Source organism: Andrographis paniculata, unplaced genomic scaffold (assembly GCF_009805555.1).
Source record: "Andrographis paniculata isolate CXL003 unplaced genomic scaffold, ASM980555v1 Contig9END, whole genome shotgun sequence".
NCBI classification, from domain to species: Eukaryota; Viridiplantae; Streptophyta; class Magnoliopsida; order Lamiales; family Acanthaceae; genus Andrographis; species Andrographis paniculata.
This window is the reverse complement of record NW_026137639.1, coordinates 3,741,849-3,813,937: the sequence shown is the minus strand read 5'-3', so window position 1 is coordinate 3,813,937 and position 72,089 is coordinate 3,741,849. Positions and strand designations below refer to the sequence as shown.

At 33.8% G+C, this 72,089-nt stretch overlaps 2 protein-coding genes across 2 annotated transcripts in view; both read right to left on the bottom strand.

Moving 5' to 3' along the window:
• LOC127244106 (calmodulin-binding protein 60 D-like) overlaps positions 1–4,613 on the bottom strand; it is a 6,809-nt gene extending 2,196 nt beyond the window's left edge. Inside the window, exons 1-7 of the mRNA XM_051264443.1 lie at positions 4,253–4,613; positions 3,972–4,092; positions 2,270–2,345; positions 1,808–1,866; positions 1,093–1,586; positions 484–644; positions 206–409 (exon numbers count right to left, since the gene is read on the bottom strand). Coding sequence (XP_051120400.1) covers positions 206–409; positions 484–644; positions 1,093–1,586; positions 1,808–1,866; positions 2,270–2,345; positions 3,972–4,087 — 1,110 coding nt within the window. The 5' untranslated portion in view covers positions 4,088–4,092; positions 4,253–4,613. The remainder of the gene's footprint in view (positions 1–205; positions 410–483; positions 645–1,092; positions 1,587–1,807; positions 1,867–2,269; positions 2,346–3,971; positions 4,093–4,252) is intronic.
• Positions 4,614–33,424: 28,811 nt separating this feature from the next.
• Positions 33,425–61,213, bottom strand: LOC127244246 (bifunctional dethiobiotin synthetase/7,8-diamino-pelargonic acid aminotransferase, mitochondrial). Its single transcript, XM_051264692.1, has 14 exons — positions 60,371–61,213; positions 59,765–59,935; positions 59,275–59,536; positions 58,966–59,040; positions 58,050–58,170; positions 57,356–57,504; positions 56,927–57,021; positions 50,738–50,853; positions 50,505–50,651; positions 36,972–37,105; positions 36,759–36,890; positions 35,844–35,978; positions 35,056–35,168; positions 33,425–33,949 (listed from the first exon to the last, which is right to left on the bottom strand). Exons 1-14 carry the CDS (start codon positions 61,144–61,146, stop codon positions 33,748–33,750), a joined length of 2,628 nt encoding a protein of 875 aa, XP_051120649.1. The 5' UTR covers positions 61,147–61,213; the 3' UTR covers positions 33,425–33,747.
• Between the last annotated feature and the right edge of the window lie 10,876 nt (positions 61,214–72,089).

Genomic DNA, 72,089 nt, shown 5'->3' with positions numbered 1-72,089 from the left:
CCAATTACAGCGAACTCAAGGTATTATATTTGATCCTTTAACCTAATATTAGAAAAGAATTGCTGCAGGTGCAAAAATTCAATACTTCAGAACTATTCTCTGCTTGAATAAAAAATGCAATGAACAGATGGACATTTTTATCAAAGGAAACCTCAAAATACTATAGAAGCAAGCATCCGTGTATTGTAGGAGAAAATAAGCAAACCTTCTGGCTGTCTGAAAGTGAATCTTCTGAAAAATATTGGTCGTTTGATATTAGCCCACTTAGTTCATATATGTTGTTGAAGACAACACCTAGATTTCTTGTTTCATCAGGGTAGTATACATAAAGCTTCCCACTCAAGACACAAGTCTTAGCATGTTCTAAGAGGGCTTCCCACATCTTATTAGACATCCCACTCCCGAGTGTCTGTCATATCAAAACCAAAAAATTAATTATCAAAAAGGTAGTGAAGATAGATTCCAGCCACTAGTACTACTTACACTTCTCAAGTTTTGAGGGTCCCTGACCACAAGACGAAGGAAGTCCTCAACAGTGAATATCCCGGCTTTATTTAATCTCCTATGGAAAGATCCATCCTTCCCAATCTTTTCCAATCTCCAAACTTCATCATTCAAAGCAGGTGGATAATGTTTTTTGTACACTGTCCAGAGAAAGGCGCTGGAATAAGCATTCCAAGACAAAAAATGTCTCATAATGCATAACATTCATGCAATGTCAGGAACATTCAAAACGTATCCTAATTCATAGAGAAAAATGAGGGTGCATGTGACAAGTGAGTAGTTAGACTATAACAGTATAAGAAGCACGCCTTCAAAAATACAGTGGAGAAAAAACCATATCATTACCAACAAGAGTATTACGTAATATTTTATGTTTCTCAGCAATTCATTTCATCAGTCTTTAATTCTTTTACTCTCAGGAAATCATAAGATTTGAACCGTTAAATGCACCATGCACGCCAACTTGATCATATTTACTGACCCCAGGACAAAAGCATACATGCATAATTATGTATATTAGCATTCTATTGAATTGGAAATTCGGAAACACTATTATGTCCATGTATAGGAAGTGAGAAATATGCATACATTCCCCTCGATGATCTTTAACAGTAAAAGCTTCTGTTTTGGCTTCTCGAATACTTATCCCTTCACAATATCCTGATGCAACCTTAAGACCAAGCCTGAACTTCCGACTCCTTATCCAACTGGAGTTATCTGTAAATGTAAGATCTCCTAGAGTCCCAACACCCTCCTTAAGTATCACTTGCAACTCTCCAGTCAAAAGAGGCCTTTTTCCTTCTCGCTCTTTCACAACATGGCTTTCAAACTCTTCATGAGTCCAACCTTCCTCATCTTCATTATTGAAGTCACCTTCTAGCACAACAATGTCGAGCTTCATGGAAGATTCAGGTCCCGATGTCACAACATGGCCTGTGTTGGCATCAATTAGTACGACATGAATTGCAGCACCTTGCTCACCCTCTACTTTACCCCCAGTGAACAATGGAAGAGAAAGCCGTGACTTGAAATGAAGCTGCAAGTTTCTCCCATCTGGACCTTCAATCCGTTTTGGAGATGCCCTGTATAACCAAAGTCTTAAAAGAACATAAAGGAATAAAGGCAGACTGAAACATATTGGGGAGTCTTAATAGAATAGACTTCGCATATGTATCTGATACTAGCTTGGTTAAATAGCAAAAGAGCTCGCAAGCAGAGGGGTTTTGGCATGCGAAACAGTAAAAAGTCCATCATTTTATATTAAATGCTATCTTTTCACAGTAAGGAAAACAAATAAACCCACCTCCCATTTAGTTTAGCCGGGCCTAGCTTAGCTAATGCTCGTTCAACTTCTTCGCTAACCTGTTGAATTGAAAGCTACATATAAGCCAATGCCATTCAGAAGCTCATGAACATTTTTATTCCACTTAACCTGAGTGTGAAAGCACACTTTCCACTACATATTCTTAATAAAATAAATGCCTTCATTTATATAGATACAAGGAGCCCCAAATAGCAAATCCATTTTTCTCCAATGACAGGATACAGGTTTGTCACTCGCCAAGCAGAACAGAAGAATTATGCATTCAATGTAATCTTTGATATAAACTTTCTCTTACAAGAGTCCTTGAGAATTATCAACAAAAAAGACGAGAGTAGCACAAAAGGTGTTTTCCAGTGATCGCATTCAACGATGAATAGATATATAAAAAGTAACAGAAGCCAGGCATATCACATTTTAGAATCAGTTAACATTCAACTTTACCACTCTTCGAAGAATTGGTTCTAAGGAGGAACAAAGCTTCTGGAGACTATCCACCTTCAGAGCTTCCACGATAACACTGCATAAAACCCATATTTTATCGAACAATCACTTATATTTCATCCAAAATTCATTTAATAACAAAAAATAAAAAATAAAAATTGGAGAACATATAGGACGAGATGTGTGGATTAGAGAACAATAATCTACAAAAACAAGTGGGAATCAAGACTATCGACTTAAGAGCTAGAAGATCAAGACCAAGAGAAGAAAACTGAGCTTGAACAATAATTAAATCAAAATATTCCTAATTGGAAAGGCCCGGTTTCATTCTTCTGTAGCGGATTACCATGTTGAACTTCAATCATTTCAAACCAAGGACAATGAAATAGTTACCATAACAATAATAATAATAATATAATTAAAATTTTCTTAGTAACATCTATTCCCAAAAATAAGTAATTTAACCATTAACGATAAAATATTATTACAAGCATAGTTCTCAATCTCAGATATCAATAAATAACGGTCAGATGCTAAGAAAATGGTTATATAAATAACGGTCAATAAATAACGGTCGGATGCTAAGAAAATAGTTATATAAATAACGGTCAGATGCTAAGAAAATAGTTATATGAATAACGGTCAATAAATAACGCTCATATATTAGTTATATAAACAAAAACAACCAATCACCATTACTTTGATCTATGGCTAGTTAAAGTTAGTAAAATTCAAAATCTAAGGGAATTTATATTCCTACTTTTCGCTCTTCTCATTTTCACTCTTGATAAATAATAGATATATTTCTACAACCACCTGCACCGTCCTGCAGCAACAAGCAGCTACGATGTGAGTGCATAAACACAGCATGATGGAGTGGCGGTAACAGCAGATAACCAGTCCACTCTGTGGCAGCCCAATAGTGGCACTATTATTACAAGGTGAAGAAACTACAACAACAGACTACACCTAATGCAACCACTATGTCCACTAACGGAAACAGGTTTGGAAGCACAACTTCAAAAACATTTTCAAAATCAGTCCTCTCTTCCAAAAACCAAAATCCAGAAGTATGACACTTGAATTCACAGTAAGAGGAAGCAAAAGGTATAAGAAAACCAAATCCCTCAAAACTTAAACACTAGCATTCCAACAGAGTCTTAGAAGCTTTTTTTATTCCCGACACCTGGTATCCAGGTCCAACAACATTAACTAGTCCATATTTAGCATTGGTAACTACACCCACGTGATCGGTCCTGTAGTCAGCCGATAAACAAGGCAACACCAAAGACGAAAGTCAAACAAACAACACAATCAATCTTTGGCATTCAATTCACTACCAACTGCTCAAGTTACTACTAAATCACATTTTGCCACAGCCAGCCAGTATTGTATTCACTTGGTACCAAAATACACAGCAACTTGAAAATCGAATCATAATGGAAATTCAGAAACGGTAGCCAAAGCCATCCATAAAAGCATACAATAAAATGAAATAAGAGATAGCTCATCCAAATATATTGAACTAAACTCCGCCTACCAAGATACTATAGTAAATTGAGCTGCTCAGCCCACGATTGGTGAGTGAAGTCAGCTACAACAGCTAAGATAAGAAAAGGCAATCACTAGGAATCTAATACATAAGAAAATATCCAGGTGTAAATCAAACAACAAAAAGAAAGCAGGAATAAGAATTAGTTACCTAGCTAAAGCAGGCCTTTTCTTCTCAGGCTCCTGGTTTTCATCAGCACCACCTTCCAAGCTTCTTTTCCCTCTCCCCTTCATCGAGTTAGTTCTCTCCATATACCTCGTCTGCATTTACACTACATAAGAGAAATCCAGGAATAGGTCAAACAGATCTCAATTAGCCCTAAATACAGGAAAACGCATCTCAATTTCTTCTCCCAAAACCCAGATCCCCAATTACACGAACAAATCCAACTCCCGCAAACAAGACAGACGGAATATGCAATAGGAAATTACCCGATAGGCAGGCGAACACCGAGAGTGAATTATAGCGATCTTGTTGGTATTATCAACCGCGTTGGTGTATGCGCGTCGAAAGTGTACCTGTGTTGTCGGGCACACAGGATTGTGAAAACAGCGACTAAACACGCATACGGTTCCCGCAAGACTACGATGCGCAAATACAAGAAGAAGATTTCAATGACTTTTTGAGACTTGTTCCAGTCTTCAGATTTCGCAACAGATTCGGCTATGAAATGCCGTGATTGTTCTTTCTTGCTGCGCTGCTAACATACTTGCAGCTGTATTTATACTTCAGCGAGTTGCTGCTTCTCTTCTCTGAATACTGGACAAGGACAACAACGATGGGGTGGGTGGGGGGTCGATGGATTGATAGATAGGTCGATTGGGGGTAAAATCTGAACCCTTGGATCTGGAAAATCCAAACTCAGCCTCGTGGATAGAGTCTTGAACTCCCGGGATCTCAAAACCTGATAAATCAGGACCCCCTGCGCAGCGGAGCCCACTTGCCTACTACATGAACCGCGTAGCATAAACGGTCTGGATCTGCTGAGATTGGGTCCAGTAAACTGTGAATATATTTATTAGAGAAAAATATATATATAATTTTGGTGTCAGTGTGTGTTTGTTTGGGATATTGAATTTTAAATTCACTTTTATTTCATTTTTTTTTTAAATATTAAATTAAATATTTATTTTTTATTTTTTATATTATACTAAAAATTAATTTTACATTCAAAACATTACATCAACACCTATTTATATCACACCGTACAACTATTCAAATTTAAAAGTTTTACTATTCAAATCTCAACTCAAAATCCAAATCCCCAAACAAACACACCCGTATACTATTCAATTCAGTCCCAAACACAGTGCAATATAAGAGTTGGGCACGGAAATTTAGACGAATAGTATTAAATAATTTGAAGTAATTTAAAATTAGGTGATATAATTGGAGATAAATATATATATATATTTTATTTGAGTGATGTGACGTGATAAAGTAAAATGTATATTTGAGTGATGCGATGGGATAAATATAATTAATTTTATAAATTTAGAAATGTTACGGTGAGTTTGGGACAACAAACAAATAAAATTTTCCATATTGTTTGGAACGGAGAAAGTATAATTATTAATTTTAGTTTTATTAAAAAAAATTATTAATTTGATCTTATTGAATTTTAATTTCATTGTAATTGACATGGACATGGTTGTGTTAGCTTGAATGTGAGTGTATTTGATGACTCAAAAAGGTGACTGAACAACCGATAGCTAATATGGTTGCTTTATATTCAACACTGTCGTGTTCATTACCTTATACTAAATATGACCGTGTTTATATATATGTCCATGTTTATAACTTTATTCTCAATACAACAATGTTTGTACCTATTTTCATGATCTTGTTCTTAACAGTCATATTTTAGGTCATATTTATTATAATTTTTTTTCAAGTTATTTGATATATATATTTATATTTCAACAAAAATATTTTTTATAATTATTTAAAAATAGAAAAATAATTATATTTTAATATTTTAAAAAATATTTGCAAAAAAAAAAAAAAAAAAACTTATAATATAAAGTAATATATAATTTTTAATAATCATAATTATATATTCCATACGTTCCCAAAAGAAGAGTAACATATACTTTTTCATATAAATTTTTAAATATTAGTGCTATATTGAATTTTAGTAAAAAAAAAACAAAAATGTCCTTATTAGTATTGTGTAATATATTGTAAGTTAAAAATATATTTATTATGTTAGATAGTAGTATAATTATTAGAAATGATACTATTGTTTTGAGACGGACGAAAATAAAAAATGAACCATTCTTATGGGACGGAGGAGTATAATTTTAGAATTTATAGTACAATTTTTATAATAATTTAAATTTATATTTCTAAAAATATTAAATATAAATATTATTTTAAATATAGTTTATTTTAATTAAAAATTTTATTGTTTTGCATTAATTATAAAAATTACCGATGTTATTTCAAATATTTTTGTTAAAATACTATAAATTTTTAAATAATATCTGTATTTTAAGTTATAAATTAAGGCATTGTTTTTTCTATAAAAAATATTTCATCCGTTTTCCCAAACAAAAAATTAATATATTACATTTATTCATTATTTTTATATTTTCTACACAATTTTTTATATCTCACATAAAAAATAAAAAAAAATCCAACAATCTCACAAAACAAACACACTGTAATATTATATTAAAAATCTTCTATAAAATTTGAAAAAATATAACATGATAATTAAAAATATATATTAATTTATTATTTTTATAGTTTTTTTCAATTGTTTTGTAAAATATTAAATTTGATTGTTTTTCTTTTAAAATAATCGTAAAAAAATATTTTTGTTAAATTATAAATATATATCACATAGTTTGAACAAAAAAGTAAAAATGATAATAAATATGACCTATAACATAATTATGTCAAGAACAGAGTCGTGAATGCGAGTAGGAACATAGTCATGAACAGAAATATGGTTGTATTGAGAACACGTGTGATAGCCCCCAGAATTGAGCCGTGGTGTAGCCAACTCTCGTGTATGGATGAGTAAGTATTAAGCCATCTGTAGTTGATTAGATGTTAAATAGATTGAATAGATTACTTATGTCAACAATGTGCACATTTCTTTTCGAAAACCTTACTGAAAAAAACTCTAGAGTAAAGTAATTTGAAGATGGGTGACCCCCTGCGAAATCTCCCAATATGCGCATGAGTGTGGACAATGCATGCTGGAATTACTCGTGTTGACCTGTGGGACCAATCTACAATCCCGACACGCCCGATTTCGCGTAGTTTGCGAGCCAAGGTGTCACAACACGGAGATAAACACGAGCATAAATATGGTATAAATATGAACAGAAACACAACCGTGTTCAGAATAAGACCGTGAACATGCACATAACCATGACTATGTTGAGAACACATACATAACCACGGTTGTGTTCATAACAGGATCGTGAACATGTATTGTAACATAGTCATGTTGATAATACGAGTATGAACACTGGCATTAACACAGGCATATTCAAAACACCAACACGGTGGTGTCTAGTCCACGTCAATTTCTATGGTACTAAAATTGATAAATTTTAGTTTGAATTTGACCAATAAATATATATATATAATTCAATAGGACCAAAAACAATTTTTAGGAGTCTTTTTTCTTTTCTTTGTAATTTTTTATTATTTGACTTTTTACATTTTGTAAAAATATACATTCTCCATTCCGGAACAATTGACTTTTTATATTAGCGACATAATATTTTATATAATAATATTTAATTAATTCATTCATAATGAATTATAATATTATTTTATTATTTTTATATAATTAGTAATATTTGTAGTTTTAAAATAAAATTAATATATGATTAGAAATTTTAAAAGTCTATTACAATAAAAAAATATATAAAACATGAATATTATTTTGCAGATAACAAGATTTTCTACAAGTAAATAAAAAAATACGTTTATTTATTTATAATTAATATGAACTAATTTATAAAAGATTGTAGAGTTTAAAATGTAAATATAGATATTTGTTTTTTGAGGAGAGTGGAAATAAAAAGGGATTTAAATGAGTTGTTGTGACACCCTGACCCGCAAGCCACGCGAAGCAGAGCATATTAGGCTCGTAGACTGGCCCCACAAATCAATACGAGTCCTTTCAACGCACTTTTGTCATCGTTCATGCGCACCGTGGAGACTTTTCACGGGTCACCTATCCTCAAATTACTCTAGAGTAAGCATGATTAATTCTAGAATTATTTCATTAAGGCTTTCTAAAAGAATGTGCACATTGTTGACATGAGTAGCATATTCAATCAATTTAATCTATATGCAACCTCGGATGGCCTAATACCGGCTCATTAACGGGAGTTGGCTTAGCACTGACTCAACTCCGGGGGTATTATAGCCGTACATGATGTATAATGTTACATTTTATATAGTTAATTAATTTATATTTGTCTAAATATGTTTTGATTTAATAAATTTTACTCAAAATAAAAAAAAATATATCATTTGTTACGTGACAGACAAATAAAAAATATATCAATTAAAATGGAACAAAGAAATCATTTTTATTTTTATCAAAATATGATGTAAAATATTATTTAAATACAAATTTTAAAATAAAATTCTCAACTCCAAATTCAAAATATACACACGGGCTTGTTTGTTTTAGTTTTAAATCAAAATATGATTTTCAATTAAAAATATAATAATATTATCATAAAATATTGCATTAAACATTTAAATACTAAAAGATAACATTTAAAAAACATATATTGTATTTGAATGGGATTTTTGAAATAAATAAATAAATGAATGAATAAAAATAAGTTAAATGTGAGGTAAATTAATGTTTAGTGCAAGTGAGTGTGTTATTTAGTGTTTTAATTTGATGTATTTTTTTTTATGTAAAATATGAAAAATTATATTTGTATATAAAAAATACTCATTTCATCTTGTATCATTATGTCATAATTTTTTTTACATTGTTCTCTAAATTTATTCATAATTTATTTATAATAAATAATTTTATGCACTCAAAATTTTCATTATCCTTACTTTAACCAATAGAGTAATAATCAATTTGTAACTAGGTTTGTTATTTACTCCACTTCTTTATTATTAATTTTTTAATAAATTTTATATAATATTCCAACTTTACTTTTTATCAATTTCACTTCTACATTAAAATATTATTTCCTCCGTCCGTTTTAAAAGTACACAATTATTTTTTACATTGAGTTTAAAATATAATATTAGTATTTTAATTGTAATGAATTATTAAAAATAGTGCAAAGACAATTTCATATTCATTTTTTGGTATATAATACTAGTATTTTGATTGTAATGAATTATTAAAAATAGTGTAAAGACAATTTCATATTCATTTTTTGGTGTAAGAATAATAATATGATGGTAAAAAATAGAGATATTGGTAGAAAAAGCAGTGTTCATAGTTATATAAAAACTAAATGGTTACTTTGTAATTGTAAAAAAAATAATGTGTATACTTTGTAAGTAGACGGATGAAGTATTATTAAGGGTGTGTTTCTTTAGGGGAGTTTGGGGAAAGTTGGGTTTGAGTTTGATTTTTATTTTGAATTTTGGGATGAGTTTGGATTTTGTTGTTTGTTTTGTGTTTGGGTTTGGTTGGGGTTTGGAGAGTTTTGATGTGTATTGATTTGATGGATAATGAATAAAATAATAAAATATGTATTAAATTTAATTGATAAAATTTATATTGTATGATTTGATTATAAATTTATATTATACCCAACATATATATTTAAATTTTTATTTATTTTATTATAAAAAATTTTATTTTTTACAAAATGAAATATATTATATATATATTTTTTATTTAATTATAATAAATATTAAATAAAATTTTAATTTAAAAAAAAAGAAAAAAAAATGGTTTGGAGCCCATTAAAACGGGGCCAAACCTCCTTGGAGAAACATACCCTAATTTGTTTATGTGTTGGGCTTGTGACATAAATAGTCCGGATGAAATAAATAATATTTTGTATTGACTGCTGATTTTTATTAGAGAATAAAATATATAATTCCTCCATCTCAGTTCAATAATTTTGTTTTATCATTTATGTTCGTCCCAAAATAATAATCTATTTTTTCTTTAAATAATCATATCATCATAAAACTATTCATATTTTTTATAATTATTATATAAATATCATTACTTTTTACAATTAAATTAAATATATTTATAAGGGCAAAAAAAACTTTTTACTCATTTTTTTTACCAACTATGAATATAATATCAATAAATCTCATGTCAAACACAAATTAGTATATTCTTTCATCGGGATGGAAGGAGTAGAAAGTGTCCATATTACTGTAAGTGCGATAATTTAAGAAGATCATAATTATTAGTAAGTAATTAAAAAATATATTAGTAAAAATAATTATATCATAGTATAAATAATTAAATATTAAAATTAAAATAACTAAATAATTTAATTAATATTTTAAAAAATATATATAGATTATGAGATTTAAAATGTAGTTAAAGTGTATGATTATTTTCTAAACAAACAAATTATATAAGGCAGACCGAAATGAAAATATCGAACACTTTATGTGGGACAAAGGGAATTAAGATAAAAGTTTAATTATTAAGTATTTTAAAATATTGGGAGACAATACATAATTTCTCTTTCTAATTGTTTTTCTTCATTTTTCTAATCAATACTAAAATCATTGGCACCCACCAACAGCTAATCAAATCCTTCGGGCGTTCGCTTTAGCATCTCTACTATCCATAAACCAAAATATCTATAACATGTGCCGTAAGAGATAGTCTGGTGGTGTGGATTTTGGATGAGCGATCATGAGGTCATTAGGTTCGTAGACATTGTGTAGGCTGAGATGTGAATGTTTTTTATTGGACATGAATATCTATATATGTGTAATTGGAAGATGAAAATTACACAACTATCATTTCAAAGCCTATCACTTTCATTCTTCTTTGTCTTCTCATTTAATGGTTTGATTATTATATTACATACATACTCAATCAAACATGTTATCAGCACGAAGGAAGACTTTTGTCTATTTTATTTTTGGTAAGTTTTATTTTTATACTATTTATATTATCTATTTTTTAAACTATGGAAAACCTTGCAAGATTTTCTTTTAAACCCCTGTCTCTCGCCGGCAATAATTTTCTAACTTGGTCCCTGGATATAGAAATGCATTTGGTTTCTATGAGTCTTGTTCATACAATTGCCAGTGAGAATGCGGCTACAAGCTAAGACCGGACTAAGGCTATTATTTTCATTCCTCACCATCTGGACATTCCTTTACAATCCGAATATTTGACGGTGAAAGATCCACTTGATTTGTGGAATGAATTGAGGGAGAGATTTGGACATTTAAAATATATCACTCTCTCGAAAGCTCGGCATGATTGGCTTAACCTGCGATTGCAGGATTTTAAAATTGTTACATAGTACAACTTTGTTATCCATAAGATTACATCTCAGTTGAAACTCTGCAGAGAAATTGTTACTGAGAATGATAAATTGAAGAAGACTCTCTATACCTTTCATGCTTCTAATGTTGTGTGATAACTCTTGATTTTGCCATATTTTATAACTTATATTTATTTAATTATTTATTTATTTATGTCAAATTTTGATAATATTTATGTTAATTTATTCTAATAATTGTATTCATTTCATCTTGTTTGTATAATATTAAATTATTAGTTTTTAAGTGTAATTTATAATTATTTTGGTGTATAAATTAAAATAATTGATGTGTTTCTTGAATTATATTTTTGGTATTATTTATGTGCTATTTAAGTATTTAATGTTAACTAAATTAATTTTATTTAATAAGTATTATTTATTTAAATAAATATTTATAAAATGTTCGTTATTTATATAGGTGAAATAATGCTTGAAAACTGATATGGGAATCCAAAACTGGCCTTAAAAAGTGAAAAATGGCTTCAAAAGCGGAAAAATAGTCACCGGCATGAAAATCAACGAAAGTCAATGGTCAACGCCAAAAAGTCAACGTACGAAAGTCAAAGTCAATCGAGCGCGGAAGACAAGCGACGGCCGCACGGAAGGCAAGCGATAGCTGACACGGAAGGCGAGCGGCGGCTGTATTTATGAGCGCGGAAGGCACGCGACGGCCGCACAGAAGGCAAGCGACGGCCGGCACGGAAGGCAAGCGAGTGCGGAAAGCGAAGCGATGACGGCTGGCACGGAAGGCAAGCGGCGGCTGACACGAAAATGGGAGCGGAGCGGAAAGCCATACGTGGAAGTGAGCGACGCAGCGGCTGCATTAATTCTCGCTGCATTTATTGCCGCTGGTCAGCGGTGCATTTACTGCGCCACCACAATAATTCCTGCATAGAATTCCGCTGCATTTATGTCTCCTGCACCCTCAGCTCCTGCATTTACTACACTCTCCCAGCTCCCTTAATTAAAATCCTGTACTACTTTTTAGCCAATTTTTGGCTATTTTTGTGTAATTTTTATTCTAGAACTTTCTAGAAAATAGGTAGTTATTAGTAGTTATATTAGTAGCTATTTTTAGAGTCAGTTATTTATGGTTATTTTTAGAGGTAGTTAGTAGTTATTTTTAGAACTAGTTATTTATTGGCGGTTGTAACCGCCAAGCTTATAGAAGCTTTTCCCCCTATAAATATCCCCTCTAATTGTACCATATATATATATATATAGACCATAGATAGATATAGATACGCCATAGATATATATACATACACACCATATATATACAATAATATACATTCCATTTTCTCTATTTCTTTTCTTCCGTATCTTTATCTAGTTTAATAATACGAGATTTTCGGTTTTGTGTCGCGAGCAAACTGATTTTCTCCCCCTTTTTCTTTTAATTTCAGCATAGTATTTTAGCTAGTAAAATTCCTATCATATTTCTCCACCTCACCTTTACCCAAAAATTCCATGTTCGATTTGAATTGTTCAAGTTGGATTTCAACAAGGTTGCGGAAGGGCGATAAAAGAATTGACTATTTCAGCCCTGTTATGCGCCAAAAGCGGTTTCCGGGTAGTTCAACGTAGCTAAGTACGCGGGAGCCTTGTCGACCTGCTTAGTTGTTGTTCTAAATTCGATTCCGATTAAAGAGAGGTAATAAAAGGGGTAGAGCCACTAGTGGAACGGTTGGAAGAATAATTCATGGGGCATAGGCAGGGGTCTATTGGGTCACAGAGATTCCTAGTGACAGTAGGGTTTTTTGCTTATAATGTTCTTCGCCGGGTGTCGCTAAAGCCTCGTTGTAAATCCCCCAAGATCAAGTACCAACCGAGTCGAGAATCGGCTTAAGCGAGCAAATGCGATCACGTTTATTTCTCCGTGCCGCCTCGCAATTATACATATATTTTTCGCTATCACGCCATCGTCATCCCGCTCATTTCATCCATGGAAATCTAGCCATTAAGGAACGCAAAAGTCAGACACAAACGCCTCGCTTCATCCTTTTCGAGATACGTATATTTTATCGTTTTTTTAGTTAGATTTAATTTCCGCAATATATCTTTTCAGTTTCTTCGATTGCATTAACTCATTGCACTTTTTCTAATTAAATATAGGATATTCGCATATTCCCTGAGTTCGACCCAGACACTCACTGGTTAAAGAGATTTTTTACTTTTGATGAAGTTTTTGGAGTGACTACACGAACACGCACGACATTATTTTCATTTTATACATATATCATTTTTTTGTATCTTAAAAGATATTTTAAAAACTCTCAAAAAATCTTCGATCAAATTTTGGCGCCGTTGCCGGGGAATAAGCCTAGTATCTTTGTTTTAATTGGAAAATATTGAGTTTAATGCTAATTTAATTTTAATATTGAATTTTATTTTATTTTGAACCTCTAATCCATCGGAGGTATGCTTTGTAGGTTTCGAGAGTGCGATATCCTTCGAGGATCAAACCTGCACGACATTTATCTTCCGTAAGAAAATTCAGAAAATTTAAAATAAAAAAAAAAAAATCTGCAGCAGCGCCTAGGCCTTTGCCGTTGCCCTGTGTTATTTCTTTTCTATATATAATAATAAATAAATAAATAATATTAGTAATAATAATAATAACTGCATGATAATAATATTAATAATAATTTTGAGGAAATTAAAGATGATCTGCTCGTCGGTTCATAGTGAATTTTGAAGTAGAAGAAGAAGACATCTATCCTTGTGAACCAATGGATGAGTCGTTTACAAGAGATGAACCCACTGCCGCTGATCCTTGATCAAAATGAAGCGCCACTGCACCCGAACCGGCGGTCTGCCCAAGCCAAGCGGCTAGTACTGCAAGTGAACTTATGGAGTCCGAAGCAGATGCAGCAACCAGCAACGAGCGATGGCTACATACAAAGCGGCGACTTTAGCTGGATACAAGCGAGCGAAAACTTCGGCGAGCGATGGCACCGATCAAGCCCTGTCTCAGCGCCCTTTTGAAGCAGCGGCCATGAACGGCGATTGTCCAAGCGGGAATTAGCTGTTTGTAACCAGTCAGTCGGCAAGCGAAGCGATGGACAATCTCAAGCGATGGAAAATATCAAGTGATAGAATGGAAGTCGTTCTTGAGCGCTCCTCAGCGGCTTCTTCTTCACCCAATTTAGGGCAAAATTATATTTATTATTATTTTATTCTATATATATATATTTAATTATTATTAAAAAAAGGCACGCGCCTCACATATATGTTTTTAGAAATTATTATATATATTTTTTAATTAATTAATTTTGTTTTCTTCTTCACCCAATGTCATTCAGCGGATCAGTTCATCTGAAGTTTGAAATAGAATCAAAGCGAAGCGGCATTAATGTCTCCGTGCGCAAGCGAAGCGGCGAAAACAAGCGGGGGAGATGTGAGCGGGTCTGCAAGCGAAGCCAATTTCAGGCAAGTGCAGCGAAGCGAGGCAGACCAGCCCCTCCTGCAAGCGAAGCGATGAATTTATTCTTCTTTATTTTGGGCAAAAGTTTATTTTGTTCGATCGCGCCTACTAAGAAAATTCCTAAATCATAGTCTTGGGCTAGAGAATCAATAGTCGGTAATTCCAGCTAAGAAGATTTTTATTTGTATATTCTTTCTTCCCTAAATTATTTCTCCCTTTTCCATCGTTCACCCAGTACTTTCTTCCCTAAAATTTTCGCCGTTTCAGTAAGCACTAGCTACTTACGCCTTCAATCTCTTCCTTCCTTCCGTCGTCTTCATCACCTAATTCTAAGAAAAATCTGAATTTCACACCCGATTTTCTTTCAATTTCGTCAAGCCCTAATTCTTTTACCGCAAATTCCCCCAATTTCTTTACCGTAACCTCTTTTCTCCCACCGACGACGATGAAGCCAACCACACCACTTGCTCCAATTCTAGCTGCCTACGAATCCAACGGTAAACATCGGAAGAAAGGTTGTATTATTCAATTTCACCTTCTCTTGCCTATTTTCATCGAATTTCTTAATTTCGAACATAATACTAATAATCTGAAATTTTGCAGGGGCTGTTATGGGATGGATTGTACCTCTTGTAATTATGTTAATTATGCTCATTCTGATATTTAATTTAGGATTTAGTTGTGATTGGAATTAAATTACGTTGGAATTTGGATTTGGGTTAGATTGGAATTAGTTGTCGAGTTTGTGTACATAATTGGTATTTGATTGGTGAATTGCAGACTGTGTCTAGGAGATTTGAGTAAGATGAGTTGTGAGTTTATTTCTTATGATGATTTTAGGATTAATCGATAATTTAGACAAGACACGAACAACCTCCAAGGGCTGATTGCAGGCTGTGTTTGATTGATTTGATTTGATTTGATGATTGATAATTGAGGGCATTCGATAAAAATCTGCATACAACAGCTGCTGTTGGTGGTTGCAAAATTTGAAACTTTCAGATTTATTCCATGGTGATTCGACACTCATTGTGAAATAAGTGGGAGGAGGGGAATGTTTTGAAAGTCTCCGAGCCACAAAGAAGTCGAAAAGGGGGTTCTATAGCATCATAGTTTAATTGATTACATCTATATGAACCGTGCTATTTTTGAATTGTTATTTGCTGATTGCAGTCCCTACCGAGCTTACTCAAGGTTGTTCGAGGGCGAACAACAATTCAAGTGTGAGGAGGGAAGTCATCGGCGCCACCAAAAATTTTGAACAAAAATCAGGCTGCACAAGACATGAATCAGGGAAGTTCTTGATTCCCTTATCGATTATTTATGCCGGCTTATTTATTGATTGCTAACTTGTTAGATAGTAGAATATGTGTTACTTAGATAAATTAGTAGTTGTAATATAGCTTTATTAGGTTACTTTTCAGATTAGTTTGGGAGTAGTGGTAACATATTTTAACTTTCTTCTAATTAGCTGTCCTAGTCGGGTTTATTCATTAATTGCAGATGAGATAAATGTTTAGTTGCTGATTACTTGATATGAGTAGTTTTAGTTTAGACCAGCTTTTGATGTAGATATAGAAGATGGTGTATGCTTGGATTAGGCTAGTGTAGTGTATCTCTAGTTGATCGAAATCTTGGTAGCATAATGTGGAGTTAAATGTCATAGGATTTACTGCTACTACTAGTTTTCAGGTTAGTGGTCCTAGTCGAATAAGTTTTGGGCTGCTATCATTTTTTTTTGAAATTGCTAGTTTAAATTGATTTATTGGTTAATTTAGTTAGTCTTTGTTATTAGTTTAGTCTAGATAAACAACGGCTTATTTAATTAGATTAGATGAGTATAGTCTTAATTTGTAGCAAGTTTTAGTAAATCATCTTCATATTAAATTTCTGCAGTATATCTACTTTGCGCTTTTGCTTGCCAGCATTTTTTTTAGTTTAGAAGATCGCTTAGTATTAGCATAGGACTAGTGTTAAGTCAATAGTTAGTTTAGTTTAGTTAAATTATGTGCTGTGAATTGTTGTAATATAATCTGATCCCTTAATTTGCTGCTTTCTTCTTTCTTAATCTAATTTTTGTTAGAACCATTTATTTATTTATTTATTGTAACCAGACATTTGTTTGATTGATTAGTTTAGGATAAGTGTTGTATTGTGTGCTAATTAATTTATGTCGGATTAATTTATTTTGGCTTAAATTATTCAAATTGATTTTTAATTTATGTTGTTTAACTTATGTCGATTAATTTATTTTTTTAAATTTATTTTTGTGTAATTTATTGTTGTCTAATTTATTTTGAAATAAATTATTTTATATTATTATATTTATAGTATTTATATTTCTTTAAAATAAAATTAGCCGTGAAATATGTTATTTTCTCGAGTAAATTGATTTCCGTTGTGCTTAATTTGAGTTTGAATTTGAATATATTCAATAATTGAAATTCTTTTGAGTATGAGTATAAATCGGGATTTTGATAAAGTTGGTTGATATCTCATTCGTTTCAGTTATTCCATACTTAGTCTAATTTTTAGAACTTTCGTCTATTTAGCTGCGCTTGTTAGCGGAGAGGATGAATTAAGTTTACTTAAAAATGGGATTGACGAACGAATAGTGTGAGGAGGATGCCGATTATCTTTATATGCGACTTGACTTGGCAAAAAAAAAAAAAAAATCGACGCAAAAGATGTCGAAATTAATTTATTATCGATAGCAATGTCTACCGGGCCGCCTTGTTTCTAAATTTATGATTTATTATGGCGGTTTATTTAAAGCTTTGAGTCGTCGCATCATTTTTAGAAGCTACTCTGAACACTTAAGTTTGAAAATATTTCGGGAGACATAATTTCGAATCTTTGCAGATGAACAATATCGCGTAAATGGCTTAAGGATCTGAACTTTAGCTAAGATTCGTTTACACACTACCGTTGATATTGCCGACAATATTGAGTCCTTATTTAGAAAATACTTGGTTTAATTTCATTAATTGAATTTATTCGAGGACGAATAAAGGTTAAGTGTGAGGAGTTTGATAACTCTTGATTTTGCCATATTTTATAGCGTATATTTAATTAATTATTTATTTATTTATGTCAAATTTTGATATTATTTATGTTAATTTATTCTAATAATTGTATTCATTTCATCTTGTTTGTATAATATTAAATTATTAATTTTTAAGTGTAATTTATAATTATTTTGGTGTATAAATTAAAATAATTGATGTGTTTCTTGAATTATATTTTTGGTATTATTTATGTGCTATTTAAGTATTTAATTTTAACTAAATTAATTTTATTTAATAAGTATTATTTATTTAAATAAATATTTATAAAATGCTCGTTATTTATATAGGTGAAATAATGCTTGAAAACTGATTTGGGAGTCCAAAACTGGCCTTAAAAAGTGAAAAATGGCTTCAGAAGCGGAAAAACAATCACCAGCGTGAAAATCAACGAAAGTCAACGGTCAATGCCAGAAAGTCAACGCGCAAAAGTCAAAGTTAACCGAGCGCGGAAGACAAGCGACGGCTGCACGGAAGACAAGCGACGGCAGCACGGAAGGCAAGCGACGGCTGGCACGAAAGGCAAGCGAGCGCGGAAAGCGAAGTGATGACGGCTGGCACGGAAGGCAAGCGGCGGCTGACATGGAAATGTGAGCGGAGCGGAAAGCCATATGTGGAAGTGAGCGAAGGGGCGGCTGCATTAATTCTCGCTGCATTTATTGCCGCTGGTCAGCGGTGCATTTACTGCGCCGCCACAATAATTCCTGCACAGAATTCCGCTGCATTTATGTCTCTTGCACCCTCAGCTCTTGCATTTACTACACTCTCCCAACTCCCTTAATTAAAATCATGCACTACTTTTTAGCCAATTTTTGGCTTTTTTGTGTAATTTTTATTTTAGAACTTTCTAGAAAATAGGTAGTTATTAGTAGTTATATTAGTAGCTATTTTTAGAGTTAGTTATTTATGGTTATTTTTAGAAGCAGTTAGTAGTTATTTTTAGAAATAGTTATTTATTGGCAGTTGTAACCGCCAAGCTTCTAGAAGCTTTTCCCCCTATAAATATCTCCTCTAATTGTACCATATATATATAGACCATAGATAGATATAGATACACCATAGATATATATATACATACGCACCATATATACACAATAATATACATTCCAGTTTCTCCATTTCTTTTCTTCCGTATTTTTATCTAGTTTAATAATACGAGATTTTCGGTTTTGTGTCGCGAGCAAACTGATTTTCTCCCCCTTTTTCTTTTAATTTCAGCATAGTATTTTAGCTAGTAAAATTCCTATCATATTTCTCCACCTCACCTTTACCCAAAAATTCCATGTTCGATTTGAATTGTTCAAGTTGGATTTCGACAAGGTTGCGGAAGGGCGATAGAAGAATTGACTATTTCAGCCCTGTTATGCGCCAAAAGCGGTTTCCGGGTAGTTCAACGTAGCTAAGTACGCGGGAGCCTTGTCGACCTGCTTAGTTGCTGTTCTAAATTCGATTCCGATTAAAGAGAGGTAATAAAAGGGGTAGAGCCACTAGCGGAACGGTTGGAAGAATAATTCATGGGGCATAGGCGGGGGTCTATTGGGTCACAGAGATTCCTAGTAACAGTAGGGTTTCTTGCTTATAATGTTCTTCGCCGGGTGTCGCTGAAGCCTCGTTGTAAATCCCCCAAGATCAAGTACCAACCGAGTCGAGAATCGGCTTAAGCGAGCAAATGCGATCACGTTTATTTCTTCGTGCCGCTTCGCAATTATACATATATTTTTCGCTATCACGCCATCGTCATCCCGCTCATTTCATCCATGGAAATCTAGCCATTAAGGAACGCAAAAGTCAGACACAAACGCCTCGCTTCATCCTTTTCGAGATACGTATATTTTATCGTTTTTTTAGTTAGATTTAATTTTCGCAATTTATCTTTTCAGTTTCTTCGATTGCATTAACTCATTGCACTTTTTCTAATTAAATATAGGATATTCGCATATTCCCTGAGTTCGACCCGGACACTCACCGGTTAAAGAGATTTTTTTTTTTTTTTTACGAAGTTTTTGGAGTGACTACTCGAATACGCACGACACTATTTTCATTTTATACATATATCATTTTTTTTTGTATTTTAAAAAATATTTTAAAAACTCTCAAAAAATCTTCGATCATTGTGCTGCAATAGCAGTATCGTGAAACAAAATTTCAAAAGTAACACAGCTCATAGCATGTCTTTTATTAGCTGAGCAAAATAATGAGTTATTGATGAAAATTTATCAATTCCGGCCCACTGGTTCCATTATGTTCCTTGAAGCGAACGTGACATTTTATGAACGAGGCCGTGGATGTTGTCGCGGTCGTGAGAGTCAACGTTGGTCGATATACCCCTTAAAATCACTACGGTTTTGACAATAACAGAAAGTAGAGTAAAGCCCAATATGAGGATATAGCCGAAAAGGCTAAATAGGGAAAGAGGCAATTTGACATTTGTAATAGGTGTGGCATTGAAGGCCATTGGGCTAATATCTGTAAAACAACTAAACACCTAACCAATCTTTATCAAGCCCCACTGCAGAAAATAGGGAAGGAGGTCGAGATTAATCACGTTGATAATGATGACGACCCCTGATGACTCCAAATATAAGCATATTTAAACCCAAGAGAATCATATTCCATCAAATTGAAAAAGTTCTTGTATGGACTTAAACAATCAGGGCGAATATGTATAACCGTCTCAGCGAATGTTTAATAAAATAAGGTGGCAAAAATGTTTATATCCCCCCTATGGTTTGGAAACTAGGCGCCGTTTCCCCATGTACTTTAAAAACGGCGTAGTACCCCTTTGTGTTTTCAAAAACCTTGCGCCTAACCCCCCAAACAGCAAAAGTTAACGGAAGGTGGAATACACGCGTGGAGTAAGCGAGTAGACTTGCTGTTGCTTATCTTAAACTACCCAAATTCCCTAATTTACCCTTCCACTCCCATTAAGTACAACCATTCTCTATCAATCGATCTAACACAACCGAAGCAAACCCAAAACACCCCGAATCCCCTCATCGACGCTAGTCAACCACTGATTTCCGATTTCCAGGTAGGTGTTTGCAAAATAGATGTGATGTTTTTGTTTCCGCCTTCTTCCTTGGCTTCGTTTCCCTTAATTTTTTTTTCATGTGTTTTTCGACATTATAATATGTCCACCCCACCCTCAAACACTATCCAACAGCAACCAGACAAAAAACAAATATTCAATTAACATAATCAATTAATTTCGTAATTGGACACAACCAGTGACAGGGTTTTCGGGTCACCATACAATATGTATAAAAAGCATAACAGATGTATAAGGTGTACCCCAAATTCCACTTCTATGACAATTCGATGAACTTCTCAACCCGAAATTGTCCAAAACCGTAGAAAAATACTCAAAAGCCCTAACTGTAGAAAAAGAAAAACGCTGAAAAGCCCTAGCCCTAACACAAAAGCCATTCAAAATCGATCAAACTCGGTGACTTACAAGAATTTGGGTTCGTTGCTACCCTTTTCTATGACAAATCGATGAAATTTTTTATGAGAACGCCGCCGTTGGATCAGTGTTCAAACCTGTAATCGATTTTCTCGTGGGTGGAATAAAGTGATGGAAGAGAGGTGTGGGTGGAGAAGGATATGAGAGAAGCGAGGGAGAGAGAAGTGATGAAGGAGTATTAAGTGAGTTATTTAAATGAAGGGTATAACGGTCCATTACAAAATATATTTAACGTCGTTAGGTCAAACTGATCAAAGGGGAGAGTGTGCAAGGTTTTTGAAAACACAAGGGAGTACTACGTAGTTTTTAAAGTACAGAGGGAAACGGCGCCGAGTTTCCAAATCATAGGGGGAATATAAGCAGTTTTGCCAAATAAGGTTATACTAATGATCCAATATGCTCATGCATCTTAATAAAGAAAAATGGATCAAATTTTGTCACTATTGCAATATATGTTGACGATCTTAATTTAATTGGAACTCTTGAAGAGATCCAAATTGCAGTTGAATATCTAAAGAAAAAATTTGAGATCAAAGATTTTGAGAAGACAAAATATTTTATGGGATTACAAGTGGATCATGTTAATAATGGAGTTTTTATTCACCGGTCCGCATATACCCAAAATGTATTAAAACAATTTTATATGGATAAATCTCACTTTCTGAGTACACTAATGGTGGTCAGATCCCTTGATCCCAGTAAAGATCCATTTAAGCTAAGAGAAGAAAATGAAGAAATACTTTGCCCCGAGGTACTATATCTCAGCGCTATTGACGGATTAATGTACCTTGCAAATTGTACCAAGCCAGATATATTTTTTTTAGTAAAACTATTGGCCAGGTTTAGTGCATCCCCACAAAGCGCCATTGGAATGATATGAAGCACATTTTTCGTTATCTTCAGGGGTCTCATGACCTCGGTTTATTTTATTCGAGTGAATCTCGAAATGAATTAATTGGTTATGCTAATGCTGGTTATTTGTCTGATCCAAAAAAAGTGAAATTTCAAACTGGCTATTAATTTACTTGTGCCGGAACCGTAATCTCTTGGAGATCTGCAAAACAGACGATAACAACTACTTCTTCAAATCTTGCTAAGGTTTTAGCAATTCACGAAGCCAATCATGAATGCATTTGATTGAGGTCTATGACTCACCATATTCAGAAAAATTGTGGCTTGATTTATGATGATACATTACCTCCTACAATATTATTTTAAGATAATGCAGCTTTTATAGCTCAAATAAAAGGAAGATATATTAAAGGCGATCGGACAAAGCACATATCTCCGAAGTTGTTTTCACTCACGATATTCAGAAAAGTGGTGAAATTAATGTGCAACAAATTTGATCGTCTGAAAATTTTGCAAATTTATTTACGAAGGCGCTACCGACTGCAACATTCAACAAATTGGTACAAGGAATTGGAATGCGTCGATTGAAAGACATCAAATAAAGTCCAAAACAGGGGGATCGCATTAATACAAGAATGATGCACTCTTTTTCCTTCACTATGATTGTTTTCCACATGATTTTTTCATAGTAAGGTTTTAACTATAACGCGGGCCGGGCTAGGGCGCGGGAGGAAGAAACCTAAGAGACTAAGAGAAGACGCTTAAGGCAGATTCTTTGTATAAAAACATCGAATGAGGGGTGTTATACACATATGTAACACGTAGCTACTTGTAGTAATACACACATTGAATTCGTAGACATTTTGTAGGCTGAGATGTGGATGTTTTTTTATTGGACATGAATATCTATATATATGTATAATTGGAACACACGAAAATTACACAACTATCATTTTCAAAGCCTCAACTTTCATTCTTCTTTGTCTGCTCATTTAATGCTTTGATTATTATATTACATACATACACAATCAAACATATATATATATACAATTTAACACTTACCTATATACTTATAAATCATATTATATTTATTATATAACATGACTATATTAAATCATATCAATGCATAGGTGGCGACTGAAGTGCTGAATAAGATTCAGCATTGTGCTTAACAACACATCGTATGCTATTACACAACACATAATATTACTACAAACAACACACTAAATATATTAATATAATACAAATAAAACACATGACAAAAAACACATGCTATAGTCTTAACAACACAAAATATTACTACAGATAACACACAATATTACATACAACACATTGTATATGTTAATATAATACAAAAACAACATATGAACTAACAACATATGCTATAGTCTCATACAGTACACACAACAGTTGATTTTAGCACATGACATACTTGTATACAACACACTTTTATTATTAAAAATAGCACATATCTTCATTATACACAACATGTGTTGTGTGTAATACTAATGTGTGTTATTTGTGTATATGACACGTGTTGATGTGAAAAATCAGTACGGTCCGTAACCATCCCACAATGCATAATATTGTACTACCTCTGTCCCATATAACTGGTAACGTTTTCTTTTTGTACGTATATGTTTTAGTATTAATATTATATTTGTTTATAGTTAAAATGACAAAAATGCTCTTATTAGATTGTGATATAAAAGTAATGACATTTGTTTAATATATTGGAAGTTGTAAGAGTATTAATTATATTACGTAGGTAGTACAATTATTAAATTAGAAAATGATACTTTTATTTTGGGATGAACAAAACTAGAAAATGATATCTTTCTTATGAGACGGGGGAATAAGGGAGTATAATATGTGTGTAGTATATGAAATAGATGAATGAACTGAAAATGACCAGTAAAATAACTCACTTATATCTTTTTCCAAACATCTATCATCTATTTCCAAACATCTGTCGTCAAATATATATATATATAGATATATCAACTAGTATAAAATTTAAAAATTCACAAATGCATACATACATATATGCATATGTATATATAAAAATGCACCGATAAAACTATTGATATAGTATTACAATTATTGTAAAATCGATTAATTATTTAATCGATAAAATTTAATTTTAACTTAAATTCATAATTTTCGAAATCGATTATTCGGTGAGTTAAAATGCATGTGAGTTGTATGATAATTATTGATAGTGTGGTTAGGCATATAAATGCCGGTAAGCCACATGTGCTCATGCCACCTGTTTGGACCAAATAATGACACAAGTATACAAGTCAAAGGTCTTGGTCGTGGTCGTAGGTTGGGCTTGAGTTTGGTAAATGCTATACTTGACGAAGTTTATTATGCTCCGAAGTCAAATCAAAACAACTAAATATTTTGTTAAAGCCAAAAAAAAATTATTTTTGTGTAACAAAAATATAGCCCCAAAATTATAATACATGTGTCTATGATAAAATAATTATTTGAAATTAAAAATTCAAATACTATATCTACGATTGGAATTAGGTTTGGTGCTTATGACCGGATATTACTGAAATTTAATTACAGCGGTTTCAGTTCGAGCATTAGCTGCTGAGCAGTTTCGACTCGAGAAAATTTACTCCCTCAAGTGATGGAGGTGCCTATAAAAGGGGTTGGAATCATCGGTCTAAAAGTTATCGTATCTACTCAGTTTATCCAATCACGGAGCAACACGTGTATTAGTAAGTTGTTTAATTTTTTTTATATATTAAATTCTAACTTAAATCAAAATTGCATTTTAGTTCTTTTTTCATTCTCAGACCAAATTTATTTTTCTTTTCTCTCTCGCGACACCATACTTCCCATTTCGTTCGCAGCGACAATGCCCACGCCAATGAGTCTAATCTTAACAAAAAAAACAATGAATTCCAAAAAAAAAAACACATCTAAATTCAATAAAAAGAGAGAGAATAAATCTTGAACCAAATCTTTTGTATAAATCCATTGAACACCATCGATTGATTGGGTTGCTACGAAACCTTTTTTAGAAACAGAGGTGGCGACGGATCCGGCAAACCAGAGGTGGGCTGGTTCTAAACCTTATCTTGAAATTGAATTGAGACAAATCTGGTCGGAATGATTTCGATGTCCCCGGTAAGACCGATTTCAGCGCCGGCACGGCTGGTGGCCGGTGGGGATGATTTCGAAGAGAGAGAAAGAGCGGAAAGAATTGTCGAATTGGACGGAAGAATGAGAGAGAGAGAGGGAGAGTGAGAAAGTAAAGAAGCGAAGGGGGATTAAAATGCAAATAGTGTAAAATATTGTAATTATATATATATATTAAATATAAAAATATAAAATACACTTGGTGTCTCTTTATTGGGTGAACTGAATAGACTGGGCAATATTTCGACCGACGATCCCGACCGGCCTTTTATAGGGGTCGGGATAATTACTTCAATAATTATCAAAAAAAGAAAATTCGATATCAAAATAATTTATCGAAATAAATTCAATAATTACTTCAAGTCGAAGTAAAATCTTTCTTCAATTTATCGAAATAAATTTGATAATAAAAAAGATTTTATCGAAATAAATTTGATAATCACGTCGAGTCGGGGTAGAACATTTCTCCAATTTATCAAAATAAATTCGATAATCACGTTGAGTCGAAGTAGAACCTCTCTCTATAAAAACGAATATGTCCGGCAGTGTCTTCGGTTCATAACGCAACGTTCTAAAAAATAAAAATACATCCTTCTTCGAATTAGGTGGCATCGCAATATTGTGGAGCTCCGACGAACTAAATGAGAGGACTAGTGTTGTGTTAGGAGTCTTAATATTTTTAAGGAGAGTTGTCGGATTTGTGTCCGACAATTCGTCGGAAACTTCGCCCAAAAAAATACTCGAATGAGACAATGAAGAGAGGAGCTCTCATTGGCTTGGTGTGTCTCAAGAATAGGGTATAGCGGGTCGTATTACATTAGGGGCTTATAAAAATGTACACTCCACACCAATTACATTACCGTAGTCTCAAACATACGTTTTTTTCTTCGAGTGAATCAGTAATATTCAAAATATAATTTGATAATGCTTAAATTATCGACAAGTGTACAAAAAAATCGTTCAAGCACCGCTCCCATGCTCACCTATATATTACCCTCCCTCCACCGTTTCATAGTAGATTTTATTTAAATAATATAAATTAGTAGATTATTATAATATTATTTTTTTATTATTTGCCTAAGTAGTGTTTTTATAATTTAAAAATATGAATTAATATATATGATTAAAAATAATTAAAATATATATGTTTAAATATTTTTAATATTATATCTCAATAAAATATATATTGTATGTATATTATTTTATAAATAATAAAATTATATATAATACAAATTAATTTATTTATAATTGATTTAAATCATTTTTATAAAAAATAAAAAATTTTAAAGGTAAATAAAAATATTTATATTGAAAAAAATATAAAAATAATTTTTTTTGAATAAATCTAATATATAAGATGTTAAAATTTTAATTAAATTTATTTATATTTATTAAATATATTTAAATAAAAAGAATTTACAAAAACATGCCAAAAAAAAAAAGATCAGTTCTAAGAGAAATTATTAATATATATTCACTCCGTCCTAATATAATAATTTGTTTATTATTTTTGTCCGTCCCAAAATAATAGTTTTATTTTTATAAATAACAATATCACCATAAAACTACCCCTACTTTTTCATTTTTATTACACAATTGTCACTACTTTTTACACTAATACACTCACAAGTTCAAAACATTTTTATTTATATTTTTTACCAACTACTAATATAATATTAATATTTTTTAAATCTCATATCTAACCCAATTAAAACTATAGTTTTGACACTGGTGGAGTATTATATACTCTAGTTAGCCATCACAAAACTTTAAACATAAACAATATATATAATATAATAATAAAACAAAATATAACTAATATTATAATATGAATATATATGTATAAAACAGTGTTATATATGGATATATATATATTTAATATTTCATCCGTCTCATATACCGTGTCTGTTACACTGTAGATACTGTACTTTTAAGAGAGGTGTAAATAGTAGATAATTAAGAATGTATTAATGAAAATAATTATCCTATAATATAAATAATTATAAATTAAGATTAAGATAACTAATTAGTTTAATTAAAAAAAATAAAATGTTTAAAATGAGATTAAAGTGTGTAATCATTTTCCAAAAAAGAAAAGTGACAAGAACGGACAGAAACGACAACATGAATATGGTAGGTGGGACATAGGGAGTATTTGTATAAACCAACGTGTGTATGGTTTTACATATTTTATTATAATCGTATATAATTTATTTGTCTCATAATTAAATATTTATTTGCTTTTTGCACGTAGTTTTAGAAATATTAGTATTATATTGGGATATAGTAGGAATAAAGTTATGACTAAAATAACCTTATTAGTACGTGTGATATAAAAGTAATGATATTTGTGTAATATATTGTAAGTTGTAAATGTATTTGTAATGTTATGTAGATAATACAGTTACTAAAATAGGAAATTGATATTTTATTATGAGACGGTTTAAAATAAAAAAATAGATATTTTATTATGGGATGGAGGGAGTATTATATATTTGCCGACGAATTGGTCTCAGTATAACGTCTGGGTTTTTTATTTTTTATTTTAAATTTGTTGAAGGTGGACCCACATTTAATGAAAAAATTTTAAAATTGCGGCATAGAATTTTTTAGTTTAATTACTAGCTTTATTTTTTTATAAATTTTTTTACGTAGGATTCATACTTAATAATAATTATTTATAAATTATTTTACAATTAAATTAATACATCTAAATTAATTTTAATCATTATTATAATATAATTTATTTATTCGGAAATGGTGAAAAATATTTTTGTTTTTTAATAGATTAAATATTAATTGTATTTTATTAATCGGTGAAAATGTATAAGTTAATTATGGGATTTTTATTTTTGCAAATACAAAGGATAAAATATTTTTGAGAAAGTAAAAAAAAATATATTTTTAAGTGACACATAATATTTTTTTTTGTAAGTGATATAAAAGAAAAGTGAGTATAAATTTAGATGACAATGAAGTATATATTATTAAGTTAATTAATATTTATTAAGTATATATATGATGTATAATTTTATATGTTATGAAATTAATTAAATTAATTTATATTTATTAATTATGTTTTGAATTAGTAATTTATCACCAGAAAAGTATCAAATAAAATAGAACATGTTAGAATAAAAATATATCATTTATTTTGAATATGATGAAGTATAATATGCTACTACTATAATATAATAGTATTATTATTATTATTATTATTATTATTATTATTATTATTAAATTATGTATATGGGTCTACACTTAGTAATAATTATTACTATTATAGATTACTTAACCGTTGAATTTATATATTGAAATTGACTTCAACCATTATTATAATATAATTTATTTATTTCAAAATAAAAAAAAATGAAAAAAAAATTCTATTTGTTTTTTTAGTGAATTAAACAATAATTATATTTATTAGTGAGTGAAATATATAAAATAATTTTCATATTTTTGTCCTTACATGTACAAAAGATACAAATATTTATATATACATTAGATGTTTTTTTGTATTTGTATATTAATTTTTTTTTACTATAATAAAAGAATGGATAATTTTGAGTTAGATTAACTAAAATAGTAAAAATAATACATTGAGATGAGTTTAAGAGAGTACGAAAAAAAATATATTTTTAAGTGACGTACAAAAAGATATTCTTAAATGACATAAAAAAAAAATCAAGTATAAATTTAGATGACAAAATATAGTATATGTTATTAAGTTATTAAATTAATTTAATTATATTTGTTAAATATATATATATAATTTTATATGTTATGAAGTGAATTAAGTTATTTATATTTATTAATTATGTTTTTAATTAATAAACTTATCAAATAAAAAAAAGTATCAAATAAAATGAAAAAGTTATAAGAAAAAATCTATGTCATTTGATGCGGTATAATCTAATACTACTATATAATAATAATAATAAATTTTGGATGTAAGGTCCACATTTAATAATTATTTTATGTGACTTTTTTTTAAAAAAAAAAAAATAGTTTGATGTAGATCCTACTTCTAATTATTCTTTCGTTCTAATAAATTTATTATACTTCACTTTAATATTATGAGAATTTTAAGATGAATATGAAGAGGAAGTGTTGAAGTCCACTTCAAGGAAAAAAAATTCAATTTTTTAAAAAAAATGTGGCCATCATTAATTATATACTATTATACTTCTTTGGTCCGATAAAATGATATAAGTTTGCTTGGACATTGAGATTAATAAATAATGATGTTTTAATAATAAAATGAGGTATTCAAAAGTAAAGTGTGAATATTATGAAAATTTTATTAAAATAAATGGTAAACAAAGTAGCGGAATAAGTAAAAAATAGTGAAATTGGTTATTATTTGTTAAAATAAATGTCATAAAATTATTTATTATAAATAGATTATATATAAGTTTAACCGATCATAAAAATAATAATATTTTAATATTAAAGTGAAGTATGTAAAAATAAATTGATGATATTATAAAATATTTATTAAAATGATTTGATAATATTAGTAGAGTAAGTAATGAAATAATAATAACAATTTTGTTATTTTTTGTTAAAATAAGAATAATAGAATTATAGAATTATGGAATTATTTATTAAATGGATTGTAAATAAGTTTAGTTGATATCGAAAAAAGAAATTGTAACATAATTTTTACGGACATATGGAGTATTATGTTATATCCTTTCAATTTTAATCTAAAAGGGGTCATTTGTGTTTTTTTTTTCAGTAGATTAAAAAATAATAATATTTATTGGTCAATGGTAGTGTGTAAAAGATTTTGACATTTTTTTGTTTAACTTGATGTATAAAGTAATTATACAATGATATATCTGAAGTGAAATGAAAGCGTGGCTACAAGTCTATCGACATCGATGACAGAAGGACGTGTGTTTGACGATTTTCAATTAAATTACAATTTGAAAAATTATTTATAAAAGTATGAATAGACATCACTAATATTATATATAAATATTATTTTTGTAATATCTATATTTGATTGATAAAAATTTATCAATTTCCAATATCTAAAACACTAAAAATTAATCGTTTGAAAATTTTCAATTTATTCATAAAAATTTTATATTAAAAAAATATATTTAATAATAACAATTAATTTTAAGAATTTAATAAAATTTACAAACATGTCCTGCATAGCACAACTCCCTACTAGTATGAATATATATGTATAAAAAAGTGTAATATATGAATATATATATATATTTAATATTTGTATAAACCACCGTGTGTGGTTTTATATATTTTAAACAGAGAGAGATAAGATAGATAAGAGCATCTGTTGCATTAAGTGTCTCTGCTGCATTACCTTTTTCAAATATCTCTTTTCATGTAGTATACACATCATTATTCAAATTACTTCTTTGAACACCAATTATAGTATCATTACTTTTACCTATTACCTTTACAAATTTATAAAATTCATCATAATTATTTATTTTTATATGTTTTTATTATCTAATAATATATAAATAATATTTATTATGTAATATTATATTTTATTTTTAAAATATTAATTTATATAAACTATAATAATATTATATAAATTTTTATATTATGAAATATTCAAATTATTCAAATTTGTAAAATTAATGACATTTAAAGATCTGAATGATTGAAATAAATACGGATTAATATATTGCTCGAATAATTTTTTTTTTTCCGATAGTTTTGTTAAAGAATTAGTTGAAGAAAGATTGAATATAAAAGTTTAAAAATTTTAAATGTTAAAATTGGATGTATAATTTTTTTTTTATTGAAATACGTATGTGAGTCGTGATCTTTTGAAATAAATTTGAATGTGTATTTGTACAGATAAATATTGATAATTTAAAAATTTAAAATTTAAATTTTAAGTTATAATTAAGTAAACAATTGTTCATTTATTATTTTTATAGAGACAATATGTTCTTAATGAAGGTAATAAATTGATGTTAAATGTATTTTTTAATAAAGGTAACACATCTTGTTATAATAAAAACTAAGAAGGAAATGAAAAAGGTAATTGTAACGAATTCTCTAACTAGAGAAGAAAATTTTATGGATGCAAAAAAAATTACTTTACTCATTTCATGCTATTTATAGGCAAAGATACGGTATACTCCCTCCGTCTCATATCTATATATCTATTTGCTTTTTGCACGGAATTTTGGAAATATTAGTATTGTATGATATAAATGTAATGACATTTGTGTAATATATTGTAAATTAAAAAGATATTTGTAATATTAAGTAGATAGTATAATTATAAAAAAAATAAAAAAAATATTTTATTATGGGACGGACCAAAATAAATAAATGAATAAATTGTTAAAGGATAAAAAGAGTATTAGTTATCACTGCTATACTTCTACTTACTGGCATCATCGTAAATCACAACTATTAATATAAATGGATAAGTCACATCATTTTCCCTTATCTATTACTCTTCTCTCATGAAATTTGTCACATTATATTTTCTAGTAGCAATTAGTAAATATTAATTACAATTACAAATTTGACTATATTTTATTAAATTATTAATACCTTTAACTTTTATTATTTGTTTGATTGTAATTTTTAAAGTACAATTAGAATTTTGAATAATAAAAATTAAAATAAATACTCCGTCTGTCCAGCTATATATTTCTATTTTGAAACGTCTAATTACGAAGTAAATATTTTATTAAATACCTCACTTTTTTCCACAAATACCCTTACTTTACGTCGTACCATTACTTTTACATCAAAAAGGAAGGACAAAAATGTCATTTTATTACTTTTAAGTACTCACTATAAATAAAATACTGTTATTTCTTAAATACCGCGTCAAAAATAAATGTTTACTTTGTGTGTGGATGGAGGGAGTATTTAATATGATATAAATAAGTGTTATGTGATATTTAAAATTTTAAATTATTTTTTAATATAATATAAATATTTTAAAATTAAAAATTATTTAATAATTAGATCTAATTTGAATTTTATTTTTATATTTCACAAAAATAAAAAATAAAATAAAATTCATTTATTTCTATCAACAGGTAAGGGTGAAAAATATCAATTTACTCAATAATATATATACCGTATGAAAAATATTAAAATTATTATATCATAAATTTTTATATAGTATACGTTACAAAACTTTTTCAGTATGGTAATTGGATATACTTTTAGCATTGTTCGTATTATATACCGAAAATACCATATACAGTTTGATATTTTAGTATTCGATATCTAACGCTGAAAAATTAATTTTTAATATATTCTTAAAATTATAAATTTATTTTTAATTTCGATATTTCAGGGTAAAATATTATATTATGATACCGTACATGCAATTCAATTAGAAATGACTCGATACAATATACCAATAATACCGGACCATATTGTATGCCGTACCGATTTTTTTTGTATATTAAAAAATATATCGATACTATACCGAAAAAGTTCGGTATACCGAAATTTGATATTTTCGATATATTTTTTTGTACTGTATGCGCTATTTCGATAATTCAATATTTTTCATCTATGAATTCGGTAGATCAAATTATTAGTACAATATCTCAATACAGTAGAATAATATATAGAAAATTTTGGTACGGTATATAAAATATGAATTATAAATGTTGGTATGTAATATAAAATTATCCTTACCAACAATAAAATTCGATGAATTTGATGTATTATTTATATTAAAAATTTTATTATTATGGCTGTTAATTGATATTTAAATTATTTAAATTTATTTATTTATCTAATTGCATATATTGATTTACAATAAATCAATATAACAATTTTAAAAAATAAGATAATTTAAAATTTTCAATAAATAAAATATTAAAAAAATATAAACAAAATATTTTAACTTTTATTTAAGTATTACATCAAATAAAAAATACTTAAAATAAATATTTTATTACAAATATTACGTTAACTAATCAAATTAATTAACTATATAAATCAATTTTTTTTTAAACTGCTTGGACTATTTTCGCGAGAAGGGAGGGAATATTTAGTTGCAATAAATAAAAAAAAATTCAGGTACATTATCATGAAAAAAAATAAATACATATATAAATAATATATATGTGTGACAACACTGACTGCCACAGGTTTTGCACGCTAAGTTTTTGTATACAAAGTTCAAACAAAGAAAGCAAGTTTGCAATAATCTTTCAACTGCCATACAATTATTCCTTCCTAAACATAAACAAAAACATAAACATACAAATAAAAAGTCCTTCTAACAATAGAAGCAGCAGCAAGTCTAGTGAAAACAATACACCAACAAATCTTACACCACTATAATGTAATCTAATGTTAGATTGAAAAATTATCATATTCAAGGATATGATAGGATACATTGGGAGGGAGGTCAAGCAATTGTAACAAACTCAGAACAGAATCCTGACCCAAGAGACAATCTACCTGTGAATCTTGCCCATTTTCGCAACCAATATTCAATTCAGGCTGCACAGATGACGGGCTTATTTTTCAGTTGTCCAAACTCGTGAATTCTGGCATGAACTTTCTCCAGAAGATGGCGGCAGGTGTCCGGAGAAGTGCATGGCCCACACATCAGATAAATGACATTACCAAGTGGCCTCATATACAGGCCATCTTCATGGAGCTTCTTTAGGAGAGAACTCACATACATTGAAGCATACCTGCATTCATTGTGTATTGAAAACATTTGCTTCAGAATATTTTAATTAACACTAACAGATGAAGGGTGTTTTCACATTAAGCAGATCAGTAGCATATCGTGCACCATCAGTATGTACGGAGGTCGGTTGTCTAGGGCATTGGACCACAGTTACATTCCAAAACAGCCTCCCAAACCCTTTCTCAATCTCAACTATAGGAAAATGCAATAAATTGCCACTAGGGTTACATATACAAACAGTGAGATATGCATTCAAAGAAATACGTCTACCAGGGTCACAATCAGAAGACATCAAGTTTTATGGTGGAGAGATTTTAAGAACCACATAAATAACAGGCCTCTGGTTGACTTATCTTTCTAAAATAAGGTTCAAACATCTTTTTTGCAATTCAATTGGATTTAGTTTTTACAAAAGGCCATGACCCACTTTTTTAGATGTTGCTAATTGAGACATGGTCCATACACCCACTCACTCAAAGATAAGTCTTGTTGACAATTAGGTTCAAACATCTTATTAGCGATATCACGTTCATGGAGAGGTCATGACCCACTTATTCAGATATTGCCCTTAGAATGCTAAAGTAAATGATTGAGACATGGTCCATACACCCACTCCAATGCTTAGGCTGAAGAATTTTTTTAAAAGAATTTACACACAGAAATGAATATGATCGATCATCCAATGCCCATGCTTTCCCACAGTCAAGCAGGTAGGAATATAGCTAGCAATATAGTTCAAATTAAAAAACCTAAGCATGCAGAAATAGTTACTACACCCTTTTTGAAACAAGTGGCTAGTCAATTCACAAAGCAGTTAGAGTAAACTGATCCAAAGAAATATTATTAGACATACATGCTCTACCTTAGAATGATATATATTTATTGAGTTTCCTTGTATAGTGTGATAATGAAACTTTAGTATTATTCACATTATGCATCTCACCCAGCATTTAATTTGTCATATTATTCTTCAATACATTAAGAAAATACTTCACACCAGAGCATAACAAAATAATCCCCTTTAACTCATTTGGAAAAGCAAAGATATGGACTTGGTACCCTGGATAAAACAAACGAATAAAAGAGAACAGATCAAGGAATTATTACCCTGCATTACTGCCTTCTTCCAGAATTTCAATGGCACAGAGAGTACCCAGTGCAAGGACTCTACGGACTGCAGGAAGCAAGGAAATTTGTAACATAAGCTCAGGATCCCACAGCTGCAAGACAAGAAAATGTAGGTTTTTAGAGATGCAATTTTTCATGACTAAATGCAGGGAATTCAATCATCAATACCGCATGGGCACTCCGTGGCAGTTGAGCTAATGTAAAAGAAAACAGATTCCAAAAAACATGTTCAGTTTTTTCTTTCTTCTCCCAATGCATCGTTTCCAATTAATTTTCAGTACAAGGTCAAACAAAAGATTCTCTTAGATTATGTAATGGTACGATACCATTTTTACTACTATAGAGACTATCCCTCCCACTCACAGAGCCCACTTTCAGTGACATGTAATATAAAGGTAAACCATAAACCCATTCAGGTAGTAGCCAAACTCCATATTTCTATAGGTTTCTACAGATGGTTGGATTAAAGAAACTTAGTATATAGCGATTGTGCAGATTATGAGTTCTGGATTACAATAATGAAGTAAACTATTACGGTAGAGATGATAAGAGAAAAATCCTCCACAACATGACTAATTAATTACGGAACCAGGAATAAATGGGAAATAAATAAATAAATTAGAATTGCACTTAATGAACATAGCACCACGCAACACTGAGAAATTTTTAATATAGATTCAAAGGAATTATGAAAAGTAAAACTCTTCAAGGCTAAATTACTATGTGCATGATCCAAACAAATAAATGAATGGAGTGTAAGTATGTACCTCCTGAAGCAATCTTGATTCAGATATCAAGTTCATATTTGTGTTACTGTCCTTGTACCATTTGATAGCCTTCACGGCTGCTGCGCACCCCATGGGATGTGCAGTATATGAATGCCCATGTAAAAGAGCCTTGAGCTGGAATTACAAGTATACTTCATCATTCTAATTTTAACGATGAAAGATGCTCCAATAAGAAATGCAACACAAAAGCCTCTGAATACGGTAGGCATGATTAAATTCAAAGTGGAAGAACCGCAAACCATTGTACTAACGTTAACTTTTGCCTACTTGCACACACAAGAAAACTACAGGTATGGATTTTCAGTCCTCTTTCCTGATTTCTTAACTCAAACATTCAGTGATAGGGCTATGATTGACATGCAGGCAAAATTTTAAACATTATAAATGCTTGAAATTAGTGAGATATAATTATGAGGTATATTGAAGTTAGAAATAATTTTGAACAGAATCCAATGATTACATTTACCGCATTTTCACTAAAAAAGACATTAAAAGAGATGGAAACAGTAAAAAGTTATGGAAATGGAATGTAGTTGTCTTCTCACTACACTTTGTTTATTTACATTGTAAATTACCATTGAAATATATTTTAGATAAATATTTTGGTTAATATTATTTAGATTTTGTAGTTTTTATTCAGGCATATCTACTAGATTTAGTTGTTATTATTAGAGTTTATCCCTTTGGTACTATGCCTATAAAATAGGTCCTGATTTCATTATTAATAAACATCTCACAAATGAGAAATTCTTCCAAAATGTAACAATTGCCTTCCATTTAGTAATTGAGCAGAACATAACATATTGACTTGGAGAATATAAATTTCAAACTTCATCAACCTTGTATTTTTATGCAACTGAGTCTACATCATCTTCAAAAGAATGTAGAAATCACCTTACTATCTCCAGAAAATACTTGGAAAACAGCTTCTGATGCTAAGGTAACAGCCAATGGTATTATGCCACCAGTCATCAGTTTTGCAAAACAGGCTATATCTGGTTGACATTGGATCATTTCAGCTGCAGACTAAATCAAATATCAGATCAATTAACTGCACAAAAAGAAAGAAACAAGCCACCATTACTGAAAATGCTGAGACCAACTAACCTCGCTGCCAAGACGCCAAAATCCTGTAAACACTTCATCAAATATCACCGGAATACTTCGACTTTTACATTCTCTAACAAGTATGCGCTGATACAGAGGATCAATCATTTGCATACCACCAGCTCCCTGTACCACTGCAGTTTAGGGATTGAAAGAATATAGTTTCCCTTAGTTTCATAAGATGATGAAAAACTGAAGGAGTGAAATTTGAAAAGCATCAGGGTTTAGGGTTTATGCTTGATAGTTATTTGTTGAGATATATTTTAGATAGATATTATTGTTAATATTATTTAAATTTGATGGTTATTATTTAGACATATCTACCGAATTAGGTTATTATTTGAGTTTATTCTTTTGTATCATGCATGTAAAAAGACTTAATTTTAATATATACAACCCATAATTTCTTCCAAAATGTAATATAATATCAAAACTACGTTTTCTTCGGGTACATTCCTGTAACCTTAGATGGCCCCGGAGAACTGCTTTTCAAATTTGAAATTCACTAATTTTTTTAATATCATGACGAAGGAATAACTAAGTTGGGACTCAGTGACACTGATTCACAAAGACCAAATACTGTCACTTTAAAAATATATAATCCGTTCTAATTGCATTTGTTTGTCACTTTTTGATGCATCTACTCTATAGCGTCACAGCCACTGTGTTCTTGACTCTGAAATGACATTGACCACCAAACATCATATTTACAAGCTGTGCATGTAAACTACCAGCGGTAATCAATATTTGGTCAATGTCTGGTCAATGTTTTTTGTTGTTGCCAACTCCGGATGTGGAAGCATGTCCGCCATCTGATAGCTAAAATTTTTCGGAAACAATATAATCAAAATCTTTACAACCTATATGTCCAATTAAATTTCCTATATCTTTATTTTATCAAGTTTTATGTTTGGTCTTCAATGATCTATTTAAAATTCTTGCTTATTACGGCTTAATTTCTTAGGGTTTAGTAACAAGATTGCCAGTGCCACCACTACAGCAGAGGATCGTTGCCATCATAAACTTTACTTTGGCGCCGCCGCTATACTAGAGGATCACCAGCACTACCGCCGACACCTTAATTTGGAAAAACCTCTAATTTATCAAGATTTAGTGTGGCCGCCACACACGGGATTGTTGCCACCAAAATCCTATTTGGCTGAAATTCCAATTTATTAGGCTTTAATGTACTTGGTGCGACAAAGTATCGCCGGTGGCCACTGCAACAGAGGGTTGATTTGAATGGTCTAAAGTTGATGTTCAGTTATGAAGTCCGTCCAAATTTAGATTCCGCCTCCGCTCTCTCTTGTCAAACAAAAGTTGGCTTCTACAGCAGCATCTTGAGTTTGAAGGGCTGTTCAGACATTTAAATAAATATTTTAATCAATATTATTTAAATTTGATAGTTATTATTTAGTCATATCTATTAGATTAAGTTGTTATTATTTGGATTTATCACTTTGTATGATGCCTATAAATAAACCCTTATTTTATCACTTAGAAAATTCCCAAAATGTAACAATATTAGAATTCATGTATAGGGCAGCAGAGACTTTATAATGTTGCGCATCTTTTATTATGTGGCTCCTTCAAATATATTGAAGTTTTCAAACCAAAGAACAAATAAAAAAAAACTGAAAACAAGGCAGATATCAGAATGTTTCACTTTCTTGCAGACAGGGAAATCTACCATCTTTCAAGGTCAAGAAAATATAGCTTAATGAACCAATAATTAAGTTCTACACGTACTGCTTTGAGAGGTTATCCGAAGCATGCTACTTTGCTGTTTTGAAATCCTAATTACTTGCTTAATGAGCCAATAATTAAGTTCTATACGTACTGCTTTGAGAGGTTATCCCAAGTATGCTACTTTGCTGTTTTGAAATCCTGATTCGATAAGGTTCAGCAGTATATAGTTCACACACCCATCTAAGTTTTTGCATCTCCCGGTCAATATAAAGACTTTCGATTGAATTACCGTTGGAAAAAGTCTAAGTGATCTCAATCTTGGTCACACACCTTATTCATTGATCTAAAATACTCCTCATTGAGATAAGTTTTCATCTAAAAGTTGTATAAGATTTTTGATGAATCCAAATAATAACATATTTATTGTTTGATAAAATTGTGTATTTCCTGAAGTTTTATGTGAGAACAATCACAATATCTGATTTATGGCATACTTTATTGATATGTTCTGTTTGATATGATCCAAAGCCCACTTGTGAAGATTATTGATGTTTTTAGTCTTTTGAAGCGGCGTTCTGGCAAAGAAATGCCTAAGTATGATGAGACAAGTAAGGGTGCAGCCAGTCATGGCGAGCGATGTTCTTTCCGCTCGTGCCCGAGCCAGTCAACCAACCAGACATCCAACGATGACGAGCGATGATCCAAGTTCCAAGAAATAATTAAGTGTGGATCTCTCAGCGGTCAGCCATTATTACCGGCCAACGACAATAGCTTCGCTTGAGTTGTGCCAATACCCTTCAACCAAGTCTAGTCTAGGAAGGCAAGCGAAGAAGATCTGTGCCCAAACAATGAAGTCCCGCAAACAAGCGAGCAAACTGAGAGTTATGGCAGTCCCAACCGATCAACCAACTAACTGCCTAACTGTTCAACGGTTGCAACAACACTTCAACTGTTCCCAACTGTTCTCTGTAATTGCTGTCAACTGCCGTTCCAGAAATTCAATAAATAGGGTCAGATTTCATCTGTATAATATATCATACACTCTGTGATAGACTTTCTGCAATTACCTCTCTCCTTCCCTGACCACAAGTTTTAGTTGCTTTCTAAGATTTACAACTTTGACTTACTGCTTTGTTATCGCTTTTGTAATGTGGATTTACAATTTTCTAGTGTTAATCCAATATAAAGATTCTTCATCCTCAAATTCATTCCAAATTTCAAGTTTGTATTTGATTGTTTAAATCTGAAATTTCAAGTTTGAATTTTATTATCAAAGTCGAATTTTGCGTCGTATTCATTAACAGATTTTGGGTAGTTCAATGTAGTTAAATTACGCGGACCTTTGTTGAGCTGCTTAATTACTATTGTTAATTCAATTTTGATCAAAGAGAGGCCAGAATGGTAAAGCCCCTAATAAAACAGATTTTGGAATGATTAATTGGACATAGGCGTTTGTCTATAGGGTCTCAGAAATATCTAATGACAGTATTTTTTCTTACTTATAATGTCATTGAAGTCTTATTATAAATCCTTAAGGTCAAGTATAGGCGAGGCAAGAATCTGGTTTAAAAGAACAAGTATGATCACATTCATTACTTCTGTCATTTTTTATTATATATATATGTCTCGTCGTTTCACCTTCACTATTCGCTTATTTCATCTATGAGAATCTAGCTATTTCGGAATGCATAGATCACACACAAACATCTCTATACATTCTGATCAATGTTATTATCATCGCTCATTTACTCAGTGTCACTATCGTACGCGTATATGTAACCGTCACTCCGCTTATGACCACTGTCTGCTCACTTTTATCGCTTTATTTAAATTAATGTATTTTAATGTTTTTGGCTTGCTCGCTTTACTGCTTTTTTCGAATCAGCCAGACTCAATAAATATTTCTTGATTTAATTTCATTTTGACTTGGAAACACACCGGTCAAAGAGTATAAAATCAATTATGATATAACACTTTAAGGTATGCAACATCATTTTCATCAAAATTCTATATCCGATCATTTGGCCTATGCCAAGATTCAAGATTCTCTTAACACATCAAAAATCTCTATTATTGCAGAAAAGCTAATCGCTCATAAAAGCATAATCATCAAAATAGCTTATCATAATTTGACACCGTTGCCGGGGATTTATTTTTGTTCTAACTCGTTGGTATGATGTGGCAAATTTTTAATTCAAGGGTCTTAGACGATTTCAGCGCGAAACCAGTTCTAATCCATCTTCTCGCACGCAAAGACGTCTGTTTCGTGAGATTAATCGAGAAAGGATGATGGCAACCAACGGAAACTCTGCTGCCCTTTTTCCCACTATCCCAGTTTCTACTGTGCTGGGACATCCAACAATACTATCATATCTGCTTCTTCACAGGATGTGCCATAAAACACTCTTGTTCCCCATGTCCTGACTTCCACTAAAAAGCACATAGTCAGGATGCTTGCGAGTATCCAGCAACGGATAGATGAACTGTAAGCGCACCTCATTCAGGTTGAGCAGGCCCAAGTTGCTTAAGCATTGTTGACACTACTCAAGTGGCCCAAGCCGCCCATGCCGTTGCGAATCCCGCTAATCACACTCATCTTCACCTACTGTTAAACCTCAACATAGGCAATTTCAGGGATACAGGGCTGCTAATCGCCCAACTGCTGAGGTCCCTATGGACTCTCATTATCAATCCCTGCTAGATGCGACCTTAATTATGAGTATGGCGCCTAGGGGAACTACCAATTATGAACTGAAGCCGGTGCTGATGTTGGCTAGCCAAAACCAGTTTCATGGAATGCTCAACGAAAGCCCGTACGAGCATCTACAAAACTTCAACAGGATCGCCGCTACATCAAAGGCGCAAGGCATATCAGAGGATGTTGCCAAGCTAATTTTGTTTCATTTCTTTCTAGCAAGTGAAGCAAGGAAGTGGTTCGACGCTCTTAGTCCACCACCCTCCACATTTAAGGAAGCAGTGGAATCCTTCTTAAGGAAATATCATCCTGTATTTTAAGACTATCAACCAACGGAACAAAATTCTCAACCTCAAAATGGTTGCTGACGAGACCTTGCCCAAAGCTTGGAGCCGCTTCAAGTAGCTACTTCGTAAATGTCTTCACCATGAGATTCCTGATTTCATAGAGCTCCAGATTTTCTACTATAGGATCGCTCTTGAATTAAAGATGTCTCTGGATGTAGCGGTGGGTAGCTCGCTGATGAGTGTTAGAATTAACTCACACACACAAACAAGAAAGTTGAACACAAATAATTGTGTGGTTCGGCCGATAAGGGTTATCAACCTACATCGACAACCAAGAATCTTTTCTTATTGCTGCAGATGGTATTTATAGAATAGGTTTAAGGTTAATCACAATTGGGCCCGAGCTTCTAAGCCCATTAGGGTTAACTACCATAAAAAAGCCTACATCTAACAATCTTCCATTTGGAGGCTACGAAACATCAGCGCTCCACTATACTGCCTAAAATCTTAAACTCCACTTGATTGCCCCGGTCTTCTCATCATTTATCATGAAGACCAGCTGAAGTCATGCATAACTTCAGCTTGTCCAGCGTCACAGTCTTTGTGAACATATCTGCTGGATTCATAGCGCATGAGATGTTCTTTAACTTCATCGTTTCTTCACTTATCAATCCTCTGATAAAGTGATATCTCATCCCAATATGCTTCATTTTTCCATGATAAACTAGATTCTTGACAAGTTTAACTGCACTTTCATTGTCACGGTGTAGTGAATAATCTGTTTGCCTTTTATCCAACTCTAGGAGGAAGTTCTTTAGCCAAACTAACTCTTTGCTAGCCTTAACAATTGCCATATACTCAGTTTTTGTCGTCGAAAGCGCCACACTTTTCTGAAGTTTAGACATCCAATTGACTGCAGTTCCTCCCACTGTGAAGATGTACCCTGTAGCGCTCTAAAGCGTCTTTCTGCATCCAGCTAAAATCAACATCAGAATACCTTTTGAGAACCACATCTTTGCCTCTGAAACATAACCTCATCTTGGAAATACCCTTCAAATACCTTAGTATCCACTTAACGGCCTCCCAATGTTCTCTCCCCGGATTCGACATATAGCGACTAACAACCCCGACCAACTGCATATGCATAATGGACTTTAGTTCTTTGTCTGTTCTCGGAGATTGATCTTTGGTAAGCTTGAAGTGGCTTTCCAAAGGTGTGTTTCTCGGCTTAGTTTTCTCACTATTCATGTTGAACTTCTCTAACACTTTTCCGATATACTTCTCCTGAGATAGTGTCAGAGTGCCATCATTGTTTCTGATTGTACTCATCCCAAGTATCTATTTGACTAGACCAAAGTCTTTCACCTCGAATGCTCAGACATTTGTTGCTTTAACTTATCAATTTCTCTCATGTTTGCGCCGGCTATCAATATATCATCCACCTTAAACTTTTTCACATAGCAGCAATGGTCCATTTCGCATCTCTTGTATCCCGTTCTCATCATGAAGTTGTCGAACTTCATATTCCATTGCCTGGGGGCTTGTTTTAAAACATATAAGCTCTTCTTCAGCTTGCAGAGCCAATTCTCCTTGCCAACAACCTGAAACCCATCAGGTTGTGCCATGTAGAAATTCTTATCAAGATCACCACATCTAGCTGCTCTAGATATAAGCCCTCTGCAACTACAATATTGAGAAAGAATCTTATAGTGGTCATCCTTACTGCTGGAGAGAAAATTTCAGTGTAGTTTACTCAATTTTTATGCTGAAAACATTTAACCACTAAGCTTTGTATCTTTTCGACCCATTTGGTTCATCCTTAATTTTGAATACCCATTTATTTTAAAGTGCTTCATTGTCAGAAGAAAGTTTAGTCAAAATTCATGTATTATTTTCGTGCAAGGAACTCATCTCTTCTTTCATGGCCTACTCTGCTTACTGCTTTATGATAACTTTTTGGTTCACCATTTTCAGTCAAAATGAGACAGTTTACGCTAGGATCATATCTTGCTGGAGGTTTAGTGACTCTTGGATCTCATGACCCACTGTGACTCGGATGGCTGCGGCTGCACCGGTGAAGGGGGAGGTCCTTCATCATCCAAACTTTCACTATCAACATAATCCCCTTGATTTCCTTCAACCTCATCCGTACTAGATTCATTCTCCTGACTCCCACTGTCTTGAGGATCCACTGACTCTCTGGTTCTGATAGCATCATTGTCAAACTCAACCTGTTCTTTCGCAACCTTCGAGTTTTTTGTGCTCCCGTCATTGAAAAGTTCAGCTTCATTGAATGTCGCATGCTTGCTTCTGACAACCTTTTTGCTTTCAAAGTTCCAAAGCCGGTAGCTCATCTTGTCTCCTCCGTATCCAATGAAGGTGTATTTTCTGGCTTTGGCATGTAACTTGACACCATCTCTCGTCATATCATAAGCACTTCACCTTCAGGTTAGTTTCTAATTCGACAGTAATCTTCCAATTCTTAAAAGTATTGAAAACTTCAGATTGTTTTTAAGAAAATAGACCCAATCATCGATGAATGTTACATAGTAGTTTGATCTGCCAAAGGAAGAGACTGGTGTAGGTCCATGTATATTAAAGTGAACCAATTCCAACTTATGATCATTCAGTGCTGCCTCGTCTTTGCAAAAGGGACTTTCTTTTTCTTGCCAACACTAGGTCATAAGATTCCTATCATATATGTCTTCAGCCTGATATGTCACTATACCTTTTACCTCTCCATGTATTTGGTTGTTCGTCCTTTGTTCATGACCATTCTCCTAGTTTGGACAAATTATGTAATACCTCGTAAAAATAATTGCCAGAAGTTCGCCAGAACTTGCCGGAATCTGGTGCCAGAGTTGACCAATAATATTTTGGGGTTATGTTGTTTTGGGCTTTTTGGTGTAAAAAATGAGATAATTAGATTAAATTAATAGTGATTAGAGTGTTTAAACTATTTTGGGCCCAATGGAATTAAAAAAATAGGTTTAGGCCAAAAGTCTATTTATTTTAATAATAGAAAATAGAGATTAGAGGACAGGACGGCAGCAAGGCGTCCCTCTTCTTCTTTCTTGGAATTCTTCACCAAAACTCTTCATTTTGGTATCTTCTCTTAAGGTAAGTGGGATTAATCTTAGATAAATGATATTCTCTAATACCTAGATCCCTTTTTTCTAGTATTTTTCAAAATTATTTTCAAATGGGTTTGCCCTAAAAGTGTTAGGTTTTGCTAATTTCTTCTAGAAAGTTGATTATAACGTCCCCTAGGGCTTATGTGAAGATTATTTTAGTATTTTATGTTGACAATCATACAATTTGTGGAATGAGTTGGTAACTCTAGTTTTAGGTTAATGAGTTTTGGGAAACGATTTATGATTATGTTCAAATATCATGATTTTTTGAGTTAGATTTATGCCTACTCGAATTGACATATTATTCAAATATTTATTTGGCGAAATAAAGTGAAATTATAACGAACTTGTTGAGTTTTAATATCTTACTTTTTGTTTGGTTAAATGTAGGCAATTGGAACGGTTTGAGAGTAAAGCTCTCTTTTAAATTTTCCTAATAGCATGTTGACAATTTGGTCAAATTGGTAATTGAAACTATCCGTCAAATCCGATCAACTCGTCGATTGTTTGGATGATAAGGCATAACCTTCCACCTATGTGCCTTACAAACATGTAAGGGTATACAAGTATTTTAGGATAACTAGCTAACCTCGAACTAGAACCCGAATGGGTTAGGCCAAGGGATTGAAAAAAAGATTTATGATTATGTTAAAATATTATGATTTTCGCAGTTAGATTATGCCTATTTGGATGGACATATTATTTAAATGTTTATTTGGTGAAATAAGGTGAGATTATAACGAACTTGTTGGGTTTTAATATCCTACTTTTTGCTTGGTTAAATGTTGGCAATTGGAACGGTTTGAGAGTAAAGCTCTCTTTTAAATTTGCCTAATAGCATGTTGAGTATTGGGTCAAATTGGTAAGTGAAATTATCCATCGAATCCGATCAACTCGTCGATTGTTTGGATGATAAGGCATAGCCTTCCACCTCTGTGTCTTACAAACATGTAAGGGTATACTAGTATTTTAGGATAACTAGCTAACCTCGAACTAGAACCCGAATGGGTTAGGCCGAGGGATTAAGATGGTGGGTTTCCTTTTTGGGTAATTCCGAGGTGCCCGTCATTCACGATGAAAAGGTCTTTAGACCGTCATCCGTGATGGAGGGATGGATTGCGTACAATCCCCTCTTGGTATGTTACATTGGAGACTAGAGGGTTATGGGTCATTTGACGCCTTTCGCAAACTAATAAATAAATCGACTTACATGTACTTTGGGCTTCAATTCCTTATGTACATATTGTGGATCTTTTCTTGAGGATTGTGATCTTGTGTTTGTTATGTGTAACTATATGACGTCTCATATACGAATAATTAGGTTGGAAAATCGGGTCCAGCCAGCCCTAATTAAGGCCTAGCGGAGTTTCCTTTGCGATGTGTTCATCACAATTACTTGAGAATAAAAGGTTGTGTGTGTGAGTTATCCTTATGTGATATGTGTCATCTTATTCAAATTATCTTTTTCAAATGATTTTGTGGCATTTACACGTGAATCATGACTTATACCATATTAATTTATCTTTGATTAATTGCGCTTACTCAACCGTCGTGTTTACCCTCTTTCTACAAACTTTTGTAGGTGATGGTACTTCTATTATACTTAAATGATGCATCCACGTCATATGATCTATCGGGGGAATTAGGACTACTTTATTTTCTAGACTGTTTTTTAAATCCATTATTAATGTTTAAGAACTAATGTCTTTTGAACTAATTTCCGACTTATGTTTTTGACTCGAGGATTATTTATTTAAATGATAAGCCGGTGCATTTTTGTTTTAAATCCTTATTTGGTTGATTGTATTCATTATTTTAGCCTTAGCACCACAACGTAGGGCTCGTTGGTTGATGAATGAGCCTTCCGGTGTGGCGTGCGGTTTGAACCTTCCGGTGTGGCATGACGGTGACACTCCGGTTTGAGCCGACCGAGGTGTTACAAAGTATATCCTCGATCCATCAAATGTGTTTTACTTAAGTACTCTCAAGTTCAAAAAGAATATAGATGTTATTCTCCTCTTATTCGTCGATATTACCTTAGTGCAAATGTCACGTTCTTTGGATCTTCACCATACTTTACAGTGTCATCATCTCCATCCTCAATAACTCCTCTTCCATTTGTCCCCATTCTCAAGCCTTTGCTTCAGGTCTATAGTTGCCATAGATGGCAGCGTCAAAACACACCTTCTTCACCATCACCTAAGCCTATTGATGACTCATCTCCGATTCCATCGCCTTCCCCGGCTGCCACTATTGTCATAGCGTCGCCATGACATCCTGGCGCTTTCTTGGAAGCGCCAGAACTCATCGCCTCGCCTCATTAGACAAAGGGGTGTGGAAATGCATTTGGGTGACGCTATGGTGACTCTTTAATGACGCCATGGCGACACCATAGCACTCTTCTGGCTAGCCCAGAACATTGCGAGTCGTAAGATTAGCCCAGGCCACAAACAATACCTACCTTAGCCCCTAAACCTTTGAACTTGATCGAACCCCTCTGCCCCTGCTCTCTCAAATCTCTTCCTCTTTTTTCCCTAATCGCTTTGGTCTCTTCCTTCATCCCACCGCGTTATCCCGTTAGTGTTTGTATTCACTATATTTTAAATATTTTTAAATTTCTAATCTAAGTTAGTGCTCCAACCCCACTACCTCCACTTTACTAGTGCTATTTTTTTTTTTTTATTCTATTATAGTATTAGTTTATTATATTATTATTTATTGTATAGTTATTTATTACTAGAAATTCAATAATTTAATACTTATAAGATATAATATATACATATATAAACTTTTATGCACAATGCGCCGTGTTCGTCATTTTGTCGCCATGACGGGCGCCATGTCGCTATGGCAGCATAGCGGTCTACAGGCTCCGTGCCGCAAAAAGGCGCCATGACAACCTTGTTGGCTGCAACCCCTCAGTCACCTGTCGTCTTACGTCGAGGTACTCAGTCCACTTGTAATCCGAATCCTATTTATGATTTTCTTAGTTATCACTGCTTATCTCATTGCATGTGTAGTGTTGTGACTGCTTTAGACTCTGTCACTGTTCCTCGCTCTTGGCATGAGGCTTTGGGTCGTTAAGGGTGGTGTCAGGCTATATGAAGGAAATGCTTGCTTTGCATACTAATAATATTTGGGAGTTTGTGCAGTTAAAGTTGGACCTGATGGTCGCATTGTACGACTTAAAACTCGACTTGTTGCAAAGGGCTTTAGTCAAAGTGTATGGAGAGGATTATACAAAAACCTTCTCTCTCATTGCCAAAATGTCATATGTTCGTCTTTTTCTTTCGATGGCAGCAATGCGTGGTTGGGAAAGATACACTAGGCGAACCATGTGTGGCAGATGACCTGAGGCGTGGGGGTTTGAACCTATGACCTCACGGTCACAATTTCAACCCCTACACCACCAGGCCATCCCTTACGGGACAACCTCCTGGTTTTGTTGCTCAAGGGGAGTCTGGTCTTATATGTCGCCTTCGCTGTTCTTGAAATAGTCTCCACGGGCGTGGTTTGGACGTTTCAGTCTTGCTATTAAAGAATATGGTATGACAAAATGTTCGTCTGATCATACCGTATTCTTCAAGCATAATTTAAAAGGGCGATGCATTTACTTAATTTTCTATGTTGATATTATCATCACTAGAGATGATATGGATGGTATTACAAAGTTAAGGTATATTTACACAATCATTTATAGACCAAAGACTTGGGACCACTACGATACTTCTTAGGAATTGAGATTGCTCAATTGAAGAATGGTGTTATACTATCTCAGAGGAAGTATGTTTTTGATATGTTGGAAGAAATAGGTATGAATGAATATAAAGTTATGGATTCCCTTACAGATCCAAATATAAAATTGCTTCCAGAACAGGGGGAGCCATTAACTAATATTGATGTTGGATGATATAAAAGGTTGGTTGGAAAGCTTAATTATCTAATTGGAAGGCACTTATGCCTATTTTGCAGTATATTAGAGGGTCTCCCGAAAAAGGATTACTTTATACAAATCATGGTCATTCTGAAATTGTTGGATATTCAGATGCTAATAGGGCGGGGTCTCCAATCGATAGCGTTCTACCTCTAGTTATTGCATGTTTATTGGAGGCAATTTGATATCTTGGAAAAGTAAGAAACAAGAAATGGTTGTGCGCTCTAGTGCTGAAGTTGAGATCGTGCTATGGAGCTTCTCTGGATTAAACAATTACTTTAAACTCAAGTTTTGTGATGTGACGAAGATGAAGTTATGGTGTGATAACTAAGCAGCACTACATATTGCATCAAATCCAGTATTTCATAAACGAACAAAGCATATCGAAATAGATTCGTGAGAGAGAAAGTGTTATCTGGATTTATAAATACCAAATATGTGTCTTCAAATGATCAACTTGGAGACATATTTACAAAAGCTCTTAGTGGTCCTAGATCCTAGTCCATTTGCAACAAGCTTGGATAGTTTCACTTGTTAGATTTGATAGATTCATATTTATATCCATATTTATATCCATATTCATATCCATATCCATATCTATCATATCATTTCATATCATATCATATCATATCATATCATATATATGATTTAGTTTGTTATGATAGATTTTTAAATACCTTTATATATATGTTCTCTTCTTTTTTTACGATGGAATGAAAAACTCTCTTCGTCCGTCTCTAAGGGCCACATTTACCTTTTGCGTCATTATACTTAAAATTAAAAATATCATTATATTTGTATAATTTTTATACAGATGTCCTTCTATTTGTATTATAAGACACTAATTGAAATATTTTTGCAAATTTTTCTTAATTTGTACTACGTTTTGATATAACAATTAATATTCAAAGATCAACACGCAAAAAGTAAATAAGACCCTTAGAGCCGGACGGAGGTAGTAATATTTTGTACTCACATTATGCTGTTCGGACTAGTGCAGACCTGAATTTCACCTAGTAAACAATCCCCAAGATATTTTTCATCGGAAACAACTGGGGAATTGTTACCCCCAGTGTTTTGGCTGCTTTAGAATTTTGCTAGTGGAAGAAGATTACAAATGGTTTGGCTTCAGCAAACCTGAGCCGCTGAGTATTGTAGCCGTTATCTAGGATCATCATGGACACATCCTTATCATCCTAAATTTCAATAAAGCAGAAATCTCTGCCATCGTCACACCCTTTGAATGTATCTCACAAGCTCAGCTAGATCTACTACCCACGATTGTCCTTGAATGTCATTCAAAATAAGCCCTTAGATGGATGCATACTCATCTCCTCCTAAACTTAATTGCAAAATCAATAAGCTAGAAGACACCATCTCTAAAAGCCCTTGTATCATCTTCCAACGCCGCAATCTCAATGAGATGGCAGATTTTTTTGTGAAGCATGAGCGAGGGAAATGAAGATAACAATGCTAGAGCAAGTAAATTCAATGAGAAACACATCCTATAAAGCAGTTTTTGTATTTTGGTTCTTGAAGATAACAATGCTGGAGCAAGTAGATTCAATGAGAAACACATCCTATAAAGCAGTTTTTGTATTTTGGTTCTTGAGTTTTTTTAGCTTAGGGGTTCATTTTCCCTCCATAAAGATCCCTTCCCATTCTAATGCCGCTACCCAAATGATAATTAAATAATGTTCTTTCAGAACAAATATTACCGGTTGTGAACCCCAAAGTATTAAATTACTTCATTCAAAATGATGAGTATGAAAACCAAAACATAAGAATTTTTACCTGGCTCGACTATCAATGCTCCAATTCTGGAAAGTCCTTTGGCATACAAAAAGGGTACCAGATTATGCAATATCGAGGAAGCATAAAGGCTAGCAAGACTTGAATCATCTCGACCGCTTTCAAAAATCTCATTACGTGACTTGAAAGCTGCAAAAGAGTCCAGTTTTTAATAGAAGAAAATAAACAGGAAATTATTGAATATGTAAGTTGATGATGAGCAGTGAGTTAGTTACACAGTTGCTCCTGTCCAGATTTCTGAGATTGCATTTCCTCAGGGAGAGAAACTTTCCAAATACCATCATACATAGATACTGTGGGTGGATCTAAAAAGATGCCCCTTCCTCTATACCTGTAGTACTCATGATAGATTTTTGTGAACACGAAAAAAAAAAAAATGTATTCATAAAAGAAAAGAGAAGAAATGAAAACATAGGGCTGGTCTGGCTGGACTTTAGATATTAGCAAAAAAAGAAAATATACATCAAGAAAGTATTTATGCATGAAAGGTCATCAGATAAAAAAGAAAGTATGACAATAGCGTAGTCACAAGAGATCACAAGATACCTTAAGTTTAACAAGCTATGAAAACATTGAATAGTTCGGAGACTGCTGTAATTATGTCCAAATATCTAAAATTTTCAAGGATATGCCCACTGAACAAGAGAAAATTATATTTTGTACAATATGTTACATATATTGAACATTGTCAAAACTGTGATTGTATTTGTGTATTTCAGGAAGTTTTATATTTGTTGTGCTGTATTCCTATAACAGTGTATGTTTCCATTATTAGGTTTATGTATTTAGGATCAATCCCATAATCACAGGGATCTGTTTTCCTTAGAATTAGTTGTCCTAAAATAGACTTTAGACTCATGTATATATAGAGGTTAAGTAACCTCATAATTGATATAAGAAAGAATATTATTTCTTCCAGAATTTAAGATGGTGTCAGAGCATTCGATCATTGGGAGTCTCTGACCGTAATTATAAACCTAAGTTGCAGCCTTCATCGTTGCGCTACCTTTAAGTCCTATCGCAGCCTTCATTGCAGCGCAACCCTCTTTACCTTGATCGCGTTTGGTCATGGATGAGGTCGTGAACCTGGAAACTGGGGACAAACCCCAGACTGTTGGAGAATTGCAGAATGTTCATTCTGCTTATCGGCTAAATGGGAAGAATTATCTCAAATGGGAGGCAGTAAAACAAACTTATTCTAAGGCCAAGGATGCTGCTCAAATTTATGATGTAAAGGTGAAAACCGTGGCTGCCAAACAGGGAAATAGATCTGTTACAGAATATGCCAATCAACTCAAGTCTTTATGGATGGAATTGGACCACTATAGAGTTATAAAAGCAAAGTGTTCAGAAGACTCAGCCATTCTAAAGGAGTATATTGAACAAGATAGAGTCTATGACTTTTTGGTAGGCCTAAATCCTGAATATGACCAGGTCCGAATTCAAATCCTGGGAAAAGATAAAGTCCCAGGGCTTAATGAAGTGGTAGCCATTATCCGGAGTGAAGAAAGCAGGAGAGGACTAATGCTAGAGACCTCAACTGTTGAAAGCTCTGGAATGATAGCGGAAGGAGGAAGAATCGTTGTTGCTAACCAGAGGAAGAGCTGGGTTCCCAATATAGAGAAAAAACATGAGGAGGTTTGGTGTACCCATTGTAACAAACTGCACCAAGGGAGAAGTACTGGAAATTACATAGAAAACCCCCAAGCCGAGAATGGGGACCAAAAAGAGGCCCTCCGAAAAAAGGAAGGCAAGGGCAAGCACACATTGCTAATGGACAAAGTGAAGAATCTGTCCATCTGAATCATGTAGAGATAGAACGGGTACGATCCATCCTCAATAAATTGGAGAACCCCACAGGTACAGGTACATGCTCCGTAACATATTCGGATAAGTTTCCATTTCCCTTTGGGCTTAATGTTTCAGATACACCATTTACACATTACTGGATATTAGACTCTGGAGCCACTGACCATATGACCCCTCTACCCAAATACTTCTCCACATATTCCCCTTGTCCTAGCAACAAGAAAATTTCTACAGCAGATGGAACCTTTATAACTGCAGCAGGACAAGGAGAGGTCCAGATAAGCCCATCCATGACATTAAAAAATGTCCTTCATGTCCCTAAACTATCTACCAATCTGATTTCTATACAGAAACTCACAAAAGACCTCCTATGTAATGTTGTTTTTTATAGCAACTCTTGTGTACTGCAGGACAAGAACTCGGGGAGGACGATTGGACATGCTAAAGAATGGAATGGCCTTTACTACATGGAGGAGCCTAATCTGCCTACCAATAGCCACTCTCTCATATCTGAATCCGCCATGACCAATAAAGAGAAAGCCCAACTTTACCATTGCCGTCTAGGACATCCTTCATTTCGAGTTATAAAGGTGCTTTTTCCGTCTGTGTTTCAAAATTTAAATGTGGAAAGTCTCCATTGGAGGTGTGTGAGTTTGCTAAACACAAGCGTGTACCTTTTCCTATTAGCACCAAGATGAGTTCTTTCCCTTTTTATCTTGTTCACACGGATGTATGGGGTCCTGCTCATGTTCTTAATATCTCAGGTGCTAAATGGTTTTTAACCTTTATAGATGATTACCCGGGTGACTTGGGTTTTTTTATTGAAACAAAAATCTGAGGTTAGCTCCGTATTTGTTCAATTTGTCTCAATGATTAAAAATCAATTTGGGGTCGGTATCAAAAGAGTTAGGTCTGACAATGCCAAAGACTACTTTAACCTTGTCCTAAACTCTTTTTGTCACAAGGAAGGGATAATCCATGTCGTCATGTGTGAGCACACCTCAACAAAATGGGATTGCAGAGAGAAAAAATGGGCACCTATCAGATCAAACTAGAGCCCTACTTTTTCAAAACCATGTTCCTAAGAGATTTTGGGGGGAAGCCCTTCTTACTGCCACTTATCTAATAAATAGGTTACCCACTAAAATCTTCAACTCAAAAAGCCCCATGGAAGTTCTATCCTCATTCTACCCACACTTGGATCCTACAAATAAACTCCAACCTAGAATATTTGGGTGTGTATCCTTTGTGCAAGTTCATAATAATGAAAGGAGAAAATTGGACCCTAGGGCTATCAAATGTGTATTCTTAGGGTATTCTACCACACAAAAGGGATACAAATGCTTTCACCCATTATCAAAAAGATTTTATGTGTCAAGAGATGTCACCTTCAACGAACAAGAGAGCTACTTCAAGCAGCCTCATCTTCAGGGGGAGAATGTAAGAAAGGAAGATGAGCCTCTCATGCTTCCAAATATGACATTTGGACCTGAAATTGGGACAAATGGCATCGCTGTCCCTGAAATTGAGGGAAGACCTGCACCTGAACCTGAAATACCAGTACCTGAACCTGCACCTAAACCAACAAAAATACCTGCACCTGAATCGGCACTGGGAAATTTGGGAAGAATATGGTGTATTCAAGGAGAGGAAAGGCCATTCCAGAATCTGGCAGTGTCCAAGAATCCAACCCATCATCACTGCATGAGGTAACACCTTAGAAAGGAAACTACCCATTGCCCTTAGAAAGGAAACCAGAACCTGCACCCGACAACCGCTTTATCCACTATCAAATTTTTTATCCTTTGAAAAATTCTCGCCTACCTATAAAACCTTTCTCACAAACCTCAACTCCATACACACACCTTCCTCTGTATCTGAAGCATTGTCTGACAGGAAATGGAAACATGCCATGGATGTGGAAATGGAGGCGTTGAACAAAAGTAGGACCTGGGAACTTGTCACTCTACCACCCGGAAAAAAACCCGTAGGATGCAAGTGGGTATATGCAGTAAAGTACAGGGCTGATGGGACCATCGAACGTTACAAGGCAAGGTTAGTGGCCAAAGGCTTCACTCAACCCTATGGAGTTGATTACTTAGAGACATTTGCCCCGGTTGCTAAGATGAACATGGTCAGAGTAATATTGTCATTGGCAGCAAATCATGATTGGGACCTGCAACAATTTGATGTGAAGAATGCTTTTTTGCATGGAGACCTTGAAGAAGAAATATACATGGAGTTGCCCCCTGGGAACTGTTTGCAAGTTGAGAAAGGCTCTATATGGGCTGAAACAATCTCCAAGAGCATGGTTTGGAAGATTCACCAAAGTGATGACAAGTTTAGGCTACAGACAAAGCCAAGGGGATCACACATTATTTATCAAACATTCAGTTTCAGGGGGAGTAACAATTTTGTTAGTGTATGTAGATGATATTATAGTAAGTGGGGATGACAAGAAGGAGCAACAAGTGTTAAGTGAATGCCTTGCTACAGAATTCGAGATCAAGACACTTGGGAAACTTAAATATTTTTTGGGAATTGAAGTGGCCCATTCCATGAAAGGAATCTTCATATCTCAACAAAAGTATATTACTGACTTGCTTAAAGAAACAGGTAAGACAGCCTGCAGACCAGCGAGTACTCCGGTTGACCCAAATATAAAGTTGGGAAGTGTAGAGGATGATATTGCTGTGGACAAGGAAATGTATCAAAGACTTGTGGGCAGACTTATTTACTTGTCTCACACTAGACCAGACATTGCTTTTGCTGTTAGTTTAGTCAGCCAGTTTATGCACCAACCAAAGGAAGCACATTTACAAGCTGCTCTTAGAATTGTCCAGTACTTGAAAGGGACCTCCGGAAGAGGGATTTTGTTCAAACGAAACAAGAGTGTAAGTCTTGAAGCATATACGGATGCAGACTATGCGGGGTCAGTAGTAGATAGGAGATCAACCACTGGATATTGCACCTTCCTTGGTGGAAACTTAGTGACTTGGAAGAGTAAAAAACAGAGTGTAGTAGCTAGATCAAGTGCTGAAGTAGAATTTCGAGCAATGGCCCATGGAATATGTGAACTTCTATGGCTGAAAATCATATTGGAGGACTTGAAGATAAGATGGGATGGACCTATGAGGTTATATTGTGACAATAAATCTACAATTAGTATAGCCCACAACCCGGTACAGCATGATAGAACTAAACATATCGAGGTTGACAGACACTTTATCAAGGAGAAACTAGACAGTGGCATGATTTGCACACCATATGTATCCACTCAGAATCAACTTGCAGACATACTCACCAAGGGGCTAAACAGCATCAACTTTGAAGAATTATATCCAAGCTAGGAATGAAAAACACCTATTCACCAGCTCGAGGGAGAGTGTCAAAACTGTGATTGTATTTGTGTATTCTAGGAAGTTTTATATTTGCTGTGTTGTATTCCTATAACAGTGTATGTTTCCATTATTAGGTTTATGTATTTAGGATCAATCCCATAATCAAAGGGATTTGTTTTTCCTTAGAATTAGCTGTCTTAAAATAGACTTTAGACTCATGTATATATAGAGGTTAAGTAACCTCATAATTGATATAAGAAAGAATATTATTTCTTCCAAATTTAAAAAGATGCCCCTTCCTCTATACCTGTAGTACTCATGATAGATTTTTGTGAACACGAAAAAAAAAAAAAAAAGTATTCATAAAGAAAAGAGAAGAAATGAAAACATAGGGCTGGTCTGGCTGGACTTTAGATATTAGCCAAAAAAGAAAATATACATCAAGAAAGTATTTATGCATGAAAGGTCATCAAATAAAAAAGAAGAGTGACAATAGCGTAGTCACAAGAGATCACAAGATACCTTAAGTTTAACAAGCTGTGAAAAGATTGAATGGTTCGAAGACTGCTGTAATTATGTCCAAATATCTAAAATTTTCAAGGATATGCTCACTGAACAAGAGAAAATTATATTTTGTACAATATGTTACATATATTGAACATGAATTACCTAATATAGTCAAAGATTAATTTCATCTTGACACGAACTTGCACTTAAGACCTTTCTATTTTACAGAATGAATTTCACGGTTGATTATGTAGTGGAAGCACGATATAGGTTTGACAGCAAGATTTTCATGACACCATATTTAGATGGATATTCATGCCACAGAAAACATTAAATTTAGAGTTTGTTCACTTTGTATGTTTGGATGGATGTGTCTTTTATGTTAGGTATAGGAAATTGTGTTAATAATAAAAAAATAATAATATCTATGGGACATTGTTCCACCCAAAAACACTAAGGGTGTGTTTGTTTGGGGGTTTAAATTTTGAATTGGGATTTAAATAATAAAAATTTTGAATTTGAATAGTTGTATGATGTGATATAAATAGGTGTTGATGCGATGTTTTGAATATAAAATTGATTTTTAGAATAATATAAAAAATGAAAAATAAGTGTTTGATTTGATGTTTTTTGGGGGAAAAAATGGGATGAATAGTGTATTTAAAATCCAATCCTCCAAACAAACACATCCTAAGTGGACAAAGTTGTAACAAGAAAGAATGTCCTTTTTTAGGAATAAAAACATACCAGGGTTGCTGGAGAAAGCCAGTAAATGGTGATGGTGCCTGGGCTTCCATCGCACCCAATGTATCACCATGATAAGAACCTCTAAGAGCTAAAACCTAAATCAGAGGAGAGAGAAATTCTAGGATTAGCTTCACATAATATTATGAAAAAGAATGCAATCAAACACAGGGTAGCTTTTGTGCCTGTTCATATAGCTAATCAGAAAGTCAACAAAAAAGCATCCAAGGAGATCCTTGGTGAGTCACACCAACAGGCACCTGACAATGCCAACCACGACCAAGAATAGGATAACAGATTTGTAATCACAAATACTGAAGAAGCTAGATAGCAAAAACTATTTTGTTAGAAATTTAGAATAGACTTGCATATGCATAAATATCTTCTCAGGGAGGGGGGATTAGTATAGCAATTTAGAACAACAATACTTGCCTTGAGATCCAAGTGCGACCCATTTGCATCAGCATTGACATGATCAAAAAGCATATCATTATGAGATAAGAACATACGAAATGCCATTTTGATAGCAATTTCTATAGCTGTAGATCCATTGTCAGAGAAGTACACACGGGAAGCCCATCCTATGAACACCACAGTAAACATACAAAATATAAGAGTTCAGTTGACCCACCCCCATTGAAAAAACAGGCATATAGAAGAAAACCACAAAGATACAAGCAGAAGACTGAAATATAATATGGTCACCATGTTTATTTCATTTTGATTGGATAACATCTCTTAAATGAGAAAAAAATATTGTTCCATAATCAGTTTATAACTCCTCTTGCTAAGTTGATGGTTTTTGTAAATGGGAGTCAATAAAGTGTATTCAGATGAATAATGCATCTTAGTATGTGCTACCCATTTTAAAAAAATATTTATAACACAGGTCACAAAATTTTTCTTCAAGCAAACTGGGTATCTTAAATTACATAGCCGTTGAAAAGTAGTAATGGCAAGTGTGAAAAAACAAATAATTAAAATAAATAATACTTGGGTGGGGGGTGGCTTGTCTAATGTATATGTTAAGTAACTAGGAATATGCCTATATTCTTTTTCTTTCTTTTTTTTTTCGGAGAATATGCCTATGTTCTTATTTATAAAGTCAGTTAATCTAGAAACTTGCCTTTTCCCACACCTTCAACCAGCAGTTCGGCTAATTCTAGAGATGGCTCATGGACGTTCTCAGGAAACATTACATGCCCATATCTTGCAGCAGTGTAACCCATGTCTCTAGCAAGTTCAGTCTGTAACCACCTAAATAAAACAACAGTAATGTAACTTGTAGAAACACCAATTAAGTAATCGGGTGTGTTTGCTTGGGGTTTTGATTTGAATAGTCAAATTTTGAATTTGAATAGTTGTTTGATCTAATATATATATATATATGAATTGCTATGATGTGATATTTTGAATATAATTTAAAAAATAGGTATTTGATTTAATGTTTTTTAAGAAAAAAAAAATTGTGAATAGTATAAACAAAATCAAAACATCCAAACAAACACACCCGATATTTATAAATATTCCAAGGTATGAATAAAATGTCAATACTCAAAAAGAATAAAATAAAATAGTTCAGAAGCAAACTCATGGAGGACTTCATGTCATGAGATTTGCCCATTTGCTATTTCACATGTAGAATTGGCTTTGAATGAAGCAATCAACCTAGGATTAATATCAAGTTTGGCATTGTGGCCAATACATCTCCCACTCATTTAGTATCAAAATCCAAATCACTAAAATAATTGAGTATCTAACTTTACCTGATACAAATAGGCTGTTATTCACTTATTCCCTACAATTTAAATTCAAGCTTTCAGACAGATTTCCTTCTTAGTTAAGAAATTTAATTAACAGTCACCACCAAGCATGTGTGGGTCTCCACATGTCAAAAGAACAAAATTTAAATATGATGCTTGAAAGTAGAAACTGTACAGAAAGAATTACTCTTCAGGTATGTACAGTTTAGAGAGACATTAAGTTGGTGATGCAATCACTGTCATCAGAAGCAAAGAGATTCAATAACATAAACAACTGACCTGCAAATTAGCATCAGGGCCTTGTGTCCACCAACTAGCACATGCATCAAATTGTTGAGCAATCCAATCACAACTCTGAGATCAATTAAAGCATTGAATGAGGTAATCTAAATTTTGTAGCATTATAACTTCCAGCATATTAATGAAATAACACAAGGTTTAGAAGTTCGAGGTAATAATACTATGTATTGTAGATTTACAAGGAACTGCCAATAATACTCTGCTAGTGCACTCAGTAAGACATTTTCACAGGAATTAGCAATAGTACATGCTAAAAAGAAAACAGATCTCTGAAAAGGATCATCTAACCTTGTGAACAGAAAAATTCTCTGCACATCGTGAATCTATAACTGTAACTTTTTCTTCAGGTACTAAGTTATGCTGAGTAAATGGCCACCAGAAGATGTCACATGCTTTCTTTGGCATTTCATGTAATCGTTGTGTTTTTTCTAGGAATGATGAAAGCATTATCTCCTTGAGATGGGTGAAAACTGTATGAGACTTCTCAAACCAGGATATCAGGTCATCTGAAAAGTCTTTGGGAATAGATGGAAGCAAGAGTACAGGCACCCTAGGAAGGAACAGAAACGAGTTTCGATTAGTTTTTTCAATTAATAAACCAAGAACATTTTTAGCAACAGCAAAGAAGAATACAGTATATCTACATGAGAGAGAGAAGATGGACATGCACCACTAATAGTTATAGAGACTACAAGCTCAGTACAACTTGACACCAACTTCTCCATGACAACACGATACCAGTTGATGGAAAAGTATATAAAGAGATAAAAGTTGTTACCTTTTTCGAAAATATGATAACAACGGCACCTCATTCATGAGCCCATGATCTTCGAAAATGACAGCAGCAACATCATATCCTCTAAGCTTAAGACTTTCATATGCAGATATAGTTCCTGAAATACCACCTAATCGTCCATCCCCAACAAGAATAGCAGGCAGGCGGAAAGGGCTGCAACAACAGTTGGAAATATAAGTATAATGGGAAAACTCTTGCTTCCTATGATTAAAACAGTCAACCACATATGTATTCATTTGTTCACATGAATATGAAAACTATCATTTTATGAAACAGTTTCACATAAAGCTTCAACACCTAACAAGGTTAACAATACATTTTATACAGTACTTCAAACAAAATAGAGATACATTGAAAAGATTGCCCAAAATATGCCAATCATTATGCGCCCTACTAATGGCAACTCAATGAAGAAATGCCACATTTAGCACAATAGATTACTTCACTTACGGACAGTGCAGCTGCGGAGCCAGCAACTTTACTTTGAAAAATCAATAAAGGTTCAGGCATTCTAATGTCTTAGGTCATTATCTCTACACTAATCAATTCTATAGAATGGTAAAGTATAGTAGATAAGTAAATACCCACCGGTACAGGTCACACTGAAGAGATCCAGAAGGCCCAGGACTGGCAACACCCCCAGCAGTCTCAATCACATATATAACTTCTGAGTCTTTCATGTCGGACGACGTTCCTACTGAACCACTTACCAAGCATTTCTTCAGCATATCTAAGAGCACTGAATCCTCAACCAGTGCTTCTTCCCGCTCAGCAGCTAAATGAGGCGACACTGCCTCTTGCCACCCATACATCGTCTTGCAAACAAGCTCGGACTGTGGGGATAATTCAATTTCACTGCTCTCGCTCCCCTGCAGTTTCCTTTCTTCGTAGCAATTGACATTTACTAGTCCATTGCCAGAATTTCCAGCTTCCCTGACAATCTCATTGCCGAACCCTTCATTTCTCACGGGGCATCTCATCCTGAGAACAGCATTTGCAGCAGAGGCTGAAGCTTTCAAAACAGAGTTTGATGCGAAAACTGAGAAAGGCAGTGGCTTGTGACTGACGTAGTCGCAGAACTTTCTGTAAACGAAGCGAGAATCGGAGTCTTCAGGAAACCCCGTCTGAACTGGCTTCAGGTAAACAAACCGCTTCCTAGAAATTGAAGAAGAGGAGAGAAAGGACATTGAGAGACCAGCAGAAACAAGGGTTTTGCCGAGGGAGGTGTTGGAAGCCCAAATGGTGTAAATTGGGTGTGTGAGAGGGTACTCAATTCCCGAGTGGAGGCTACGGTGGCGCATAGAATAGAATAGCGGCCCTCGGCGGCGGAGGGAAGCGGCAAAGACGGCGGAGACGAGGGACATGATGAGAAGTTGGTGTGAGTGAGGCGTGTGAGCCCTAACAGACTCAAACTCTCAAACTGTGTGTTTGGGGAGCAGAGAGAGAGAGACTAAATGGGAATAGGGTTTTCAACGGCTACCAGAAAACGGTAGGAAATTCAAACAGTAGGAAATTATAATACTTTCCTTCTATGTCTATATAACAAATACGAAGTTATAAAAATATTAACATTATATTAAAATAAAATAGAAATAAAGGTAAAAAGATTAAATTAATCCTATTACTATTGTATCGTATGATACAAAGATAATGACATATTGTATAATATAAAAATTTGTGTAATATATTGTAAATTGTAAGAGTATTTATAATATTAGGTAAATAATACAATTACTAAATATATAAGGTGTGTTATTTTAAGCGATTGGATTTTGTGTATTGGATTTTGTGTTTAGAATTATATATAGGTTATGTAATATAGGATAATAGAAAATACGAACAAAATAGATATTTAATTTGACTGTATTCTTTGCCCATTTAGAAATAAAATAAAAATATTAAGAAAATAGATGTTTAATTAATTGATAATAGTGAATTATGATATTATTTTATTATATTTTTATATAGGTAGTATTGTTAGTAATTTTATAGTAAGAATTAATATATACAATTAAATAAATTTGAAATATGTGTTTAAATATTATACCTAAATAAAATATATCCAATATCAATATAATTTTATAGAAAATAAAATTTTAAATAATACAAATACATGAAAAATATATTTATTTATATATAATTAAGATAATTATTTTTATAAAAATAATAAAATTTTAAATATTAATAAAAATATTTGTTTATTGATGAGATATATAAAAATAAAAGAATTTTGAATAGTACTCTATATTAAATTGAAAACCGAAAAAAATACATACTTAAAGATGGAAAAAAATAAATTCTTAATCTTAATATCATCGTTTTTTCTGCATCAGCATGCAACGTTGAAAAAAAATATATAAATAAATAATAAATAAAAAATTGTTATGTAATAATAATATAATATAATATTGGTGAATATAATATATATTTATGTTGGCTTAATGTTATGTATTTATGTATGTAAGTATGTATGTCATAATATGTATATAAATATATATACTAATAAGTTGATATATATAAGAGAGAAGATGAGATAGAGAGGGGATGAAGTATATAAATGAATTGGTTCTTGTTTACTATAAGTTACCTCCTATATTTACAGGCATTTGGAGAGTACAAATTGTGGCACCTATATTTACATTATGTGTGTGTATTATTGTACAACACTCCCCCTTGGATGGTTCTATATAAAGAGTGTGCCTCGTTAAAACCTTATTATGAAAAAATACTGTGGAAAAAAATTATAGTGAAGGAAAAAAAGTACATCATTCTTGTATTAATGCGCTCCTCCTATTTTGGACTTTATTTGATGTCTTTCATTCGACACATTCCAATTCCTTGCACCAGTTTGTTGAATGTTGCAGTCGGTAGCGGCTTCGTAACTAAATCTGCAAAATTTTCAGATGATCGAATTTGTTGCACATTAATTTCATCACTTTTCTGAAGATCGTGAGTGAAGAAGAACTTCGGAGATATGTGCTTTGTCCGATCGCCTTTAATATATCCCCATTTTAATTGAGTTATATAAGCTGCATTATTTTCAAATAATATTGTGGGAGGTAAGGTAATATATCATCAGAAATCAAGTCACAATTTTTCAGAATATGGTGAGTCATAGACCTCAACCAAACGCATTCACAACTAGCTTTGTGAATTGCTAAAACCTCAGCAAGGTTTGAAGAAGTTGTTGTTATTATCTGTTTAGCAGATCTCCAAGAGATTGCGGTTTCAACACAAGTAAATAAATAGTCAGTTTGAGATTTTGCTTTGTGTGGATCAGACAGATAACCAGCATCAGCGTAACCAATTAATTTTTTTTCGAGATTCACTCGAATAAAATAAACCGAGGTCATGAGTCCCCTGAAGGTAACGAAAAATGTGTTTAATACCATTCCAATGGCGCTTTGTGGGGGATGCTCTAAACTTGGCCAATAGATTTACTGAAAAAAATATATCTGGCCTGGTACAATTTGCAAGGTACATTAATGCGCCAATAGCGCTGAGATATGGTACCTCGGGGCCAAGTATTTCTTCATTTTCTTCTTTTGGCCTAAATGGATCTTTACTGGGATCAAGGGATCTGACCACCATTGGTGTACTCAGAGAGTGAGATTTATCCATATAAAATTGTTTTAAGACTTTTTGGGTATATGTGGATTGATGGATAAATATTTCATTGTTCACATGATCCATTTGTAATCCCAGACAATATTTTGTCTTTCCAAAATCTTTGATCTCAAATTCTTTCTTAAGATATTCAACTGCAATTTGGATCTCTTCAGGAGTTCCAATTAAATTAAGATCATCAACATATATCGCAATAATGACAAAATTTGATATATTTTTCGTTATAAAGATGCATGGGCATATTGGATCATTAGTATAACCTTCTTTTATTAAACATTCGCTGAGACGGTTATACCATATTCGCCCTAATTGTTTAAGTCCATACAATGACTTTTTCAATTTGATGGAATATGATTCCCTTGGGTTTAATTTGTATACTTCAGACATATTGAATCCCTTAGGAACTTTCATATAGATATCAATATCCAGTGAGCCATAAAGATATGCAGTAACTACGTCTAAAATACGCATATCGAGCTTTTCTCGCACTACTAGGCTTACAAGGTATCTAAATGTTATTTCATAGACAACTGGAGAGTATGTTTCATCAAAATTTACTCTAGATCTTTGTGAGAATTCCTGAGCTACAAGACGGACTTTATATCTCACAATTTCATTATGCTCATTTCTTTTTCGTACAAACACCAATTTGTATCCAACTGGTTTTATACCATCTGGTGTTTGAACAATTGGTTCGAAGATCTCTCTTTTGTTCAATGAGTCAAGCTCTTATTGAATCGCATTTTCCCATTTTCGCCAGTCATTTCTTTGCCGACATTCATTAACCGATTTTGGCTCTGGATCCTCGTTTTATTCAATTATATCAAGTGTTAAACTGTATGCGAAGGCATTATCAATAATTGCCTCTTTACGGTTCCAACATTTTCTTGAAGTAACATAGTTAATTGAGTTTTCAATAATCTCATCATGTTCTTCAAGATCGTGCTCTTCTGGAGCAATTATTTCAGGGTTGACTTCCTCATTAGATTAAGGTTTATCAATGTCATTCCTGATATTTTCATGAATATCATCATTAATTCCTCTTTTCTTTCGAGGATGTTTGTTTTTGGAACCAAGTGGTCTACTACGCTTCAAGCGTGTCGCCGATTCATTAACACTTCCAATTTGTCAATTAGGGACAATTATTTTAGCCGGAGCATTAGCAGTTTGAATATACGATCGAATGACTTTACTCGAGTCATTGAATGCATCTCGTAACTGATTTGCAATATTTTGCAAATGTATAATGAGTTGAACTTCTAGTTCACACTGCTTTGTACGATGATCACGAAAATTCAATGGGATTTTCCAATTAATATCCCTTTTTGGTTCATTTCTGTCTCTCCCTAATGTCGGAAAATATAATTCATCAAAATGACAATCTGCAAATCTTGCAGTGAATAAATCACCCGTCATAGGTTTAAGATATTTTAGAATTGACGGCGATTTATATCCGACATAAATGCCCAATCTACGTTGAGGACCTATTTTTGTACGTTTGGGGGATGGAATAGGAACATAAACAACACACCAAAAAATACGTAGATGAGATATATTTGGTTCGTGACCAAATACTAATTGCATAGGGGAATAGCTATGATAGCTTGTCGGCCTCATTCTTATAAGTGTTCCTGCATGTAAGATTTCATGCCCCCAAGCTGAAACGGACAACATAGACCTCATTAGTAATGGTCTAGAAATCAATTGCAATCTTTTAATAAGTGATTCTGCTAGGCTATTTTGTGTATGAATATGAGCAACTGGATGCTCTACATTAATTTCAATCGACATGCAATAATCATCAAATGCATTCGATGTATATTCACCAACGTTATCCAGACGTATAGTCTTAATTGGATTATCGGGGAATTGTGCCCATAATTTAATAATTTGGGCAAGCAATCTCGCAAATGCCATATTGCTAGTAGATAATAAACAGACATGCGACCATCTGGTAGATGCATCAATAAACACCATAAAATATTTAAATGGCCTACATGGTGGGTCTATTGGTCCACATATATCCCCATTTATTCTTTCCCAAAATGTAGGTGATTCAATACCTACTTTAGCTGACGATGGTCTGGTTATAAATTTTCCCTGAGTGCAGGCAACACAGGTTAACTCATTTGAGTTTAACACTTTTTGACCTTTTAATGAATGGCCATGCGAATTTTCAATTATTCTTCTCATCATTATACTGCCAGGGTGCCCAAGGCGATCATGCCATATTTGAAAATCAGTAGTCTTTTGATCTACCGTGAGGTGTGTTTCAACAACACCTAATATGGCATAATATAAGCCAGTAGAGAGTGAAGGTAATCTCTCAATGATGCATTTATTTTTATCAATGATATTGGTGATCAATAAAAATTCACCATCGGTATGACTCATAGTTTCAATGTGATAACCATTTTTCCGAATGTCATGAAAGCTCAGTAAATTTCTTCGAGTTTTAGTGGCCAACAGTGCATACTGTATCACAATTGTTGTCTCCACGGGGAGAAATATAATGGCTTCTTCAGAGCCTTCAATTAATTTCGCACTGCCACTTATTGTATTGACATTAATCTTTTCCCTTTTCAAATGGGAGAAATATTTTTCGTATTTCAATATAGTATATGTCGTTACACTGTAAATGAAACACATATTTGCATCATTTTGATTGGCATCCATTTAACCTTCAAATATAAATAAACGCAGTATTAATAAAGGCAGATATAAGTATTACAAAATACATTACAAAAAGGTAATATGCGATAATTTAAATATTACAAAATATAAAATGACATAATATGTCTATCACTGGGGATTTTCTGGATCTACAACAAAATCTGCTATATCAAGATACGTTGTGTCGTAATCCAGAAGATCATCATCGAGGTCATCAACATTATCAATGCGATTAATCTCAGCCTCCTTCCCTTTTTTTTTTACAGTGAGGCTTGATAAAGATCGGCTAGGCATTTGACTATTCTGCAGGTATTGGCCAAATGGCCTTCAATGCACACCGATTTCAAATGTCGATTTGTCTGTTTCCCTGTTTAGCCTTTTCAGCTATATCTCCATATTGGGGTTTACTCTACTTCATGTTAATGTCAATACTGCGGTGATTGTAAGGGGTATATCGACCGTGTTGACTCTCACGACCGCAACCACGTCCACGGCCTCTACCACGTCCTCGGCCTTGTTCATAAAATATCACGTTCACTTCAGGGAACGGACTAGAGCCAGTGGGCCGGGACTGATGATTTTTCATCAATAACTCATTATTTTGCTCAGCTAATAAAAGACATGTAATGAGCTGTGAGTACTTTTGAAAATTTTTCTCATGATACTGTTGTTGCAGCACAACATTAAAAGCATGAAAGGTAGATAGAGTCTTATCCAATTTATCATTCTCAGTAACAATTTCTCCGCAGAGTTTCAACTGAGATGTAATCCGATGAATAACATAGTTGTACTCTGTAACAGTTTTAAAATCCTGCAATCGCAGGTTAAGCCAATCATGTCGGGCTTTGGGGAGAGTGATATATTTCCAAGTGTCCAAATCTTTCCCTTAATTCATTCCACAAATCAAGTGAATATTTCACCGTCAAATATTCGGATTGTAAAGAAATGCCCAGATGGTGACGGATGAAAATAATAAGCCTTAGTCCGATCTTGACTTGTAGCCGTATTTTCACTAGCAATTGTATGAACAAGACCCATAAAAACCAAATGCATTTCTACATCCAGGAACCAAGTCAGAAAATTATTGCCGGTGAGAGACAGATGTTTAAAAGAAAATTTTGCAAGATTTTCCATAATTTAGAAAATAGGTAGTATAGATAGTATAAAAATAAAACTTATCAAAAATAAAATAGGCAAGAGTCTTCATGTTGATATTGTGTTATGTAATAATAATATAATATAATTGTTACGTATGAAATTTAGAATTAGGTTAAAAAGCCCAAGGTGAAAGAAAAATGGGCTTGGCAATAGAGTTGATTGAAGTAGCTGAAGGACACTGTGGGGAATTCAAGGAAAATGAGTTTATTTCTAAGGAAAATACAGGTCGGGAAGTCCTCAGGTCGGGAGATCATCAAGACGGAAAGTCATCAGGACGGGAAGTCCGCAGGTCGGGAGGTCCTCAGGTCGGGAGGTCCTCAGGTCGGAAAGACCTCAGGTCGGAAGGTCCTCAAGACGGAAGGTCCTCAAGACGGAAAGTCCTCAGGGCGGAAAGACCTCAGGTCGGAAGGTCCTCAGGTCGGGAGGTCCTCAAGATGGAAGGTCATCAGGACGGGAAGTCCGCAGGTCGGGAGGTCCTCAGGTCGGAAAGTCCGCAGGTCGAAAAGTCCTCAGTACGGAAAGTCATCAGGACGGGAAGTCCGCAGGTCGGGAGGTCTTCAGGTCGGAACTCTGCGGCGGGACCAACAAGTCAGATTGGTTTGCAAGTCGGGACAATTGACAGTCGGACCAATACGGTTGTAGAGTGGCAGTCGGGCCAAAAGGGCGGAAGGTCTGTGGTCGGCTCAAAGAGTGAAATATAGTGACAACTTTGGTCCGCTGAGGACACGTGTCAGCAGGAGAAGGGTTGGAAGACGGTTGGAAAGGAGATGTTGTAACCGTTCGGGCGACGGTTTTCAGTACAGTTTCCCAAAGAATATTTAAGGATTTGGATCATCATTTGGCAAGGCATCTTCAATCAACTTCAACAAAGCAAAGTCAGATTTGGGGATCACCACTTTAAATTTCAGTCTTTTATTTTCCAGTTTATTTTCTGTACCATACAGTGTTTAGAGATTCCTAATCTCAGGCACTAATTAATCAAGTTTAAGGATATTTTCTATATCTTTGAATTTTACTTTATTTTTGTTGAAAAATTACATCAACAAATTGGCGACCACAGTGGGAGCAAGACAAAATTGCTCATTCCAATTCCGGCGATAATTTCATACGTCTTAGATCCGGCCGTATCATCGGAAGGGTCCATATGGCAGGTTCACAACCTCAATCATCTTCGGCACCGGCGGGAGAATCCGTTCCACCACCTATTGTGCCAAATGCCGGGGAAATCCCACAACCACCAAATGATTGGTTGTCTTATGTTCAACAAATGAACAACCAGCAAACTTTGGTTATGCAGAACATGTTGCGTGAGCAACAAACGAACATGTTGCGTGAGCAACAGAATCTGATACAGAACATGTTAGATCAAGCACTGTCAAGGGTTAGTCTTCAACCCACTCAAACTCCACCAGGAGTATCACCATCCAGACTACAGGCAAATTTCGCAGGGCCATCATTCGTGGATAGTACATTCCCAAGTGCCACAAATCCCAACCGAATGGATAGGGGAAAATCTCCTCTGACTTTTCCCAACACTGTTCCACTGGGACCAAGGGTTTCCAATCCGCAGCCGAACAATACAAGGGAGGACAGGCCTGAAGGATATATACATGATCCTATTCATATTCCTGTGCAAGATCCTTTCCATGTTCCTGATCATCAACGCTTTCATGTAGATCCTGATGAGATTGCACATATATTAAGGGATCAGTATGGATTAACTCCTCAGATGGCTAACCGCCCTGCGTATCAGAGACCTTTCCTAGAAAGGATCATTAATGAACACCCCCTCCCAAGGAATTATCGACCACCCGATTTTCATGCATTCTCAGGGGAGGACGGATCTTCCACCATAGAACATGTTGGTCGTTTCACAGCACAATTGGGAGAAGTGGGTAATAACCCGTTTTATAAGTTGCAACTGTTTGGTTTATCTCTTACTAGAACAGCGTTTTCGTGGTTTGCAAGCCTGCCTCCTGGACAAATTCAGACGTGGGAAGGACTGGAGATGGCATTTCATGCCAGATTCTTCAATCCTTTACCAACTGTTTCTTTAACTGATTTACTAGAATTGAGACAGTATCCAGAAGAATCTGCTTCACAGTTTATAGAAAGGGTGCGGTTGATGAAAGGGCGATGTCCTACGGTAATCAGTGAGAAAGAGATGACCAATTTAGTGGTCCGGAATATGCATACTCGCTTAAGAAAGGCACTCACTGCCTTAGACGTTGAGGATTTGGCAAGTCTTGCATCTAAGGCAGGACGTTTAGAGTCTTTGTTCAGAGAGGAAGATCAGCATAACAGGCGTAATAGAGGCCAACATATGGCGAGTATGGGAACAGAAACATGTGACTTTGATTTTAATCAGTCAGAAGAGATGGCAGCTGAAATCCTTTCTGGAAAACCTTATGTATGCCCCAAATTGAAGCCGGTACCAGGGTCTGAAGGAAAGGATCAACCGACGTTTGATAGCTCGAAAGCTGACGAAATCTTTGATATCCTGTTGACTGATGGCCAGATCCGTATTCCAAAGGGGCAAAGATTAGCCACTAAAGAAGAAATCAAAGGGAGACCATATTGTAAGTGGCATAATTCTTTCACACACAATACAAGTCAGTGTACTCATTTCAGGAAGGAAATTCAAAAGGCCATCAAGACAGGTCGGCTCAAGTACATCACTTTAGGTGTAGACCAGCAACCGTTTCCGAAAGTAACAACGGCAATGGTTGACATCCAACCAAGTTCGGAAACAAGAAAAAATTCGGCCAATAGCGGACAAACAGGGGAACGAACTCAGGCAAGCCACGGAACAAAAAAAGGAAGTCAGCCAAACAGTGGCCGACCGGAAGAAAGACTCAAAGTTTGTGAAAAGCCAGTCGCTGAAAAATGGGACCATCCAGACGGTTCTTTTAATGTGGAGGTGAAAGAAAAGGTTTTGGTGCGTGACCACCCGACCAGAAAAACAGGGTCAGTCGGAAACAATTGGGCTCGAAATAAAAAGCCTTTACCAGTTGATATAGATCCTCGTTTCCCAGGTATGAATCGTACACAGATTCGCAATGCCAAACGCAGGTATGCTGCGAAGTATGGGAAACGAGTTCCTTCAGCAAAACAACTAACCGACGAACAAAAAGCAGCCGACCACTCGGCAGGGGATCAGTCCATTCGGGTCTGTTCAAGAAAGCAACCGAACGACGGATTAGACGCTTCAGAGTATACTAAAGGAAGTTCGTCGGGACAGGGGAAAGGTAAAGGAATATCAGATGAAATAATTAGAGGTTTTAGATGCCAACATTGTGAACGGATCAACATCAATCCATCTCCTGAAGAATTCCGTATAGAATCTTTGACGGTTCAATCTCGGAATAAGACAAAGGAAGAAGTTGTAACTACAGAGGAAAATTCGAGATCTGTTAAATCTTGTCTAGGGCCACGAATCCCTTGTCGAATGACGGAGATTAATCAGATAAGAGATGAACCAATGTGGGCAAGTCTGGTAGATGATCCTACGGACGAACCTTTATGGGCATTCTTGGCAGATGACGAATTGGAGGAAACAGAGTGGGCAAAGGCTTCAGATCCCGAATCTCAGTCGGAAACACCTTCGATAGTGTTTCCTCCTATTCCAGAGGGTGCGATCTCCCATTTGAAACCTCTGTATGTTAATGCTCACATTTGCGGGAAACCAATCACAAAGGTTTTTGTGGATAATGGAGCAGTCTTTAATGTTATGCCATTGAAGACTCTCAAGAAGCTAGGGAAAGGAATTCATGATTTGTCTCCTGTGGAATTCGAAATGACAAGCTTCACAGGGCAGCCGACCAAGCCTGAAGGTATGATGGTTGCCACAATTGAAGTCGGACCAAAAAAGATCTCCACTGTTTTCTTTATTGTGGATGCAGATACTACATACTCTCTCTTGCTGGGAAGAGACTGGATTCATGCCTCTCAATGTGTGCCATCAACACTGCACCAACAATTAATGTTCTGGGAAGGAAATCAGGTTTTCAAAATGGAAGCAAATGACAACCCATTCGATGCATCAGAACAAGTTGAAGAGTCAGTTTTTTATTCCAGTCATTTGGCTCCGATGTCTCAGTTATATATGGCCAGGGAATACCCAAATAAGGGTTATAAAGTCACTGGCCAGAACTCGATGTTCTATTAAAAGAACAACTTTATTGTATGGCTCGTGATAAAGCCACACCTATTCCCGTATAATTTGTATGTTATGGATGATACAAGTTTAGAAGTATGTAGTTCTCTTATTAATAAGTTTTATTTAAAGCAGTTATTACATAAAGCAGAAAATAGTAAAGAGATTCTTGATGTTCACCTCCAAGAAGATGAACAATTTCGTTGGCCTGATTTATTAGAAAAAACAGAACCAACAGCTTCATCACAAGACCCATTGTTGGAGTTTAATTTAGGAACCGAATTGGTTCCAAAAGTGATCAGGCTAAGTGGTTATTTGTCTAAAGAGCAACAGACAATGATGCTCGAAGTTATTAGAAACAACATTGATTGTTTAGCATGGGATTATTCAGAAATGCCTGGTTTGAAAAGAAGTCTAATAGAGCATCGATTGCCCATCAAGGAAGGGTGCAAACCTTACAAACAACCCCCAAGGCGAATGAGTCCAGATCTGATGCCTCAAATCAAGGAAGAAATCCAAAAACTTCTCAAAGTGGGTTTCATTCAGCCTTGCCGTTATGCAGAGTGGCTGGCTAACATTGTACCAGTGGTCAAGAAAAATGGTAAGATAAGGATATGCATCGATTTCAGGGATTTGAATCTAGCTACCCCTAAGGACGAATATGTGATGCCTATGGCCGACATGTTGATTGAT

Bases quoted from the DNA above. Each gene is read 5' to 3' on its own strand.
- LOC127244246 (XM_051264692.1), bottom strand. From the start codon at position 61,146: ATGTCCCTCGTCTCCGCCGTCTTTGCCGCTTCCCTCCGCCGCCGAGGG. The intron at 59,936-60,370 runs GTGGGTATTTAC...CTGTTGTTGCAG, and splicing joins CTTCAGTGTGACCTGTACCG to CCCTTTCCGCCTGCCTGCTA. The intron at 33,950-35,055 runs GTAATAATTCCT...CAATGAATGCAG, and splicing joins GAAGAAGGCAGTAATGCAGG to GTATGCTTCAATGTATGTGA.